At 37.0% G+C, this 72,089-nt stretch overlaps 1 protein-coding gene and 1 pseudogene across 1 annotated transcript; both read left to right on the top strand.

Moving 5' to 3' along the window:
- The first annotated feature begins 8,243 nt into the window (after nucleotides 1-8,243).
- Nucleotides 8,244-9,077, top strand: LOC113311946. The gene has a single exon (XM_026560728.1). The coding sequence runs from the start codon at nucleotides 8,244-8,246 to the stop codon at nucleotides 9,075-9,077; it is 834 nt and encodes a 277-aa protein (XP_026416513.1).
- Nucleotides 9,078-27,243: 18,166 nt separating this feature from the next.
- LOC113310078 lies at nucleotides 27,244-33,572 on the top strand (annotated as a pseudogene).
- Nucleotides 33,573-72,089: the final 38,517 nt, after the last annotated feature.

Here is a 72,089-nt window from a genome sequence, read left to right as displayed (position 1 = left end):
AAGAACTTTTTGCCCCGCAACAAAATTCTTCAGAGAAATCATCTTGTCATGGAAAAGTTTCGTCTTCTCCTTGTAAATACGAGAACTCTCATAAGCATCATTACGTATCTCCTCTATCTCATTAAGTTGTAACTTCCTTTGTTTCCCCGCATTGTCATAATCCATGTTGCACATCTTTATCGCCCAATATGCCTTTTGTTCAAGTTCAACCGGAAGATGACAAGCTTTGCCATAAACCAACCCATATGGAGACATACCAATCGGTGTTTTATACGCCGTTCTATACGCCTATAATGCATCATTAAGCCTATAACTCCAATATTTACGTGTAGTGTTTACGGTTTTCTTAAGAATGGATTTAATCTCACGATTTGAGATTTCCTCTTTCCCACTAGTTTGTGGGTGATACGGCGTACCAACCTTGTGTGTTATGTTATACTTCTTGAGTAAAGCATGAAAGGATTTTTGAAAATGCGAACCTCCATCACTGATAACCACTCTTGGTGTACCATGTCTAGAGAAAATATTCCTTCACAAACTCAGAAACAACTTGAGAATCATTAGTAGGGGTGGCTTTAGCTTCCACCCATTTTGAAACATAATCCACAACAAGAAGTATATAAAATTTTCCATTAGAATTGACAAAAGGACTCATAAAATCAATTCCCCGCACATCAAATACTAACATCTAGAATTGGTGTGAGTGGCATTTGATTTCGAGCACCTAGATTGCCAGTTCTTTGACATCTATCACAAGATTTGCAAAAAATATATGCATCTTCAAATAGGGTAGGCCAATAAAAGCCACTTTCAAGTACTTTGAAAGCGATACGTTTAGAACCAAAGTGACCACCACATGCATATGTATGACAAAAAGTAAGAATATACTGAAATTCAAAATTAGGTACGCACCTGCGGATGATTTGATCAGAACTGTATTTCCACAAGTAGGGCTCATCCCACACATACTGCTTGGCTATTTTCTTAAGCTTAAGCTTTTGAAAATTAGACATTGTACTAGGTACTTGTCTTGTAACCAAATAGTTCACTATATCCGCGTACCAAGGTTTTGAATCTTCAATTGAGAAAAGTTGTTCGTCTGGAAAACGATCTTGTAAAGGGAGTTCTTCTTCGGAAGCAACAAGTCTACTAAGATGATCAGCAACAGTATTTTCAACACCTCTTTTATCCTTAATTTCATAATCAAATTCTTGCAACAGTAGTATCCACCGTATAAGTCTTGTCTTAGCTTCTTTCTTCTTTAGTAGGTACCTAAGTGCTACATGATCAGAATACACAACCACTTTTGAACCCACCAAATAGGATCTAAATTTTTCTAGTGCAAACACTATAGCCAAAAATTCTTTCTCAGTGGCAGAATAGTTGATTTGTGCATCGTTTAGGGTCCTAGATGCATAATAAATCACATGAGACAGCTTGTCTACTCTTTGACCCAAAATGGCTCCAACTGCATAGTCACTTGCATCACATATTAATTCAAATGGTAAACTCCAATCTGGTGACTTGATAATTGGTGAAGTTGTCAACAACTCTTTCAGCTTATCAAAGGCATCCTTGCACTCCTTGTTGAAGTAAAAAATAACCTCTTTTTGCAATAATTTGCACATCGGCATTGAGATTTTGGAGAAATCCTTGATAAACTACCTGTAAAAACCTGCATGACCAAGAAAAGAACGAATTTCCCTCACCGAAGTGGGGTTGTAAGTTTCTTATCAAGTCTATCTTTGCTTTGTCAACTTCGAGCCATCGATAGGACACAATGTGACCGAGAACCATACCATGGTTTACCATAAAGTGGCATTTCTCCCAATTTAGAACAAGGTTAGTGTCTATGCATCTTTTAAGCACAAGTTCAAGATTTTGTAAACAAATATCAAATGAATCACCATAAAGACTAAAATCATCCATAAATACCTCAATAATACGTTCCACATAGTCAGAAAATATACTGACCATATACCTCTGAAAGTAGCAGGCGCATTGCAAAGACCAAATAACATCCTTTTATAGGCAAACGTACCAAAAGGACAAGTGAAAGTAGTCTTTTCTTGATCCTCCGGTGCAATAAAAATCTGATTGTAGCCCGAATAACCGTCCAAAAAGCAATAATGTGAATGTCCCGCTAACCTCTATAACATCTGATCAATGAAAGGCAAAGGAAAGTGATCCTTTCGGGTTGCGACATTAAGCTTTCTGTAGTCTATGCACGCTCTCCATCCTGTTTGAACTCTTCTAGGAACAAGTTCATCATCTTGATTTCTAACAACGGTAACACCTGCTTTCTTAGGTACCACCTGTACCGGGCTAACCCATTTGCTGTTAGAAATTGGGTAAATCACCCCCACACTTAGAAATTTGAGGATCTCTTTCTTAACGACCTCCATCATTGGGGGGTTAAGCCTACGCTGAGTATCACGTACTGGCTTGAAATCATCTTACATTAGGATTCTATGCATGCACATGGATGGACTAATGCCTTTGATATCAACAATTGTCCAACCAATAGCCGTTTTGCGCTCTTTCAGAACCCTAAGTAGACGTTCTTCTTGTATTGGGGTGAGGTTCTTTACAATAATAACCGGAAGTTCTTCTTTATCACCCAAGTACGCGTACTTTAGGTGGTCTGGAAGCGGCTTCAGTTCTAGTTTCGGTGCATGCACAATGGAAGGTAAAGGAACCTCATTAGTTACGGAAATATAAGAAATATTACCCGTTTTTGCTTCTTGTGGTGCTGTTAAAGCACCACACATCTCCACTAGCTCTTTGGCTAAGTCAACGTCCAGGTTCGTCTGTCCATGAACGTCCAAATCAATGTTATTTCGTAGCACAACACCAAGTTCATCTTCAGCATTCAAATCAAACATTTGTTGTGCTAACGAACCAATAACATCAATAGATAAAGTCGAGTGAACATCACTAGGATATCGCATGGTTTCAAAAATATTGAACCGTATGATCTCCTTATCAAATTCCATAGTGAGTGCACCACTATCAATATCAATCTTCGTCTTTGCAGTTTTCATGAACGGTCTCCCAAGAAGTAACGAAGTAGATGAACAATTATCTCCATTGTGCATATCCACAATGTAAAAATCAACCGGAAAGATTAACTGATTCACTTGAACTAACACGTCCTCCACGACTCCCTTAGGATATATACTGGACTTGTTAGCCAATTGAATAATGATCTTTGCCTCTTTTAAAGGTCCGAGATTCAAAGAATCATAAACATCGTCTGCATAACACTTATGGAAGCTCCCAAATCAATCAAAGCATGCTCGAATTGTCGGTTACCAATGGTAATGGGAACTGTGAAACTGCCAGGATCTTCACACTTTGTAGGCATCTTCTTTAGTAACATAGATGTAGCACTTTCGCGCACCTGGGTAATCTTATTAGCAATAAACCTATCCTTCCTTGTACACAAATCCTTCAAAACCTTGGCATACCTGGATACGGTTCTGATGGCCTCAATAAATGGAATGTTGATGTGTATCTTGCTGAAAATATCCATGATCTCCTTGTTTTGAGATTGCTTCTCCGACTTGGAAAAACGACTAGGGAAAGGAGGTGGTATGGTAAAACTTGGAACCGTATCCTTAGGTTGGCCGTTTGAGGTTGGATTTTCCTTTGGGACGGTTTCCTCCTCTAGTTCATTTTCGATGTCGTTACTAACCTCCTTTTGTTGACGTGGCTCTTCAGTTTTTCTTCCACTTCTTAGAGTTACTGCATTAACGTGCTCTCTTGGGTTCACAAAAGGTTGTGATGGCAACTTTGTTGAAGATTGAGCCTTCATGAGATTCATATCAGTAGCCAATTGCCCCACTTGAGTCTGCAAATCTCTAATAGTGTTATCAATTTTTAACTGACTTTGTTCGACTTTCTGTTGATTTTGTTGAACTGTTTCCTTGAGACTCTGTGTTATAGATGCAACACCATGCATGCTTTGCAGGAGCATGTTGAACTTATCATCTATAGAAGTTCCCTAATCTTTAGCTTGTTGTGGTTGTTATAAGTGTTGTTGAAAACCACCTTGTCTTGCATATGGATTAGTAGCTGCAGCTTGCTTGTTAGCGTAACTGAAATTAGGATGATCTTTCCAACCAGGATTATAAGTATTTGTGTATGGATCATACCTTGGCCTCTGATTAGGGAATAAAGAATTTACCTCGGCTTCCTCTTCATATGATGGAATAATCACTGCTGCCATCCTTTGTACTACCTTCTCTATATTTTTTATCTGTTGCTCTGACTGTGAAGTTTCCTCCATATTGCTAACTCTTCTGACATTTGAGTCATTTCTGGTATAAAATTGTTGAGCATTCGAAGACATGCTCTCAATCAAACTGGTTGCCTGCGAGATTATCTTTTCAGTAAGTGAACCACCAGCAGCCGCATCAATCAAGTTCCTTTACTCTGGAAGTAATCCTTCATAGAAATATTGAATGATCAGTGTTGGTGATATGTTGTGGTGAGGGCAACTCGCCACCAACTTTTTGTACCTATCCCAATATTCATAGAGAGACTCCCCAGTAATATGAAGAACACCACTAATCTCCTTACGAATGGATGCTTCCTTAGAAGCAGGAAAATACTTCTCTAAAAATAGTTTTTTCATTTCATCCCATGTTGTAATACTCCCTGGAGGAAGGTAATACAACCATTCTTCCACCGAATCTATTAAAGAGAATTGAAAAGCTTGCAACAATGTTGTATCACTGTCTTCGGTACTTTGCCTAAGACTCGTCATCTTCTGTTGAAATTTCCGAAGATGACGATTCGGATCTTCACCTGGAAGTCCCTTGAACTTTGGTAGATGGTGAAGAACATTCAATTTCAGATCCACTGGGTTAGTGATTGTAATACACAGTGGTTGCGAATCTAAGCATGGAGATGTCAACTCTCGCAGCTTCCTCTCTTGAGGTGGAGGAGGTGGGTTTGTACCATCGTTCACCATTGTTGATGTAGAAGGTTCTTCTTGCAACTGTGGACGTGCTTGTAACACCGTTCCCCTACGAGTTTGGATTCCGCACCTCTGGTATTCCCGGTCTTTCGGTGCCAGAGATTAAGTATCTGAAAACAAAAAAATCTAGAATACGAAATTAAAAACTAAAAATAAATTTTAAAAACAAGATTAAAACTAATAAAAATAAAAACTAAAGCTACCGACTGCTCCCCGGCAGCGACGCCAAAATTTGATGGGTGTCGTAGGCTCAAAAAATTAATAATCTTATTTCCACACAATTAACTGGTAATATAATGGAAGTAAGGATCGTTCCCATGAAGAGCAGTGAGTTTTAGCTGTCAAAGTGTCACAAAAGGGGGGGGTTTTGTTTTAGATTGTGAACAAAATAAATAATCAAAGCAAATAAAATTATATTGTAATCAATAGAGAGAGATATGATCGAGGAATTCTTCTTCGTATATAAACCGTCAATGAGTTATTATAATTGCCTACTCATCGTTAATCACAGATTATCACCAACCGTAGAATAACAGCTAAATCAGTGTTATCCCCTAAACTCCTTATATCACTGGATAAGGAAGTTCTCGCCTACCAGATTCTATTCGACGAACCACCAAGTAGTAGATCACTCAAGATGTAATCCAGTCGAATGCTTTATCTTTTGGAATTTATAAGTTGATCCTACTAGTTAGACTCTTAGATCAAGGTCCACTTTTTAGTGTTGTTTATATACACAATCGCTCCGCAGAATCCTTCTGCAAGGTTTTGTGTTCTCTACTTGTGTACAAGTTATTCGACGATTACTTATCTCCTAACTCAATACTAGCAATAGATTGAATCAACAAATCAATTTAGTTGGCCACCTAAACAATCTATCAATCGATCATAAATATTAATTAGTATAAACAAACGATAATCATATGAAGAACTTCAAAGTAGATTAATATAATAACTCAAATCTTGTTTACAACTTAGAATTCATCCTCAATCAATAGGTTTTTATCATACTCATGGATGTAGAAACATCCATGATATACATATGAGAAAAGTAGAGAGACAACGTTACGATTGAGAATCGCTCTGAAACCCTAGCTTTGATATTTTTCCTCTCCAAGACTTACAATTTCGTGACCTAATGATATGATCTCATTTTACATAACCTAACACCTTTTTATAAGTTTACGTTGCTTGGCCTTCACGTATTTAGTTGGGTTCAAGAACCCGACCCAAAATAAAGAAATAGCGTTCCCAAACGTGCCCTTAGGCCTTCCAAGGAGTTTATACACGTTTTCCTACTTGCTAGGTGTGCGTACAAATTCCAGCAGAAATTTTTCGGAACTAAGGTACGCGTACCCGTATGCGTACCTTACTGTCTTCGGTATTCAATAAAAACTCGTTTTGGCCACAATTTCTTCGTCCGAACTCGGAATGAACTCATTCTCTTTGCATTATTTTCTATCTTTCAATTCTCTTCAAGATGATGATGAGAAATCCTTAATTTTAATGAGTTAAGATCGGTATTTGACCCTTCTCTTGATTTTGAGAGTTTTGCTCATTTTCATCGTTTTTCTTCCACTTCTCTTGGACTTGGGAACTTGAATGCTTGGAATACTTCTCTTCCTACCTATTTTCAGCACTTTGTAGCTCCTTTTTGGATGATTCACCTAATTGAGACAAATAAGAGAAAACAAGAGTAATAATACGAAAATATGCAAGAATAATAACTAAAAAAAGTATGGAATAGACACTAAAATTATATGAATTATGCACTTATCAATGTAGATATCTCAAGTCATATGCAAAGGCTCTTCCGTTTAACTAATAAACTCCTTTGCCTGGTTATATCAATCTATCCAACAACTACCGAAGTAGCAGAGTTTAAATTTGCAATCAATCAATATAGGTTCCAACAAGAAACTATAAGGTGATGCCGATCTCACGCAACTAATCAATCGAATAAATATGATTCTTGTTGGATCCCAGCGATCAAGGTTTGCGCACACACAAAGATATAAAAACCAAATAAGAAATCTTCTTTGTCTTCAAATCTTATTTAATCTTAAATAAACACCTGCACAACACCACTTGAATCTCTTGTGATCAATCACGCACAGAACGAAGTCTGTTAACAATGGATTATCACAATATTTCTTTAGATCTACAAACAGTTCTAGAGATCCCTCCCACACTTCGATCTAGTTTAAGTGAATCTTATATCAGAAGATAAGATTCTCAAGAATAAACAACCTAGGTGGAATCAAAGTTCAACAACCGTTAGTCAATCAAATCAATCGAAAACTAAAATAAACTGCAATTATCTAGTTTCCCACCAACGGTACTCGTAGAGCTTCTTGATCCCACAGAAGTCTTTAAACGAGCGGTCGTAAGAGATTTCGCCTAATGAGGGTACTTTCCTATAGATATGCATTTAATTGCTGGTAATTAAAGCAAATAAAACTAACAACCTTAATTAAAAGATTTTTAATTTATTTTGGACCGGGATCTCCTTGAGTTAATAAGGAATATCTTTTAACAATCAAAGATAAGAGTTATTGTTCATGTTCAAAGTACGTTGACATCTTTTCTTTGTAAATCCTCTTTCATATTTACAATCTTGGAATCGATTATACCACACTTCCAAACAAGTTTATGATTGGTTCATCTGTATTCCAAGAAAACTATGCGATTCATCAAATATCAACTCACTAATCATGTGTTCACGGTTTTACCAAACACAAGGATCGATTCTACCACAATATGGTTTGCTTGTGATCTAACACACAAGTTACCAGGACCGGTTACGTCAGTTACCAGGATCGGTTACGTCAATTACCAGGACCGGTTACGTCAATTACCAGGACTGGTTACCATATACTCATGGTATTACTTGTGATCGGTTACAGAAGTTACTAGGATCGGTTACACCAATTACTAGAACCAGTTACACCAATTACAAGGATCGATTACATAAATCTTTTGTGATCGGTCACACTAATTACTAGGATCGGTCACACCAATTATGAAAATCGATCATACCATCTTAGGTGATTACGTAGGGTCGGTTACACTAATAAAGTCATACCACATCATAAGTCAGGCACTGTGATTGGTTATACCAAGATACATAACAAATTATGATCGGTTCTACTAACTCACACATATTGGTAACCCAAAGATATGCAATGAATAACAATACCCAACTATAGCGAGCAACATTTGGAAACTTCAACATAAAATCTATGTTAATGATGACATAATGAGAAACAATGGGTTTGAAATGGTCTCCAGATACTGTATTTGCAAAGAAAACCAAGATTGTATGAACCATACACTTTGGAACTATAATTTCAGTGTGCAGATCTGGTCTTGGATATGCTCTATCTTTGATTTCTCTAATCCAACATCTTTTGAAGATATTTGTAAAGCAACTCAGAGGAATATCCCTTTAGTTAAGGAAATTTGGATGACTGCAGCTTGTGCAACCATGAAAGAACTTTGGTTTCAAAGAAATAAAAAACTATTTGAAGAAGTTGAACCTGATTTAAATAGTTTCAAGTGTAGAATATGGAAATTAGTACATGAGGGTGGCTGCAGAATGAAGGGTTCAAGATGGGGACAATCTTATGATCAACAAATTATTGAATTTTTCAAGATGGGTGTCAGATTTTCTAAATACAGTTGCATCAAAGCTTGTTATTGGAGCCCTCCAAACCAGGGTTATTTGTTGCTTTGCTGTGATGGGACTTCATTTGGAAACCCAGGAAATGCAGGATTTGGCATCATAGTCAAGGATGAACATTGCAGCACTATTGGCACTCTGTCAGGTGGGTTAGGAATCACAACCAATTATATAGTTGAATGCTTTGCTGTTTTATGTGTTGTTGAATGGGATATTCTCTTAAATGCTACAAGATTAATCATCAGGTCTGACTCTAAGTCAGTTATCAATGAGTTTAGCACAGGATTGGTTCCTTGGTTCATAAAAACAAGATGGAGAAATGCTATAAGGCAAATGAAAGATATAATTTTTGAACACTGCTATCGTGAGATTAATTTTTCTGCAGATTCTTTGGCTAAAAGGGGTGCATAATTGAATGCAGGAGAGAGAGTTATGCACACAAGAAGACCTTTGTTTTTAAAGCTCATAGAAATGCCTGACACTGTTTATTACAAATTTGCTTAGTTAAGGAAAACTTGGGCCTGGTCATTTGGGCTTTGTAATTTTGCTTTTCTTTTGGTCTCAAACTTTGTATTGTTTTTGCCTTTCAATTAATAAAATATGTGATTAAGCAAAAAAAATATGAATAACAATACCAATAAGCCTAGCAATTTCCCTTTCGATTCATAAAACAAGTTCATGAATGTACTTCCTTTAACAAATGTAAACATTGTTTCCTATGATGAAATCTTCACCTTTACCCATACATATAATCACAATAGCATTCATACGATTATGTCGATGTCATATATACGAAGTTCAAAAGATAAGCGTTATACTTCGTATTCTAATTCCTTAACACTATGTTCATGTGATCATGTCTCACTACTAGATTATAATCATTCACAGCTTCGCAGTTATGTTTTCAATATAGCACGACTTGAAAGATACGTTAGGAATGAAACAGTTCAAGTCAATATTACTAACCTCAATAGGAAGGACGATGTCGTCGTTGTAGCTTGTTACTTCTTCACATTCTTCAGGTCTTCGAGTAATACTTGTATGTCTCATAATCCTAGACTTTCTAGTCTAACCTATATGAAGTTGTCTCTAGTACATAATCAAGCGACTCTTAGATGAGTTTTGATTCACTAAAATATGACAAACAAACTTGACATACCAACGCTTGGTGGGTTCAACCGATCTATGCTCTAACAATCTCCCCTTTATCAATTTTAGTGACAAAACTCTTAATATATATGGATAAACAAATTATAAGAATTCATTATTCATACGCTTGATTCCAAGTTTCAACAACACAATAACCTGCATATATTCAATCTATAAATGCCGCTGTTGACATTTGAATAACAAAGCTAATACTCCCCCTAAAGGCAAGATAGGTAGATTTTCAATCCGAACATCTTTGTTATTCCCCATTTGTAGTCAAGATAACTACAATAACAATATGATATGTTTCCCCCCCTAGTCAATGCTTTACTCTTTCGTTACATATAACGTTTAAGCACAATTGTCTTTTCTTTAGTGATTATAAATCACTTGTTTACTCCATATATTTCTCCCCCTTTTTGTCACAAAATGACAAAGGTTCGAGCAAATAAAGGTCAAACCGAAAGGATTTTGCAAATCTAAAAGACTTGTAAAACCTATAAGAGTTAAGCACGAAGGTTTCACATACCATTTTAGATAACCAATATCAAAACCGAAACTACAAGTAATTTGGTTTTAATATGTTATCAAGGAAACAGTTGCCCGAAGTAATTTTACCCAATAGTTTAACAAATTGACTAAGAAACTTAGTTCCCTTGTTAAACCAATTGCACAAATACAATCGCTTATTTCGATAAGACCAAAATAAAGATCAGAATTAACTATATTTTCTCATCAGGTTCTAGTTATTCAGACAATAACTAAGACGTTTCACTTTAGACAAGACAAGTAATAGGTTAGTTAACTAGTATTTTCTTGTCAAGGAATTCAATTAGACTTGAATTACCGAATCCTTCAATTTGATAAGTCCAACTAAGATTGAAATTAACTTAGTTTCTCTTATCCGGAATCGAATTGGACTAAACAAATGATCTCGTATTTTGTTAAGCCATAAAAATACATACAAACCAAGTAAATTGACTTGCACTATTATTTCTCTTAACCGGAAGCAATTGAAACAAACATAGACATTACAGCACCGCAATTGCACCGAAATTTCGTTAAGCAAAAACACTTGATACCAAATAATAAAGAAGATATCAAACAATAAGCCAAATAAATTGACACAGTTTTTCTTAACCGGAAAAAATTAAATCACACACACACACACATCCATACACATACATAATGGAATAAATATCAATTGTACCGAAATTTTGTTAAGCAAAAGCAAAATATATGAAATAAAATTAGGCTTTTCTTAAGCGGGAAAACGATGAACTAACAAATTCGTTACCTCAGATTCCACATCCTCTTCTCCCCAGAAACATATATCATTAAGCGCAAGTTCAAGTTAGAACTCTCCCCCATTATGTTGTCATATTCTCGCAAGAACAAAAGAACAACAACAAAGAGCAACCTTTACCAGAGAAAGGTTGAATCGGTTTTAGCTAATGTGTGCCAATAGCAAAAGTTAAAAACCCGAAACAAAGATTTTTATGCTAAACACAACTCATGTAAACACAAATTGATTCAACACATTGTGACTTTTTACATATGAGTCTCAATCGGAACACCTTATGATCCTTTGATAAAGCCTACCAACAAGGGCTACAACTTAATCCCGCTAAATCAAAAAGCCACACAAACCATAAGGGTTTACATCATATGAGATCGAATATTAAGGTTATGAAAACCGAAATCAGACATCCCATAAACACATATCAATAATTTAAAGCATTCAAGCACATGCTATGTAATCGGAAATCTATCACAAGAAAAATTATAAAATAATAATTTTATTCATTAATAATAGATAGTTTTATTCAAAAATAGACCTTATACAATAATTGAAATAAATCAAAAACTGATGTCTATTTCTCTTCCAATCACGAGTCTTGTGAAAATCGCTTTCGAATACTGGATTCAAATTTTTCTGAGCACTTCTTTTTCCAGTAGAAGATTCCTTTATCATCAGCTCATGATGTCTAATGCAACTTCTAACAGTAAGAATTTGTTTTCTTAGAGCATCTTGAAGATTATCATGTTGAGATACATCATGAGTTTCGGTCATAACCGATGCACTCAGTGCTAAATCATCAAGGGATGACCCTTCCTTTACCGATTTCTCCACTGATGCAAGATAATCTTCTTTCAGACAAGAACAATATATATATATAATAGGAGAAAATCAAGGGGTGATATAATTTGGTTTATGGAAACCGAATATATTTATCCCAAAAGTAAAAGATATCGATTATGAGATTATTGTTACCTAACAAACATATTTGCACATTCTGCCCAGTTTTATGCCTCCTCACAATCAGAATTTTGGGAAACAAGTGAGGATGCATCTTTCAAAACAATCAGCGTCTGCTGAGGTGAGGATTAATCTCACCATAGACAACAAAGACATCCTTAAGATGATTTATAAACACAATAGATTGTGTTTCTCTGTGTTGTTTCTTTCTCTTGTTATTGCAAGAGTCTGCAACTCCTTTTTGAGATCTAATAAACTCACCAGCCTTCAAAATCTTTAGGCCCTTGCGAAGTGCTTTGATGGATTTATTTTTTTGGAGATTTCCATGGAAGATGGAAGTGTGGTTATTTTCTCCACATAAAGAACTTAACATATTACCAGAAGATTTACCTTCTGACCTTTTTGGTTTGTCAACCAATTTTTCTTGCTCAGATTTTACCTTTTGAGTTTTATCTGACAGGGGTTTCATAAGGTTTTCAAGTTCTAGAATTAATCTTTGATTTTTCTTAATTCCCAACTCAAGTTTTTCTAAACAGTTCTTTAGGAGTTGATTAGACTCACAAGGTATATCATTGTTAGATTTGGTAAGAAGTGCGTTATAGAGTTACAACTAGATATTCCTTCGTAGGGTTTTTCCTCCGGGATATCATCTAGAGTAGAGACATAATCCTTTCTGCATGTGACAGTTTGTACCTTTTCTGTCCAAAAAAAAAATCTAACGCTCAGGTACCTTAAACACTCTTAGGCTATCCCTTAGTAATACTAATAGTGATGATTAGTAGAACTCTATAAAAATTTATCATGTTTTACATGTGTCATCTAAGGATCTAGTCAAGGGGATTTAAGTACTTTGCTAGTATTGTTTCAAAAAAACACAGAATAAAAAAAAAATTATTACTTGAATTAGTTTGTGCAAACTTACTCGAATCTCACTATTGTAATTGTGTTTAGTTGAATTGGTTTATATTTGTGAGAAAATGAGAGAAGAAGATGGGAATTTTCTGTTTTAGAATTAATTAGCTCATACTTTCCACCACAATGAACTAATTTCCATCGTTGCGGTTTAATTGTGTGATGCATGGCCATGATTTGGGAATGTTTATAGTTTATCGTTGATTAGGAAACTTGGGTGCATTCCCTAAATCAACTTTCCAGGGAAATAAGTTATAAATGTTTTTAGAGTATATATCACATGGGATTTCTCATCACCACAAGCTTTACTTGCAAAGTGTTCGATAAAAATCCTGAAAGAAGAGGACTCTTATATCTCTTCGATACTAGCAATTTGAGGTAAAGTTTCTAATGCTAGAAGAAAGATTACCATGATGTATATGTTGTATTTTTAAATTCATAACTCTTCAGTTTGGTGCCTTTGAGAATTGCCAATCTATTATTATAGTCGTTGGGCTCAAGTGCAGATGCAAATATAGATGAGCAGGTGAGGGTACAAATATAAATAGACATTGACATCTTGTCATTGATTGATAACTGGGGATAGTTATTGCTATGCAATTCATATTATCCATTGTAAGAGATTGTTGCTGACACGACAAACAGTTCATACAATCTACGTTAGAGATAGTTGCTACTAGTGAGGGTAGTTCATACTATCTGAACCATGACAAACTACGGTCGTGCTTAATCCCTTCACGCAACGGAGAGGGTACATAGGCAGCCGCTATGCGGTTCAGCACAACTATGCAAGGTTGTTCATATCATCTGAAAGTGTTGGTTGCTGCTTGGCAGTTCATACCATCTATTCGGAAATGATTGCAACCCTAGAAATTTGTAAAATGTTGGTAAGAGGTAGTTGCAGTACTGGCTGTTAATACTACCCAATAATGAGATGATTGTTGCGTCTTCGAGATAATTCATACCATTTGATAACCATACAATCTGTGAGACAAGAGATGATTATTACCATTCAAGGTAATTCATATCATCTGCCTCGGCTAGTGAGTTAGGCAATGGTTATTATCGTGCGAAGTAACTTATATCATCTGAAAAGGAATGGTTACTGCAAGGCAGTTCATACCATCTACTGGGCCATAATTGGCACCCCCACTACATCTGGATGAACCGTCTGGGACGGTGAGATTGTCAGGCCCACTGGGGCACCCCACCAATGGGTGGCTACCCGGAAGATCGTTGCGGCAACGATGGCTGGTAACCAGAACTACCCTGACATTGGCACTGGCCATTACTCACCCGTCTGATGCGGTGTGTGTTGTCAGGCCCACTAGGGCACCCCACCACCTCGGTGGCTACCCGGAAGACCATTAGCACTGGCCGATGGTGGCTTGTATCCAGAACTACTCTGACAATTCTGATATTTACTTGACCCTTAATCGAATTGGTCCGAAATTTTGAAAGTCTAGTTTCTTGAGTGGCGATCAGAGAGTCGGAGCTGGCCAAGCGGATCGTAACCCGATCCGTTGGAAGCAAAAATTCTCTGATCTGTTACAGTTGGTATCAGAGCAGTTCCGGTTCATTCGGTACTGTGCGTTTGGAGCTCATCAGTCCTACTCGTATAGTGACTCAAGGTAATTCTTTTCACTTCTGAATTTTATTTTGAACTTCGGGACGAAGTTCTTTTGAAGGTGTTGATGTTGTGACAGTTTGTACCTTTTGTGCCCCCAAAAAAAATCTAACGCTCAGGTGCCTTAAACACTCTTAGGCTATCCCTTAGTAATACTAATAGTAATGATTAGTAGAACTCTATAAAAATTTAGCATGTTTTACATGTATCATCTAAGGATCTAGTCAAGGGGATTTAAGTACTTTGCTAGTATTGTTTCAAAAAAACACAGAATAAAAAAAAAATTATTACTTGAATTAGTTTGTGCAAACTTACTCGAATCTCACTATTGTAATTGTGTTTAGTTGAATTGGTTTGTATTTGTGAGAAAATGAGAGAAGAAAATGGGAATTTTCTGTTTTAGAATTAATTAGGTCATACTTTCCACCACAATGAACTAATTTCCATCGTTACGGTTCAAAGATGCATGGCCATGATTTGGGAATGTTTATAGTTTATTGTTGATTAGGAAACTTGGGTGCATTCCCTAAATCAACTTTCCAGGGAAAGAAGGTATAATATGTTTTTAGAGTATATATCACATGGGATTTCTCATCACCACAAGCTTTACTTGCAAAGTGTTCGATAAAAATCCTGAAAGAAGAGGACTCTTATATCTCTTCGATACTAGCAATTTGAGGTAAAGTTTCTAATGATAGAAGAAAGATTACCATGATGTATATGTTGTATTTTTAAGTTCATAACTCTTCAGTTTGGTGCCTTCGAGAATTGCCAATCTATTATTATAGTCGTTGGGCTCAAGCCGTGGTTGTTGTTATTGAATGTTACTATGAGTTGAGCTTATAAATTGAGTTCTAACCGTTGGAATCTTATGATTTTTGTATATGTTATACCAAACCATGTTAGGAAAACTCGACCAAATTTTCAGGATAATCGGACTAGGGAAGGTGGCAGAAACTGATATGTTACAGAGAACCATTCTACAGACTTTTGTATAACGTAGCAAAGTCATTGGGACCTCTAGTTTAGCACTTAGACTGCATGTATTTCTCTGATTTTTGGACATGAGAAACCCTTCCTTGTGATTATTGATCTATAAAAATTTCAAAACTAATAGATGATGGTAAGTATCCCAAACCCTTGATTTTCTGAAGTTACGTCTGTCAGAATTCAGTTCGGTTGGAGCACGTAAAATCAGTCATATCTTGAGATTTAACCGTTACTTTTCCTTGCAATTTTTATACGATGACCTTGACATAGTTATGAATGTGTGATGAAAATTTCACTATGATCCAATGAGTATACATTGCGACTTTGATAAGAACAATATATAATATAAATATGAGCTTGCATGGTAAATTTACTGAATTGGGCTGTAAATGTTTGGAGTTCGAATGGTGATGCATGTGCTGAACTTCTAGATGGTTTTAAATGATGCTGTATGATCTGAATTTTTATTTAAGAGATCAAGTTTCCATCATTCTGCTTATGCAAACCATGCAATATCCTCGTCGACATCGTTGCGCGAGTTAACCATTGTTGGCGTTCTAGTTTAGTATTTGATACAAATCTGAACATCCAAGGTGATAATATGCTAGATTAATTATCATGTGCATATAACTTTGGGGAAAGCTATGTATGGAGTGATATTTCGTCTGTATGATAAGATATGCCAATTTCTCGTCTACTATGAAATTATTCGTATCTCCATAGTTAAATAAAATGTGGTGGTTTAGACATGCTTTTAATTATGACATGGATTTGGTTGTGCACTTAGACCATAACAGTACTTACTATGTATGCTAAAAACCATCTTTGAACTGTGGTTGTATAATTGATAGGCTTATATCCTGAAGCGACAGTTACGAGACTTGTGGATGAATGCTTACATGTCATAGGTATCAATATGGATGGTTCATGCCAGCTATCGATAACGCGGCGTATGAAATCTGTATCTTCTAGATTAGATGCACAGTATATGGTACTTGGAAATCATTGAAAGCATTAGCACTTTCAATTAAGCAATTATTGCTTGTTCAGGATCTGGTTGTATGAGTTCGGTCGACGTAAAAATAATATATGTCCAGTATCATTCCACAGGTATATATGCCTATATATATAAGTCGTGGCGCGTAGTTACTATATCTCCTACCTCTCTATGCAACCTAGTTTGGAACTGTTATTTAACCTTAGTTTGGAACTGTATACTTAAATTATTACATGTGCTCCATTAGTATGTGTGAAGCTGGACTGTGTTAAATTATGGTTGCACAAATGTTATGATAGGATATTCTTTAAGCTAAGATTTTCGTTGACTGTAAGAGTTCAGTCCACAAGATGGTGTTTTGCGTACACTTGCTTTTACATCTTGGGATGCATATTTCTACTTCGTATATTAGTTAAGGTATCATGGACACCTTGGTGATAGCTGTTATTTTCTAGATGAATTCACCTTTATATGCCATATCATGTAGTCCGCTGTTTATTCTAAGTGGCAGGACAAGTGCAGATGCAAATATAGATGAGCAGGTGCGGGTACAAATATAAATAGACATTGACATCTTGTCATTGATTGATAACTGGGGATAGTTATTGCTATGCAATTCATATTAGCCATTGTAAGAGATTGTTGCTGACACGACAAACAGTTCATACAATCTACGTTAGAGATAGTTGCTACTAGTGAGGGTAGTTCATACTATCTGAACCATGACGAACTACGGTCTTGCTTGATCCCTTTGAGCAACGGAGAGGGTACGTAGGCAGCCGCTATGCGGTTCAGCACAACTATGCAAGGTTGTTCATATCATCTGAAAGTGTTGGTTGCTGCTTGGCAGTTCATACCATCTATTCGGAGATGATTGCAACCCTAGCAATTTGTAAAATGTTGGTAAGAGGTAGTTGCAGTACTGGCTATTCATACTACCCAATAATGAGATGATTGTTGCGTCTTCGAGATAATTCATACCATTTGATAACCATACAGTCTGTGAGATAAGAGATGATTATTACCATTCAAGGTAATTCATATCATCTGCCTCGGTTAGTGAGTTAGGCAATGGTTATTATCGTGCGAAGTAACTTATATCATATGAAAAGGAATGGTTACTGCAAGGCAGTTCATACCATCTATTGGGCCATAATTGGCACCCCCACTACATCTGGATGAACCGTCTGGGACGGTGAGATTGTCAGGCCCACTGGGGCACCCCACCAATGGGTGGCTACCCGGAAGATCGTTGCGGCAACGATGGCTGGTAACCAGAACTACCCTGACATTGGCACTGGCCATTACTCACCCGTCTGATGCGGTGTGTGTTGTCAGGCCCACTGGAGCACCCCACCACCTAGGTGGCTACCCGGAAGACCATTAGCACTGGCCGATGGTGGCTTGTATCCAGAACTACTCTGAAAATTCTGACATTTACTTGACCCTTAACCGAATTGGTCCGAAATTTTGAAAGTCTAGTTTCTTGAGTGGCGTATCAGAGAGTCGGAGCTGGCCAAGCGGATCGTAACCCGATCCGTTGGAAGCAAAAATTCTCTGATCTGCTACATTGCACTTCTAAGCTTTTCTGCTGGAATATTGTTTTGCCATATGTCCGAATCCACGACATTTGAAACATTGGATTTATTCATTTACCTTTTTCATAACAGAAAGATAATGTATCAGGATTAAAATTATCTTTCAATAAAGCATCCTTAATCCGTTGTGTTAGGATACAATTGTTGAGTTAAGCTCGTTTTCAGCAAGTATTTCATCCTCTTGAAAACGCTTCTCAGTCTTGTTTATACATACTTCTTTCGAAGATTGACTTGTATTTGCTGAGACATCATATCCAATATTTCGGTTCTTCAACATAGTTTCTTTGTCAAAGATCTTTAACTTTCCTACAAGAGAGCTATGAGAAAGTATAGAAAGATCATTGGCTTCTATTATGACATGTTTCTTAGACTTGTATTTGGATGGTAACGATCTAAGAATCTTGCATACTATTTCCTTTTCAGGTATAGCCTTTCCAAGAGAGAAAGAGGCATTGACAATCTCAGAGAGTTTAGTGTTGAACTCCTCGAAGATATCGTTATCATCCATTTTAAGGTATTCCCATTCAGAAGAAAGAGAAAGAAGTCGTGCTTCTCTTTCGGAATCATTTCCTTCAATTACAGTCTCAAGAGTCCCATGCTTCCTTAGAAGTTTCACATGACAGAACATGATGTAGAAGATCATGACTTACTGCATGTATTATGGCATTCAATCCATCACAATTCTGCTTTGCAAGAGCTCTTTCTTCTTAAGTGTATAACGCTAAGCGTTTAAACTCGTTTTTCGAATATTCTTCTTTCGGTCGTTGATATCCGTCTTCGATTAATATCCAAGTATTAAAATCTCGAGATTGAAGAAAAATTCTCATAGCAGATTTCCATAATGGGTAATTTGTCCCATTAAATCTTGGTGGTACGTTAACTGAATCAGACATAGATTCAATTCTTATAGGTTGGATCGCACCAAACACAGATTGTTAGATCTTTCCGTGTTTGCATGCTCTGATACCAATTGAAAAGACGAGGGTACCCAAATACACCGCAACCTTTAAATTATCCACCTATAAGTCCTCTTACCTTAAGTGATTGTCTATGTACAAAGTCGAGACAATATTACAAATCGGTATTCACACTTTGCGTGATCGTCTTTGGATACGAGATCGAGACAATACAGTAATCAAAGTGTGATTACTTGATAATAGGTTCGGACTTAACCAAACTCTATAGGATCACTATCAAGTAATACGGATTTAACGTTTATGTGTTTTATTTTTAATTATAATAACAACAATTATAATTGCGGAAGGAAAAGTAAAAGACACGACAAGATTTTGTTAACGAGGAAACCACAAATGTAGAAAACCCCGGGACCAAGTCCAGAATTGAATACTCTCAGAATTAAGCCGCTATACAAAATCTAAACTAACTTCGTATAATTGAGACCAAGTAACTAAGCCTAGTTCACTTAGTTTCTTCAGTATCCCTGCGCTTCCGACATTCAATAAGTGCACGCACTGAAACAATTCCTTTAAATCGTATTCCAAACAGTAAAGGAACAACAAATCTGTTTGGTAACAACTCTCTTGATTCTTTCAGATGAAGATATCTCAAGTCATATGCAAAGGCTTTTCCGTTTAACTATAAACTCATTTGCCTGGTTAAATCAATCTATCCAACAACTACCGAAGTAGCCGAGTTTAGATTTGCAATCAATCAATCAATCAATATAGATTCCAACAAGAAACTATAAGGTGATGCCGATCTCGCACAACTAATCAATCGAATAAATCCGATTCTAGTTGGATCCCAGTCGATCAAGGTTTGTGCACATCCAAAGATATAGAAACCAAATAAGAAATCTTCTTTAATCTTCAATAAACACCTGCACAACACCACTTGAATCTCTTGTGATCAATCACACACATAACGAAGTCTGTTAACAATGGATTATCACAAGATGTCTTTAGATCTACAAACAGTTCTAAAGATCCCGTCGACACTTCGATCTAGTTTGAGTGAATCTTATATCAGAATAGAAGATACTCAAGAATAAACAAACTAGGTGCAATCAAAGTTCAACAACCGTTAGTCAATCAAATCAATCGAAAACTAAAATAAACTGCAATTATCTAGTTTCCCACCAATGGTACTCGTAGAGCTTCTTGATCCCACATAATTCTTTAAACGAGCGGTCGTAAGAGATTTCACCTAATTAGGGTACTTTCCTCTCCGGGTAGACGGCTCCACCAGAAACAACAAAAAGATGAAGTTTGCCTGGCTCTTAGGATAGTTTGCTAGAAATGCAAACTTGAGTATTTATAGACCAAGGATGTTTGGACACCAAGGAATTTCCAAAACCGAATATTCTCAAGATATGCAATAAATGCCCAAAATCGGTTTTCATAATTCCTGAAAATGTTTTGTCCAATATTTTCTAAATCTCTCAGTATAAAATCTCCAATTAGTAAATGCATATTACCAATTTTTATGTTCTAGAGATATGCATTTAATTGTTGGTAATTAAAGCATATAAAACTAACAACCTTAATTAAAAGATTCTTAATTTATTTCGGAAGGGGATCTCCTTGAGTTATTAAGGAATATCTTTGAACAATAAAAGATAAGAGTTACTGTTCATGTTCAAAGTATGTTGACATCTTTTCTTTGAAAATCCTCTTTCATATTTACAATCTTGGAATCGATTATACCACACTTCCAAACAAGTTTAGAATTGGTTCATCCGTATTCCAAGACAATTATGTGATTGATTAAATATCAATTCACTAATCATGGGTTCACAGTTTTACCAAACACAAGGATCGGTTCTACCTCAATATGGTTTGCTTGAACACACAAGTTACCAGGACCGGTTACGTCAATTACCAGGATCGGTTACGTCAATTACCAGGACCAGTTACCATATACTCATGGTATTACTTGTGATCGGTTACACAAGTCACCAGGATCGATTACACCAATTACCAGGATCGGTTACACCAATTACTATGACCGGTTAGACCAATTACAAAGATCGATTACACAACTCTTTTGTGGTCGGTCACACCAATTACAAAAATCAATCATACCATCTTAGGTGATTAATTAGGATCGGTTATACTAATAAAGTCATACCAAATCATAAGTCAGGCACTGTGATTAGTTATACCAAGATGCATAACATGTTATGATCGGTTCTACTAACTCACACATATTGGTAATCCAAAGATATGCAATGAATAACAATACCAATAAGCCTAGCGATTTCCCTTTCGATTCATAAAACAAGTTCATGAATGTACTTCCTTTAAACAAATGTAAACATTGTTTCCTAGGATGAAATCTTCACCTTTACCCATACACATAATCACAATAACATTCATACGATTATGTCGATGTCATATATACGAAGTTCAAAAAACAAGTGTTATACTTCGTATTCTAATTCCTTAACACTATGATCATGTGATCATGTCTCACTACTAGAGTATAATCATTCACAGCTTCACAGTTATATTTTCAATATAGTACGACTTGAAAGATACGTTAGGAATGAAACAGTTCAAGTCAATATTACTAACCTCAAGAGGAAGGATGATGTCGTCGTTGTAGCTTGTTACTTCTTTACATTCTTCAGGTCTTCGAGTAATACTTGTATATCTCATAATCCTAAACTTTCTAGTCTAACCTATACGAAGTTGTCTCTAGTACATAATCAAACGACTCTTAGATGAGTTTTGATTCACTAAAATATGACAACCAAACTTGACATACCAACGCTTGGTGGGTTCAACCGAGCTATGCTCTAACACTGGGAATTAGGAAAGGGTACAAATATTGATATATGGGATGATTTATAGATCCCAGACTAAAATTCCTATGCAGAGACCGGCTACTGTCAATCAAGACCTTAAGAAAGTTAGGGATCTGATAACTGGCCATAAAACGTGGGACTCGGTGAAACTGGCCAAGTGTTTTGATAAACAAACAATATAAAAGATTAAGAAAATTATAATACCAGTGGAGGACAAGTTGGACACTCCTATATGAACACTAAATGAGAAAGGTATGTTTTCAGTTAAATCTCTTTATAACCACTTAAACTCAGGTGGTAATGCTGATAAAAAATGGAGTATGATATGGAGTATGGAGACTACTCCAGCTATCAAAATCTTCATTTGGAAGGCAGCCCATTCCATACTTCCAGATAGTATGCGAGTCGCAGCCGTTATCCAAGATATAGAAACTTCATGTAAACTCTGTAACGAGAACCAGAAAACTCTTTCCCATCTTTTTTCTCCAATGCAATTACGTCTCTCAGCTATGGATGCACTTTAATTTTGATATGGATTTTATTAGAAATGGTAAAATTACTTTTCATGATTGGTTAACGGATTGCTTTGCCAATCCTCAAAGAGGAGAATATGATGTCGATTGACAAGTCTTATGTAGTACTACAATTTGGTTCATTTGGAAAGTAAGGTGCAATGTAGATTTCAAACGTGAAAGACAAAATAGTGCAATAACGACAAATAACATAATCAAGTTTATTAATAGTTATAGTACTGTAAATAGGCTTGCTCATAGTATAATGCATGATTTGTATTACAGCCCAAAAAATGACGACACATTACAGATTACCACTAGTCTTAGAAGTTGGACTGGCCAGACTAATACCATGATGGAAAAGAAAAAAAATGAATCTTACAATAAACATTTCCTTGGATATGATGGAGTCTACAACTCAAATTGCAATTGGCCTAACTTTATGTGATCTTACAGGTACAGTTAGAGAAGCTAGAGGGTTCCATGCTGACTTTACAACTAGAGAGGAGTTAGAAACCAGAGAGGAGTAAGAGAGGAGTTAGAAACCAGAAAGGAGTAAGAGAGGAGTAAGAAAAAGTTGGAGCGGATGCGGCTTTCCAATGGGCAACTCAGTAGACTGGTCACATGATTTTTTTTTTACAAGTGATTAGGAGCCAACCTTGCTACTGCTGATGGGAATGTATGCAAAAGATCGACAACATGGATATAAGATCAGTGAAGATTTTAGAAACAAGGAAAAATTTGGCATAAATTTTATAATCACAAATTTCAGCCTGGTGAGGAGAGAAAATATAATTTGGGCAGTAAAACTAGCTAAATTTTGTAACAAATATAAGATCAAATATAACTGGGTTGACCACAATCTTTGGGCGATTCCAACTTATCTAAACATTCATACTGGAATGAAAATGTAATGATGTATCGTAGTTCCAATCCTAGTTAGCAATTCGGGATTCGACAAATGTACGGAACGGAAAACGTACGAGTATTATACGGTTTTGTAAAACCCAAATTCGGTCCAAAATTCGGTCAACAGAACGTGATTCTTCAGTAATTCGGAACGACATATGTACGTATATAATTCGATTTATAAATGTGAGTTCGGCTCTGAAAATTCGGTATCTATATAATAAATAATTAATATTTATAAGATCATAGACTAATTTTTATGCATATATGTGAGTTATTTAAAGAAAAAATAAACTTAATATGATGATATTAATAATATATACAACATTAGTCATCAAAATTCACGAAACGAAAAAATTTGCGAATAACTTACTAACTAGGGTTCCAATTATGGAAGCGATGATACTTTCCCCCAATATATTGAGTTCCTCTTTTTCTAAAAAAAACACGTCATAACGTCCCTAGGCAAAATTCCCTGAGCAATACTTCCAACACGTAACAAGTCGAATCTTCATCAAGTAGATAAAAAAAATGAAAATCAGACTCGAATCCCAATAACGCACACTGATTACTATTTTTTTATTAAGGCGGCTTAATTGAGATTAGGTTAAAAAAATTAAATTAAAAGAACCAAACAAACAGACGCTCACGAAAGACAGGCACGAAAATGAAAGACTAATTGACTGGGTCTTTACTCGTTAGTTTTGTATCCGACCCGATCCTTATCTTCCGAAAAGTTTCTTTGTAATTTAAATATCCGAAAAAAAAAATAATATTTTCATTGTCAGGTGCATAATTAATTTTAGGTACCGTGACACTCATAATTATTTCCGTGACGCCCATAATTATATGAAATTATTAGAAATGTCAGCATGACGGATTATGCATCCGCATGACGGGTTATGCATCAGGGGTATAATTGACAACGCAACTTGGATATATAACATATCTAGAAATCCGCGCCTTGGAATTTTACAAATTTTATATCGTTGGAAATCTTTTTAAGAGAGCTACTCAACGAGTACAAACAACGATATCAAATTTTTGTTTTTCACGAAAAAATCGGAGGTGATCATCATTTTAGGCTAAATTTTCGAAAACTTGATACATAACCATTATGCAACCACCAAAAAAGATGCATAACATATTCTACAGACGCATAACGAATTATGCAACCATTTTCTCGACTGCATAATAAATTATGCATCTATAACAAGTTATGTAGCCATTGTTTTGGTTGATTTTAGTGCGTACATAAAAAATTGCATTATGCAGCCGTATTTTCGAACGCATAACAGGTTATGCATCAATTTTCTCGATGCATAAAAGATTATGCAACAATTTTCTCGATGCATAATGCATTATGCAGCCATATTTTCGGATGCATAACAGGTTATGCATCAATTTTCACGACTGCATAACATGTTATGCAGATATTATTATTAGTGCATGACAAGTTATGCAGTCTTTGTTTTTGTTGGTTTCGATAGTGACAAAAAAGTTGTTGCATAACATGCTATGCAACCGTTTTCTGGACTGCATAACAAGTTATGCAACAAATTTTGTAAATGCATAATAGGTTATGCATCCATTTGTACGACTGCATAACAGGTAATGCACATTTTCTCGACTGTGTAAGCGGTGTGGTAGGATATCTCTGGTAATGCTTAGTCATCCACTCCACCGCTATCATAACCGCCAGCAACACTAGCACTTACACTACCAATACCACCTCCTGCAATAACACTCTCTGCATCATCCAAGTTCCTTCCGACCAAACAAACTAAATTCTCTACAATCTCTGACATTGTCACCCTGAACCCTACTTCTGGCTGTAATGTTAGGTTGCCACAGTCATTATCACGCACACAGAAGACATCCAAATACAAGCAAGAAGGAATATATAGTTTTAAAAGCTGCATATATCCAAATAGCAACCATTTTCTTAAGAATTTCATAGGTGCTTCATATGGTTTTAAATCCAAATTCTCCATCTCAGTTGCAATTTTCATACCTCTTAAAGGTGCATGTATCCAAATTGATGATGATTCTCAATATTTATCCAACAAAGGAGTGTAAGAAAAAAACAGTAACACTTGCAATGAAATAGTGGGATCTGGGAAGCGAAATTAAAACCTTAAGCCGCGTACCCTCCCTTGAAAAACAACTTGGAGAAAGAGAGAACAAAAAAGAGTATTACTTTTGTTAACTTTTTAGATTTCATTAGAGGGACGACGACAAATATTTCAATTGATGACCACATAAATTTTACACATAGCGCAACAAAGATGCACCTCAAATATGCAATTACCACATGAAAACAATAGATAATATGTCGATATAAAAAGGCACCATATACTGTAATTAGGAATTTGCTCGAACAACATATGTGTATAGGATACAAGAACCAGAAAGAAGAAAAAAACTAGAAAAAAATTTGGTATACAAGTTTTAATGTATCTAAAGAATATAGAATAATGTAGTAAGCATAATTGGTCAATTATTAGCGCCTATTGTTACCAATTAATGATAAAACTCAAGTTTGAACCTAAAATATGCACCGGCTAAATTTATCATTTCATTATCCAAAATTTCACAAAAGTACTTCAACTCTAATCGCAATGCTACACTAAACCCGTAATATACTAATTACATTGTATTTCCAAACTCCAACTGATAAGGCTTAAGTTTCCAACAACTAATCATATGAATAGTACCATTCATACATAGCTAAACCATCTGAATCCACCATTCTTTGATTCTCAAACACACATAGCATACACAGACACACAAACACCCTGATAAAACCTAGGGGTTACAATATTCACACAAATTCAAGTGAATCACTATCTAATACAACTGAAATTTCATCAACAACAACAAATCTCATAAAAATTAAGGATTTCTGAATTAGGGTTTTTGAGAAATTAATTACCAGAGTTGGATGCATGTAAAAGGAATTTTTCGAACACCTACAATTCTGTTAGCAATCATTTTCTTCATCTTCAATTCCGTCTCCAATCGCTATTTTCCTTTCTTAGTTTCTCTGTTGTTAACGATGGTAATGACGAATGTTGGGATCTTCATGTATTTGTGGTGCGAGAGAAGATCAAAAACCGCTCTGCAATACAAAGATTTTTGGAAATTTCCTCTCTCTATCTCGTCTCCTTATAAAACATTAAGTTTAGAAAAATATGGGTTTCAGAGAATTTTTTTCCCAAAAATGGGTGCGCGCGTGAAGTTTCACGGCCGTGGGTTTGAGGGTGGGAAAAAACTGAAAAATGGGCGTGGTGGTAATTTTCACTTTAAATATTTAATACTCTATTTCCCATAGAGCCCAACGTAATACTGTCCACCCTTCACAAAACATCTCAGTCTTCCGTATATCCAGTTCGTTTATCATTTCCAAACATCATCAATCAAACGGTGTTTAGTGTATACAGAAGGACGACTGCACGGTCCATCATTTTCAGATAAAATGTTGAGACTATTTGTCCCACATTGTTGGGCAATCTAAGATCCCGTGGTTTATAATCTCTAAGATCATTGCCAATTGGTTTTGAGTTGGATGCCCGTATTCTAACATGGTATCAGAGCAGGCTATTTGCGACGAGTCATTAAACCGCGCCTTTACTCCGCGTCACCCGATTTAATTGTCCACGTGTTAGACCCAACGAGGCTACACGTGAGGGGCGTGTTGAGACTATTAATCCCACATTGTTGGACAATTTAAGATCCTTCGGTTTATAATCTCTAAGGACCTCTCCACTCATTGCCAATTGGTTTTAAGTTGAATGACAGTATTCTAACACAAAATCAATACAACTCCTTTTTATCGTACACTTTTTAATGCTTCAATCTCATCATCATCAGTATCACCAGTCTTCTCCCTCTTCCCCGCCATTTTCGGAATCTTTCCACTTCCCTGAGTTCTGAGTTGAAAGTTCAGCTACCTACCAGTCTAGATTTTGTAAATTATTTATCCACAATTTTGACTACTACTAGTAAACAAATTACCACGACTAACCCAATATTAATTTGATTTTCTGAACATTTCAAATCTTCAGTATTTGAGCTGAATTTTCCTGATTTTTGTAGCGTGAATGACTAAAACTTATTTTAATGTTTGAAACTGGATTTGGTCAATTCCGTGTATGTGTATATATCCTTTATTGAGTCGAAATCTAAGTTGGTTTACCAAGACTTTTAGATATGGGTATCATCAGAGTGGATGTAAATAAGATTACAAGCTTTTCACACTTTGTATTCGTTGTATCAACATTAGGATTTTCATGGCAAGTAAAATCTCAAGTACCCGGAGATCCCACGCAAACAAATGTGACTGAGATACTCCCACTAGTTACACAGCTTATGTACGAACGTGTATCTAATCTCACGGTTATCTTACAAGGCGAAGCTACTGATAATTTAGGTTTTTGCATCAAGGATCAGTAGGTCATTTTGTCCTCTTTTTTTCTTCTTCTCAAAGTTGTTTGTGATAGAATTGTAGTAGCCTTTTGTTTAATTTGTATTTTATGTATTCCAGGGAAGCAGATTGGAATGGTGCATTCAATTTTACTTCGGATCTTGATTTTTTATCTTCTTGCATTGAGAAAACAAAAGGTAAGATTGATACCCCTTCTTTCCCTTTTTTTTTTTTGCTGTATGAAAATCTGTATTGAAAGGAATACTTACGTAACTATGAATAGTGTTACCATTAGGAAACTGCTGCTTTGTAAGCCATGGTAGTCATTTGGTTTGTTTCTTGTGTTAAAGTATAATGTCTCGATGGTACTTGAAAAAATGCGTCTTGATACTTAAACCCGCAGTTTAATGTTGAGACTGCACAATAATTTACTGATAAAAAAAAATTGGTAAAAATGGGTACAAGTAACAATTGAGTAAGTCCTTCATCATGGTTTGCTAACTGGGGGATCATTGGGTGGTCAATCATTAGCTAACTGGATTGCCCCTATTGCAGGTCTAATCAGTTGAAGCTTACTTTTGTAGTTTAGTTTTTCTTCTACTGTTGGTCTATTTTAACAGTAATCATATACTTATATTAATTTTGCGATTCATATCTCATTTTTCATTCATATGGATCAACAGGAGATATTACGCAGCGCATATGTTCAGAAGCAGAGATAAAGTTATACTTCAGCAGATTCCTTGGATTACCCACGAAGCCTAATAAGAATTGTAACTTGACCTCTTGGAATCCTGGCTGTGAACCGGGATGGGCTTGTGGATTTGGCCTTGATAGTAATAATGATAATGTTGATCTAAGAGATTCAAGTGACATGCCTGCCAGAACTAGCGATTGTCATGCTTGTTGCGAGGGCTTCTTTTGCCCACGTGGTCTTACTTGTATGATACGTAAGTATGCGCTTTGTTGAACTTTTTCGTTAAAGATTGTGGCAAGTAAGGTTTGAGTATCATGCCTACAAACAAAACATCATCAAAGCAGTACGAATGACTCCAGTTTGCTACTGATAGTTTCATGTATTTTGTTTGTGAAAGTATTCTTTCTGCTTGATCAATTAAATTCAGATTTACTAACTTATGTAACCATTTTTAATTCTGTCGCTGAAGCTTGCCCGTTAGGTTCTTATTGTCCACTTGGGGATTTAAATACTACGACTGGCACGTGTGACCCGTAAGTTGATATTCTTGTTATTAAGCTTTCTTTATTCCATTTTATTCTTGCTGTAGTTCACTTAGCTAATACCTGGGCACAATGATTTGCAGATACCTTTACCAACTACCTCCTGGACACTCAAACCACACTTGTGGAGGAGCAGACTCATGGGCTGATATTAGGAGTAGTAGGGAGGTGTTCTGTCCAGCGGGATCATACTGTCCCTCTACTACCAAAAAATTACCTTGCAGTGACGGGTATTACTACCTAATTCTCAAACCTTGCAGGCATCCGTTTCTTTGTCCGTCTATGTTTTTGTTGCACATGATTTACATCTGAAATATTGAATGTTTTGATTTAGTTGCTTCAAGAGTTTGATCTCTCCACTTGTTTAATTTCTTGTAAGTAATATTGTTATATTGCTTTCTGACTCCATTTAGTCTCATTGCGCAGACATTACTGCCGTACAGGTTCTACATATGAAAAAAGTAAGTTATTCTAACCATGCTTGGAAATGTTTGTTTGTAACACATTGCCAGAAGGATTAACATTGTTTGTTAGCTTCTTCATACTTGCTGATTGTCTGTTGTTATACCCCTAGACTTGAGAGTTATTGAATTCCCAAAATCTAGCACTTAAACAAATCTTCAAATAAATGAGAAATTATGCTCTGGGAAACTCACCTAGGAAGCGCTTGCTGCTTGTTAGCGCTCCTCATACATACCCTTAAAATACAGTATTGCTGGTCCCACATATCTCAAATTCTTTAGTTTACATAAATTCAGGCTGGAACTAAAGGATTTCACTTGACATGTTTGACCGTGCCTCACTGCAGAGTGCTTTAAGTTGACTTCTTGTGACCCGAACGCTGCAAGTCAGAATCTCCATTTACACGGTGCTTTTCTTATAGTAAGTGTTAATAAACCAACTCATAGGTCTTTCTCAATATTATAAAGACTACATACTTTTACTTTGAAGATTTTATCCTGTAATTCCAACCGATAAATACTGACACCTCAGTTAACAATTTAGGCTGCAATAAGCGCTTTATTGCTTATTATGTACAATTGCTCTGATCAAGTTCTCGCCATACGCGAAAGAAGACGCCAGATCCAGAGAAGCTGCCGCACAGAGTGTCCAAAGAACTGCACAGGCACGTGAAAGGTGGAAGGTCGCAAGAGATATCGCTAAGAAGCATGCACTTGGACTGCAAAAATCATTTTCACGGACATTTTCTCATCAGAAGACTGCCAGACAACCAGAGGAAATGATAATCTGGGTAATGCTAGAACTGAACAGACGGGGATTCTTTCCCACCATCTAAAGCAGCAAGGAAGGAACCAAGAAAATACAATATTGATGGGGATTATGAAAGTAGTGAAGGCTTTAATTCGGATAGTAGTAAAAAATCTGCGCCGAAGGGGAAGGATATGCACACGGATAGCCAAATTTTCAGATATGCGTATGGGAAAATTGAGAAGGAGAAAGCTCTGCAACAAGAAAACAAGAGCTTGACCTTTTCTAAAATAATTAATATGGCTACAGAGACAGAGATAACGACTAGACCGATGATTGAGGTTGCTTTCAAAGACCTAACACTTACTTTAAAAGGGAAAAACAAACATCTCATGAGATGTGTTACTGGGAAAATCATGCCTGGTCATGTTTCTGCTGTCATGGGTCCATCTGGAGCTGGAAAAACAACATTTCTTAACGCTTTGGCTGGAAAGGCTACGGGATGCACAATGACTGGTCATATTCTTATTAACGGAAAGAATGAATCCATCCACTCGTATAAGAAAATTATCGGTTTTGTGCCACAAGATGATATTGTGCATGGAAATTTGACTGTAGAGGAGAATCTCCAGTTTAGTGCCAAGTGCAGGTAAGCCACGTGTAGCTACTCTTGTATTTAAAAAGCTGTTTGCCTTACTCAAAATTGTACGGCCCAATTCAAGTTTCTAATTGTTGTGCTATACTTCATGTAAGTGTGCATTTATTGCCTGACCAAATTTGTAAATTTTCTGATTATTGGAGGCTATCGGCTAACATGCCAAAAGCGGAAAGGGTTCTGGTTATTGAAAGAGTTATCGACTCTTTGGGGCTACAACAAGTAAGAGATTCCTTGGTTGGAACTGTAGAGAAGCGGGGGATTTCCGGAGGTCAGAGGAAACGAGTAAATGTTGGAATGGAAATGGTTATGGAACCTTCACTGCTGATCTTAGATGAACCAACATCTGGTTTAGACAGTTCATCTTCCCAGTTGCTTCTAAGAGCACTTCGCCGGGAGGCTCTCGAAGGGGTGAACATCTGTACTGTAGTTCACCAACCCAGGTAACCATTACAATTCACTTTTTGAAATACTGGTTATTCTTGTTTTTTGGTTTTGCTTTCCTTCTGTTTGTTCAAATATCCTCATGGTCTTTAGCGATGGTAATAACCAACTGCAGCTACAGCCTGTTCAAGATGTTTGATGATCTAATACTACTCGCAAAAGGTGGTCTAATCGTTTACCATGGGCCAGTGAAGAAGGTCGAAGAGTATTTTGCAGGCCTTGGGATCATAGTTCCTGATCGAGTTAATCCACCAGATCACTTTATTGACATTTTGGAGGGTATAGTGCCGTGCACAAGCACAAATATGAAGCAGCTTCCAGTCAGATGGATGCTTAACAAAGGATACAAGATACCCCTTGATATGCAGGTCGAAGCTGCTGATGTTGCTTCTTCATCCAGGGCTCCAGACACAAGTAATGACCCAGAATGCGATGGTGTTGTAGCTGGAAGTGAAGATAAATCTTTTGCTGAAGATTTATGGGAGGATGTTAGGAGTAGTGTTGAGCTCCGCCGGGACAATGTACATCTAAATTTCCTCAAGTCTAAGGACTTGTCCAAGCGCCAAACTCCTGGTGTACTTAAACAGTACAAATACTATCTTGGGAGGTGAGTACTGAACCTCCATCATACTCCAATTTGTACAAATCATCCGTTTGATTTCATGTGGAAGAGAACAAATATCTGCTTATTTTGCCCGTTAGAGAATTTGGAGCGAGAATGGGACTGTGCCATTTGATTTAATTTTAATTTATCTAGTTCTCATTTCTTAATCCGTATAGGTATTTTATTTTGCTTCAGGGTTGGCAAACAAAGACTAAGAGAATCTAAAATACAAGCAGTGGATTTTCTAATCTTATTACTTGCTGGAGCCTGTTTAGGATCACTTGCTAAAGTGAGTGATGAGAATTTTGGGGCTGCAGGTTACACCTACACAATAATAGCAGTGTGTAAGTAACGATCTATTATTAAGTTCCCCTGAAATTCAACTTTCTCTGTTGAAACCACAGATTTTCACATTAAATATCTGTTCGAAATTGCTGGCTCGCAGCTCTTCTATGCAAGATTGCTGCTTTGAGATCATTTTCAGTGGATAAGCTAATTTACTGGAGAGAAAGTAGTTCAGGCATGAGCAGTTTGGCGTATTTTCTCTCGAAGGATACAGTTGATCTTTTTAATACCCTTGTAAAGCCCGTGGTCTATCTCTCCATGTTTTATTTTTTCAACAGTCCTAGGTCTTTGTTCCTGGATAACTACATTGTTCTGGTCTGTCTTGTGTACTGCGTGACTGGTATTGCCTACGCATTTGCCATCTTTCTTGAACCTGGTTCGGCTCAGCTGGTATGTATTTGCTCTGAATATGTCTACAGACGTCTAGATATTAATCTCCCTATATCTTTTATTTCAAGTTCCAGTGACAAGGTTTTCTCTTTTCTCTTCCAGTGGTCAGTTCTCCTTCCTGTTGTTTTAACTCTCGTTTCGACTCAGCAAACAACTGGAATTGTTAAGTTCATAGCAAATTTATGCTATCCGAAGTGGGCTTTGCAAGCATTTATCATAGCAAATGCAGAAAGGTTTGAAAATACTCTTCTAATTGCTTCGTGTGTTTACTAATGTGCCTGATCAGGACTGATTTATTATGTTTGTTACTAATGTTTTGTTACTCGACAGGTATTCTGGAGTTTGGTTGATTACACGCTGCGGTTCGCTCATGAGAACGGGCTATGATCTACGCAATTGGAACCGTTGTATATCCGTCCTTATCCTATACGGTGTAGGTAGTCGCATGTTGGCGTACCTCTTGATGGTGACTTTCAAAAAGAAATAGATCAAGAATTTAGTTCTTTATTGTTTGTCCTATACTTTTATAGGCCAAAAACAATGATACAAAAAAGAAAGGAAAGAGACGAGAAATATAGTCTGCTGTTGTAACATACACCCCATTCTAGAGTGCTGGTTATTATTACGATACCAGTGGTCAGCCTAGTAATTAGAAATTCGCAGTTTGACGCATGAAGTATGTGGATAACGCTCTAACCATACCATGATGTATTTTAGGACGCAACCATTTAGAATGGTTAAAACACCCATTCTTTGACTGTAAGTATAAATTTTGTGAGTTGCCATTTTCTTCTTTGCTCTTGCGCTACTAGATCACAGAAGATCTAGCACTTTAATAATCAACATGTGGAAATTGACGACATCCAATCAATATGTTCAATTGTTTTTATTTACCAAGTGTTTTTGCACGACCATTTACACTTTTTCTTTTGGTTACGGTACCAACTTTTCTTCCCTTCACTCATAAGTCCAAAGTAACGGGAATAAGACTGGGTCTTATGGAGATGCCCAACCTCTTCCCAATTGTCTTTCCACGTAAGTTTGGGAAGAGCCCTAAGAGAAAAACAGACAACGATTATCCATTTTCTAATTAGTTGGGTCCACCAAATCCTAAAACACCACTTATTTCGGTGTTTGTCCCACTAAATTTCCCTACAACGGATTATGATTATTGTCACAGGTTCGCAACACCCAAATGCAAAACCAACTCTGACAATGACAACTATGCTCCACATCACAATTTCAGCCAACTCGCACTTAGCCAATACTTCAACTTCTTGACTAATTCTCTATTCAGCCCATACTAAATAGAGGTTCTGCTCACAAATCTTGCAAGCTTTTAACCAAATACACACACTCCGCTTGATGCATAAACATAAGCCAAAACAAGGGACAAATGCACCAACAGAACTTAGCTTTAAACTAGGTCGTAGCCTTTTTATTTATTGCACACTTAGGATTACAAACTCTTCTTGTTCCGGATTACCCAATCCCTTCACAAGATCAGGCTTATATCGCCTTACAAAAGTTATTTACAAGTAACTGTCAGGCAGTTACAGATTTACTTTTTGCCAGGCGGTTAGCCAACTGTGCCAACTGGCGCCACTACTCTCTAAAGCTAGCCAAACAAGTCCTAGCCTTCAGTTATGCATAAAACAACTCAACTTTCGTGTAACTTACTCGAAACTGTCAAGGCCATGTGCCCCACACATGTCATCCAGCCTTGTTGCATAATGATTGCGTCTGCCAGCCCGAGTGACGCAATCATTGTGAAACACCATTCTCCCAATGATGCAAGTGTGCTAATGCAAGTCTTGCTTGCATGCCTGCATGCCTCATGCATACAGTTTACTATCCAAACTCATTTGGCATCTCTTGATGCTAATCTCGCATCTTTGGACATGTCCAAACCCTGTTTGGCACATGCCATCGTCTAGCTGCAATTCAGACATGCACTCCGCATATCTGACACTTTGGCCAAGCCACTGATAATGCGCCACAGTATCGCATTTTTACTTGGCCACTTGACAGCCATGTCATAGACCTCCCCCACCAGCTGAACTCGACGCCCTCGTCGATTCCTTTTGCTGTAGGTAAGCTTGAATTTGTTCTTCAAATTTCCACAATGTAGTATCCTTCTCCCAAGAAGCTTCGGAGTATGGCAATCCTTGCCACTTAATCAGAAAATAAGTTCTCATATTCTTCTTACTTTGCCCCATAACTCGATCATCAAGTATCGCTTCAACTTGTTTGTCGAATTGTGATCTGATTACTGGTGGTGCACGCTTCGCTTGTAGTCTCGAAGTGTCCAGCAAATCAGGATGGTACTTCTTTAAGAAGCTGACATGAAAAGTGGGGTGCACTTTCAACCTTTCCGGAAACTCAAGTCTGTAAGCCACCTTACCAACTATTTTCATCACTTTAAAGGGACTATCATATCTTGGAATCAGACCTCTATGCACTGTCTTGCTAGAAATCTTCTTCCAAATTTGGGGCGTTAGATTTAGCAGCACCATGTCTCCCACCTCAAATTCCACATCTCTGCGATGCAAATCAGCATACTTCTTCATTCGTCTTTGACCCTTGGATAAACTATCACGCGCCTGCTCAGTCATCTCTGTCTTTGACCTTGCATAACGATAAGCTACTGGACAGGAACCTTGCTTCTTATCCCTTGTCACCTCATGATGGGTTAATGATTGCTGGCCTGTTTCTAACTCGAAAAGAACTCAGCTCCGTTGCTGAACTCTTGTGCAAATTGTAACAAAATTGGGCCGTATCCATCAACGCCACCCAATTTCCCTGTTTTGCCGTCACATAATGACGCAAGTACTCTTCTAGCAATGCCTATATCCGCTCCGTCTGACCATCGGTTTGGGCGTGATTGCTAGTAGAAAACTTTATTTCGGAACCAAGCATTCCAAACAAGGCGGTCCAAAACCTGCCTATAAACCGTGAGTCTCTATCACTCACAATATCTCGAGGAAGTCCCCAATACTTCACTACATTCTTGAAGAACAGATCCGCTGCAACGTCTGCATTAAAAGAATGGGGACAAGGAATGAATGTAGCATACTTCGAAAAGCGATCAACGACGACCATTATCGAGCTAAAGCCTTGAACCTTTGGCAGCCTGTTAATAAATTCCATCGACAAGCATTTCCATGGCTTGTCTGGAATCGGCAAAGGTTGTAGCAATCCTATTACGTTTCTCCTTTCCGTCTTATCCAATTGACACACTAAGCATGTCTTCACATACAACTCAACATCTTATTCCATCTTAGGCCAGTAATAGGAACGAGCTATCAAAGCATGCGTTCGTTCCGTGCCTGGATGACCAGCCCAAACGGAATCATGCGTCTCTCGCAAAAGTTCCCTTCTCAGTCCACCTGAATGAGGTACATAAATTCTTCCTCCTTTGGCGTAAATGATTCCATCATCTAGCCAGTATCGACGAACGATCTCATCACTGATCTGCTTCATTAGGCGCACACATGCCTGATCATTATTCGTCTCTTCTTTGATTCGAGGCAACAACTCTGCCTCAATCGTGGTCAGTGGCGCAACATATTCTGCCACCAACTTTCTGCTTAACGCATCTGGCACAAAATTTAGCCTTCCTGGCTTATGCTCGAACTTGTAGTCGAACTCGCTCAAAAAGTCAAGCCACCTTGCTTGTTTTGGCGATAATTTCTTCTGGATGGAAAAGAACATAATGACCACATTATCCGTCCTTATGATGAAATAAGTTCCCAACAAATAATGGCGCCACGTTCTTAGGCAATGTATCACTTCCAACATCTCTTTCTCATGCACAGTGTATCTCCCTTCAGCATCATTAAGCTTACGACTCTCGTAAGCCACTGGATGGCCATCTTGCACCAAGAATCCCCCTAGAGCCATATCTGAAGCATCAGTGTGCACTTCAAATGGTATATCGAAGCTAGGCAAGCGAAGAACTGGTTCTGTCGAGATCGCTTCCTGTTAGAGCACTGCTCGGTCAAACTCGCATGCGTTGCTATCTCAAGCATGTTTGTCAATGTTAGTGATCAAAAATATAAGTCTTGATTTCTAGTCTCTTATAGCTAAGTATCGGACTAGGATAGTAAGTGTAGTTGAGCTCAAGGACTTCATGGCGATTCATCATACAAGTAGAAGATCTACTCAAGGAACCGGTGGAACTTCTCGACAAAAAGGTATGTGGAGACTTGAACTTATCTGTCACTCAAAAGTCTATCTATTCTATCTCATACTCTTTGAGACAAAAGTCGTATGCTATACATATAGACTAGATTATACACATTTGATATTTCGATCCGAGTATACCCCGCCTATCTATATCTCGAAATATGTGTTGGTAAACTTTTCGCTTCGACCAAGTTTATCTTTACCTAGTGACGAAAGTCATGAATGTTTCAATAACTTTGGAATTCATGGTAGACATACCAAGTATGCATAAAATCTTTTAAAATCAAAATTCAGGGGTTTAAGTTCGCAAACCCAGTTTGCAAACTGCTCAAAGTCATGAAAATTCGTTTGCAAACCCGTATGCATACTTGCCTGCAGACGTCGATATTCGGTAAACTTGTTTTGGCCGTAATTTCTTCGTCCGAACTCGGAATGACCTCACTATTTTTTCATTCTCTTTCTTTTTGAATTCTCTTCAAAATGGAGATGAAAAACCTTGAATTTGGATGAGTTAAGATTGATATTTGTCCTGTCTATTGTTTTTGAGTGTTTTGCTCCATTTCGTCGCACTTGCTCCACTTCTCCTGGACTTGGGAACTTGGATTCTTGGAGTACTACTCTTCTAAGCTAATTTGTAGCTTTTACAAGAATGTTGTTGGTGAATCACAAAGAAGGAAGTTCAAGAATGAGAAGTAGTACGCATTGTTATGGGATTCTTGAATGTTCACAATCATCCTTTGTGAACTATGGTGCATGGTCGTTATTGACTTTGTATGTTCTTCTTTGCTAAGAAAATCCTTTTATACGCCTGCGGTAGCTATTCTTGGTGTAAATCCGGGCGAAAAAGATTGATTCTACCCTTTAAGGACAAATCATCTTATATGTGCATTACGAGTTTGTCTTGATGCCTAGTAAATCTTCTATTTTTCTTGTTTTGTTTAGAAGAATAACTAGAGTTTGGAATAGCAATTATTGTGAGTGAACATAACTATGTCCAACGTTTTCATCTTCATGTTATTAGATTTATTGGTTTAAATTCTAAAACTATTTGAAGGATGATGTTTTGCAGTATTTAATCTTTATGATTTGTTATATTGCAACTTGTTATGGGATATTGGTGTTTACGTCCGTGGACTATGTTGTCCCATATTTTGTCAAAAGTAAAGTCGTTCATGATTGATATTCATTTATTGGTTTAGGAATGAATAGACTTTTGACATTTACAAAGGTTAAGCCTATATTGTCAATCTTTGACGGAAGATAGGTTAAGATCTTTTGTATCCAAGGATTATTGCTATTATATATGCTTGTGCAAAAGAATGAATCCTTGTGTATTCCACGGTATTGATCTTCATTGATCCATCTTTTTGTATTACCGAGAGGATCCATAATGTATCTTATGTTGAGCACGATACAACCAAGTTGATTATTTTTTATTAGCTTTGTTGGTTGTTCCGTGAGATACTTTATGTTGAGCATTTAGAACTAAATTAATCATCTTATTGGTTATTTAGTTATTACTCCACAAGTTCTCTTGTGTTGAGTATATGACCGATTAAGCCAATCAGTCTCTTGTATGGTTATCTTAGTCGTTGCTCCGTAAGTTTACTTATGTTGAGAACAATGCATTAAATTGATCACTTTTGTGTTTAATTTGATTATGTATTCCGATTAAATTATTCATGGGTTTACTTATGAATAATTTGATTGAGTTTTGGAAATAAAAATAATTCTCATGGTTTTGTTGTCCAATAAAAATCCTTGGTTTCTTTTGAAATTAAGGTCGCTCGTTGTTGTTCTTTCGGGAGTGACATCAAATGGGGGAGAGTTATTTTGAACTTGTGCTTAATGGACATATCTTGAGGGGTGTGCGGCTGTGGAATTTTAGAGGGGCTATCTTGTATCTTTAAACTCCTTGATGAATGTTGTTAGCTTCGACTATATGATTGCATCTAAATAAGATGATGTGTGTTTCTTTCTCTCAGTCATGAAATGTCTCTTACGGAAATTTCATTATGATCTCGTTCTTGTACCTTTGCCAATTTTATTGACAAAAGGGGGAGAATTAATATGTAGTTCATACTACAAATACATATGGTTTTCAGATCATTGTGTAAGGGGGAGTGGTTTTCATGTGAGATGGAGTATTGACTAAGGGGGAGTGATACTGTGACGGACCGGAAAATTACGCCTTTGGTGCGTTACCCCGTAGGCCGTAACTTCCCCGACGCGCCATGATGAAGCTACGATCCGGGCCTCAAAGCTAGGAAAATACACGTCCATTTTCCCTTGCAAGCATGCTCGTTGAGCATGATACAACTAACTTAGCTTCCACACCTTTCCAACTTACCCTTGTTCCGCGAAGGGTTTATTAAGAAAAAAAAAACTTTCCTAAAACTGCAAAAACGGCCCTTTGAGGCCCTAAACGATGGAATTTGGCTAAATTCTGGTGACCATGTGGATTTATAGATCAACATGTCTTGATCTATGGGTCGTTTCCCATCAAAATGGACTCCTCTTGAGCTAAATTACGACACTCGGGTTTTTAGCCTATGTCGAACGCCTTGATAGGAAGTATGAGCATCCAGTGAATGGAATGCAACTTGCCTCATCAAGCTTGGCCACAATCATCTCTTGCGTCGAGCTACCAAGCCAGATGATATGAGAGGCCAGAATGTCGCAATCATCTCACAGTTAGATGATATGAGCGACACAGTGCTGGACCGGCAATGCTACAAGTCATTGCGGCTTCATACGCACCCTTCCGTACTCTAAAGGGATCAAGCACAGACCGTAGTTCATCAAAGAAGGGACAGAAACTTAACCCAACTCGTTTGCGAGGCCGTGGCCAAGTAATAAAGGTAATGGCCTAGTCCGTATAGGCCGTTCCGTCAAAAATGCATCCAAGTGATGCATGTTTGGTCCGCAATATGACATAAGGATGCCTAAGCATCAAATGCCCTCTTCGCGAGGCTACACAACTATAAATGAGCCTTAGGCATCATTTATACTCTTCCGGATAAGCTATGAAGCTTACATGGTGCATAGTCCGCATAGGCACCATCAACCAACTGCCCCTCCCTATATATGTTAATTTGACATTTTTAAAACTCAAATTGGGGGAGCAAAAATCATTCATCAACTCCCCAGTCCATGATGGTTGCACCTTACCATTCTGGCCAACTGCGATGTACGACCGTAATGGCTGTACATTCAATTCTGGCTCACATGCCAGTTTTATTGTCCGGCCATGACGGCTGAACATTTACTGAGCCATGTCCCGTGAAGGGCCGTGATGACTGTACTTCCGTCTTTGGCCCATAGGCCACTCCAATGTCCATCCGTGATGGCTGTACATCTCTAAGGCTATCTCACCTGGTGCATGGTATGTATGTGCACCTTCAACCAAGTACCCCTCCCTATATATGTTAACTTAACATTTTTACAACTTTGATTAGGGGAGGAAAAATCATTCATCAACTCCCCACTTTTACTATTCATGGTCGTTGCCATATACCCGGCCATGTTGGCTGTCCATCCATGTTGGCCGTCCGCTGTCCAACCCGAAGTCCGGCCATGTTGGTCGACCGCTGCCAACCCGATGTCCAGCCATGTTGGCCGTCCGCTTCCAACCCGATGTCCAGCCATGTTGTCTGTCAGCTGCCAACCCGTTGTCCAGCCATGTTAGCTGTCCGCTGCCAACCCGATGTGTATCCATGTTGGCTGAACATTGTCAACGTATTGGCCAAGGGCCAATGTTCCTTTTCCTACGCAACAGAAGATTTGGATGAAGCTTCATCTCAGGCCATGGCGCATCTTTTAGCATGCGCCATGCTGAAAACACAGGGTGTTACAGATATATATCACCATAGTATTATTGTTGAAGTTGTGATACAATTGAACTTCGACACCGTGTAATAATACTATGACACTTTATAACAATGATCGAGACCGATGCTTTCTCATTGTTATAGCTACGGATCTTCAACAACGATGGTGCTAAACTTACAACCTTTGGGATCATTTGAGTACTTGGAAATGACGAAGATTTCGAGGAATGTTGAAGATTAGACATGTGGAATAGGAGCTACCAAAGTTTCATTATCTTTTTTGTATTCCATATATATTAATAGTTTTGTCACAACATATTATTTCTTTATTAGTTTTTGACTCAATCTTTATAAAGCATACTAGTTATCTAATTGGAAGATTTTGTGATGCTTTGTTCGCAGGTTGATTGAATGATGCTGTGTTCTGAGATCAAAAATTAAGGTTGGAGAACAAAGCAACAACCATTAGGTCCCTTAGCAGCTGCAAGATTCGTAAGTTTATGTAGTATCTCCTTATAGTGATTTAAGTTGGAAGAACTTAGGAATTTCGTAACTTTCCATGAACTGAACTTAGGAACCAAATATGTTTCTATGTGTCCACTAGTTTATTGTGATACTTAGAATACATTTGTATCAAATACTCTTACTTTTTGTTAACATCAATTGAAGAATCCATTTTTCATAATATGATACAGTTTTGTATGTTGAATGAATGAATCATAGTTTGTATATCTGTGGAAATGATGAATATGGGGAACTGCAGGGGGGAAATGGATTTTGACCAGGTCAATGAAGACTTGACCTTTTTCTTTTTATGTTGCAAAATATTAGCAACGTCTTTGATCTGTTGCTAAATTAAAACCAGAACCAATAAATTAGAACCAGAACCAATAACATTAAGTTTCGGGTAGGGGTATTCCTGTAATTAGCACCAGCTTAGCAACGGCAGACCTCGGTTGCGAATAATCAAAATCCCAACGGCACGTGCCGTTACGAATCCCTGTTGCTGACCGAGAGTCGCAACGGAGTTTATGCTGTTGCGAAAAATGCAACACGGTGTTTTGCAACAGGGATTTGTCGTTGCGACCCCAATCAGCAACGGCCAGAGTCCGTTGCGAATCCCTTAAAATGGTGTAGTGTAGGATCAGTTCCCCTTTACCCTGATTCGGTCATACACAAATCACAAACTCGATCATACCATCTCAGGTGATTACTTAAGATCGGTTTCACTAATAAAAGTCGTACCAATACATAAGTCAAGCCTTTGTGAATAGTTTTACCAAGAACACAAACAAGTCATGAGCGGTTATACTAAATCACACATATTGGTTGTTCACAAGATATGCAATGAATAACAATACCAATAACGCATGGCTATTTCCTTTTCGATTCATAAATAAGTTTATGAACTAACTTCCTTAAAACACATGTAAAACATTGTTTCCTAAGATGAAATCCTCACCTCATACCCATACATAATCACAATAGCATTTAAACGATTATGTCGATGTCTTATCTACATAGTTTAATGGTTAATAAACTTCATATTGTATTCCTTAATACTATGTCTATCTAGAGTGTTCATGCGTCGCAGTTTTGTTTTTAATATGCACGACTTGAAAGATATGTTAGGGAATGAAACAGTTCAAGTCAAATATCACTAACCTCAAGTGGAAGGATGATGTTGTCGTTGTAGCTTCTTACTTCTTCACTTCTTCAAGTCTTCGCAATACATGTAATGTCTCATATCCTAATACTTTCAAGCTAACCTACACGAAGTTGACTCTAGTACATAATCAAGCGACTCTTAAAATGAGTTTTGATTCACTAAAATATGACAACCAAACTTGACATACCAACGCTTGGTGGGTTCAACCGAGCTATGCTCTAACACTAAACAATTGATACCACACAATAAAACAAGATAACAATAGTTTTCTTAACCGGAAACAATTGAATCACACACACATCCATACACACATCATGGAATAAAACATCTATTGTACCGAAATTTTGTTAAGCAAAAGCAATAAATATATGAAATAAAAATCAGGCTTTTCTTAAACAGGAAAACAATTAACTAACAACATTGTTACCTCAAATTTCGCATCATGTTCTCCAATATGTTTGCATCTTCTTCCAGGGAGAATTGATATCGAAATATCATTATGTTGTCATCCTTATGCAAAACCAAAAGAATAACAACAACCAACCTTTACCAGAGAAAGGTTGAAAAACCGGTTTTTAACTATTGCAAGCAAAAGTTGAAAGCCCTCGAAACACATATGCTTTTATGCTAAACCAAAACTGATTCAACATATTGTGACTTTTTCACATATTATTTTTATCAGAACCCCTCATGATCCTTTGATAAAGCCTACTGATTTAATGTTTTCTGGGTTGTAGTAATGAGGTTCAAACTCTCGGACTTGTGAAGAATAATTTTTTTAGAAAACAAATATATATACAAATATTGACAAATTGGTAGAGAGTTACTGGGACTAAGGACTTGGCCAATTCTCATGCATATGGTACATTTTATTTATCCTTAACAATTATCGCTCAAAACATAAAATGTAAGGACTCTTATTTTGCCAATATAGATTCTCAGAATATTAGTTATAAATCGTAAGCATGGGACATCAAACATTTAATCAAGCATGCCGCATCAAATAAAATGATAACTAATTAATCAAAATCATTTTTCAATTTTAAATCAATGCAAAAGTCATAAAAAGAATAAATTAAATTTACCAGAATGACGAAAATCGCCTCCTCCGTTGTCCCAATGTTGGGTTTAGCTCATCATGGTGAAATACCTCTCAAAATATTTTATTAAGCTCAATTGGTGTTTACAATAAAGAGAAGAAGAGAAAATGGTGTGAAACTGTAATCTGCGGCGCACAAAAGGCGTCCAGAATAAACGATAAAATCTAACTGCTGTTGCCGCTATGGTTCTAAGACCCACACCTACGACCCACAAGCCACTGTCGTTGTCACTGTTGATAAACAACGGTCTTGGAGAGTCTGTTCTTCACGTTCTTCCTCCTCGCAGCAGCAGCAGTAGCAGAACCAGAATCTCTGCAACTTGGATTTTCTTGCTCTCTAGTTCTCTAAACTCCTCCAAACTCTCGACAACCTTTCTCTGACCTCCAAGGACTCTATTTAAACCCGAAGCATGCATCGAATCTCCTCCATAACTCCACAAATCCTCGGCAGTGAAAGAAAATATTTTCGGATATTTTCTTTCCTGTTTTAGCTTTTCACGCGTTTTCTCTGGTCCAGCACGCTCCAATTCGACTTATTCACGCCTCAACACTCTTCCAACGCCAGCAGAACTCCCCCATGCACACAAGAACTTCAATTTTGCTCGTGTTACAGTCCACGTGCTCTGTTTTGGGTGTGTGAATCATACCTAAAATTCCAGCCAAATTTGATCGATCATGTCACCCATACTATGTTCCTTAACCTATATCACATCTCTATACCAAATTTCAGCCATTGAATCGACCCATAACCCCTTCATTTTGACGATCGAAATTCTGCCAGAACAGTTTAGAAATTTCCCGCCAAAATCGTTTCAAATGGGGAAGAAACTGGTAGCCCCCTATCCAGAGTAGGGGTGCGAATAGCAGCTGTCTTGGGGGTGACCTGGGGGTGCCCCTTAGTAATTAGGTTACCCCTTATCCAAAAGCGAGAGTCCGAATAACACTTGTCCTCCGGGTGCCAAAATCAACTTTTCGAGCCGAATTTTCCAAAAATGTTTATTTCCTAAAAATACATAAAAACACAATATTAGTACAAAAATAGAGTTCCAACAATACGGACATTGAGGACAAATTAGACACAAAAATGTGTCTATCAAATACCCCCAAACTTATTATTTGCTAGTCCTCGAGCAAATTTATTCTAGAAAGGAAAATCATTTGAACCCCTAGGTGGCCCTAGTGGCGGAGTGTTGTCTCCGGAGGGTTTACCAGAGGTGTACCCACAAAACCTTTACTCCAGACCCTAGCTATCTACGCAGAACCTTGGAAGGCACTAAAGAATCTCCTTGGTTGGCATACTTATTAACTACAAGAGGAAGTACCCTGATGCGAAATTCCAATTGATGTACACGAGTTTGCACTCAAGCATACTAAAATTCATATATAAGTGACAGAGCTATACTCAGATAGTTGCACTATGGACATCATATTCGGAGTCAAACTAATCACATGGAAAGATTAAGAGATGGATATAAAAAAACATAGATGGTTTTGATGTTTACTAAGTGAACGGCGTTTCCCATATCTGTCTGAAGGCCTCCGCCAAAATGAACCTATCCTAATGGATTGAGATACTAGTCTGACTAATACCAACACACTGGCATATACAAGGGTACCAGTGGTCGATAACCTAACTCTAGTTCAACACAACTGGCATATACAAGGGTACCAGTGGTCGACTTTATTGAATTTTTTCCTTTTGGTCAAATGGTCTGGTCTCAATTTTTTTTCTTCATGGTATCTCAATCACTCTAATTCACCCTAGCAGTGGTAACAACTTGAATCGTGTGCCCCACCTAATCACTTAGAGAAACATAGTTTAAAATGAAAAAATAAAACAGAAATGAAAAGGACTCAACGAGATATGGTGCAACTATCATGTTATTTCTAACACCTGAGCTTTGTGCTTTTATGAATAGACTCTTTCGATGTTTCCATCTAATCAGATTGGTTCCTCAACTCCTATAACCAAGATGTTCCCATCCACTTAGATTGGTTAGTTCAAACCTTAATAGGCATAAATTTCTAGGCTCTGGAGTTTAATAATTGCAACTAAAAAGTTTCTCCCATACCCCCAAACTTAAATCTAACGTTGTCCTCAATGTTCTAAAGATGAAACTAAAAGCATGAACAAGGAGAAACTGTTACCATTTGAAGCGAAAGAGTTAAGGAAAGATATTACCGTGTTGCATGACATGGGATACCTCCCAAGAAGTTATAAGTTTAAAGTCTTCAGCCAGACTTAGGAAAGGATTAGTCAACTCGAACCATAAAGTAACAGTCGAAATAACTGTGGGTCTTCAAAACTAAATAGAGCTAACCAAAGGAAACTGCAATGAACCAAGAAAGTGTACAAGAATAACATGCCCTTACCTAGTTTCCTGATTAAGAAATTTATATCTAATTGTGGTTCAGGTTCAGGTTCTATGAAAGGGTCTAAATAGAAAATTTTCATTGGCTGCGTTTCTTCATAGGTGGGATCCGAATCATTAGGTCCTAGAGTCTGGAAAAACTCAAATATGATCTTAGAAGCGCACAATAATAACCTAAATAACTGAGGATCCTCTAAGTCAATAAGATTTGACTTACAAAATTGACCAAAATGAGAGTAGTGGTCATTCTTAAGCAAATGTGTCGATTCTAATTTCCTAAAGCATTTAGGTTTAGTCTCACAACTTAATATTCGACACATTTGGAATATAAACGTTCCCACAGTTGGAAGAAAACTATTTGGTGGGAAAACAAAGTCAATCTGGGGATCATAGCCTGGGAAAACCACATCAACCAGAGGATGGGTTTCTAACGACTGAACTCCTTCATGGACATCATTAGGCTCGGGAAAACGAGTATGAAGGTAATCTTGTAAAATGGTCGAGGCACAGATATCAAGTCCTAAGTGTGGGGACTTTCTGAGAGTTAAAGGTAAGGCACTAGGGAAGTGATAATCACCCCCAAACTTAGAGTTTTCAGTGTCTCTAGATAGACCTCTAATTATTTCTTGAATTTCCGTATCTTCAGAGTCCTTAAAATATTCAAGAGATTCTTCTAAGTTATTATCAGGTAGTGCATCTTTACTCATATCTACGGGTCTATCTTCTTCTTCCAAGACTATTGTTTCTAATTCGCTAGACTCTAAAACAGTATTTTCGAAATGAACCCGTTCCTATAAACCACTATCGGCTTCGTAATCAAAAGGAAAATCTACATCGTCTAAAACGGTGGTATCCCTAATCAAATCCTCGTCCTTTTGAATAGGTGAATAATCATAAAAATTATTTGGATTTGAACTAGAAATAATATAATCACTATACACTCAATTGGATTACTAGACTCCTGATCACTATGCCTACATATTTCAGATTCTTCATCAATACTATCCTCATCACAGTCCTCATTATAATAACATGAAAAAGGTCGAACCTCATCAAAACAAGTAGTGTTACCAATTCTAACCTCGTCATCTTGATTATGTGAATAACTATCTTCATTCTCAAGGGTATTATTGGATACACTATATTGGCAATTCAAGTAATTTCGAGCAATTCTTTCGTTCATCTCAGCTATCCGCTTGAGGTGGTCTTCTAAAGAAGGTTCACTCATTATTGTAGTTCTTTCGTCTATAATTATACTATTCATCTCAGCTAACTTATGCGTCGACTCAGCTAACTTCCTGAGGGACTCTTCTAAAGGAGGAATAGGAACAGAGGGATCATAAAAAGGACTACTTTTCAATAGTTTGATTGTATCCTCTAGAGACGAAGAACTCGTACTATGATCTTCTTGCTCGTAAGACTGATGCATGTGTGGATAGTAATTGGGCTCACCAGGGTATGGCCCATATCCTTCCAAAGGATGGCGTTCCCAACCACTATTCCCAACATGGTCATAAAAAGGATGATGTCCATATTCAAATTCAGTTCGATACTCATTGTATTGGCTTCTATCACACCAGTTCGACATTCTTAATTGCAAGGGAATTCTACACAATCACAAACAAGGCTGACTCGACCAAATCAAACCTATAAAATCTATCAAACAAAAAGCATGATGGCTCCACTTATATTGTTTCTAGACCAACTTCTATCTTTTGAAAGGGAATTCGTTGCAATTTGAGCAAACCCCTCTGGAATCAATCCGAGCTAATGTAAGTTGAATCGATGCGAGGGAAGCTTAGTAGAGCTTTGATACCCAAGGCCTCACCGCATTAGAAGGCGGCGCAGTCACGCATTCAACTCACAGAAACCATCATGAACTTTGAAGTGTGCTTAAAGAGCAACCAATATTTTTCGAACGAGTTTCCTATTAAGCTCGTTACCCTATCGGTCTCGTTCTATTCCAAATTTTAAAGATTGGGTTCGCGTTAGGTTTCGTTTTCCTAAGGCGGGAAAGAAGGGAACGGTGATGAAATCCGAACCCTTATCTTGTATTGGCCAGGCCTTGCCCTTTACTAGGAATTTAAAAACAGTTCAAATTCGTCCTCAATCAATGAATCACCTTAAGGAATACAGTAACTCGCTTACAGGAGATTCGCGAGTGTTTCGATGGACTTACCTCCCGTACCAGACGGGGGATGAACCGTTGAAGTCGACTCGGGCCACGACTCCTATGTCGTGTACGAACCCGAGGGGCCGAGACGATATTGTAATCGTCGTCCTTCCCTGCACACAGTTTATATAAATTTTTTTTTTTTTATTAACACCCTTCCGTAGGGTTAAAAAAAGAATAAAGTCCAATTGTCCAGAATAAAGTCCAAATAAAAAGTCCAAAAATTACAAAAATTATGAAAAATAAAGCCTATTTACAAATCCTAAAAAAAAAAAAAAGATTATGTCTTTTTTTTTTCTTCTATTTTAGCTTTTAGCTTTAAGCTTTTTGTTCCCAAGTCCTTAGTATTCCACTTCGAACCTGTAAATCAAAGACACAAAAAGAAACGTAAAAAGGAACAAATAATAGTAAACGAAAAATAATAAAAACCTAAAAATTCTACCTAAGCACAAATCCGCGTCGGCGGCGCCAAAATGATTTATAGATTTTTCGTGGGTTGTGGTAATGAGGTTCAAACTCTCGGACTTGTGAAGGATAATTTTTTTAGAAAATAAATATATATACAAATATTGACAAATTGGTAGAGAGTTACTGGGACTAAGGACTTGGACAATTCTCATGCATATGGTACATTTTATTTATCCTTAACAATTATCGCTCAAAACATAAAATGTAAGGACTCTTATTTTGCCAATATAGATTCTCAGAATATTAGTTATAAATCGTAAGCATGGGACATCAAACATTTAAGCAAGCATGCCGCATCAAATAAAATGATAACTAATTAATCAAAATCATTTTTCAATTTTAAATCAATGCAAAATCATAAAAAGAATAAATTAAATTTACCAGAATGACGAAAATCGCCTCCTCCGTTGTCCCAATGTTGGGTTTAGCTCGTCATGGTGAAATACCTCTCAAAATATTTTATTAAGCTCAATTGGTGTTTACAATAAAGAGAAGAAGAGAAAATGGTGTGAAACTGTAATCTGCGACGCACAAAAGGCGTCCAGAATAAACGATAAAATCTAACTGCTGTTGCCGCTATGGTTTTAAGACCCACACCTACGACCCACGAGCCACTGTCGTTGTCACTGTTCATAAACGACGGTCTTGGAGAGTCTGTTCTTCACGTTCCTCCTCCTCGCAGCAGCAGCAGCAGTAGCAGAACCAGAATCTCTGCAACTTGGATTTTCTTGCTCTCTAGTTCTCTAAACTCCTCCAAACTCTCGACAACCTTTCTCTGACCTCCAAGGACTCTATTTAAACCCGAAGCATGCATCGAATCTCCTCCATAACTCCACAAATCCTCGGCAGTGAAAGAAAATATTTTCGGATATTTTCTTTCCTGTTTTAGCTTTTCACGCGTTTTCTCTGGTCCAGCACCCTCCAATTCGACTTATTCACGCCTCAACACTCTTCCAACGCCAGCAGAACTCCCCCATGCACACAAGAACTTCAATTTTGCTCGTGTTACAGTCCACGTGCTCTTTTTTGGGTGTGTGAATCATACCGAAAATTCCAGCCAAATTTGATCGATCATGTCACCCATACTATGTTCCTTAACCTATATCACATCTCTATACCAAATTTCAGCCATTGAATCGACCCATAACCCCTTCATTTTGACGATCGAAATTCTGCCAGAACAGTTTAGAAATTTCCCGTCAAAATCGTTTCAAATGGGGAAGAAACTGGTAACCCCCTATCCAGAGTAGGGGTGCGAATAGCAGCTGCCTTGGGGGTGACCTGGGGGTGCCCCTTAGTAATTAGGTTACCCCTTATCCAAAAGCGAGAGTCCGAATAACACTTGTCCTCCGGGTGCCAAAATCAACTTTTCGAGCCGAATTTTCCACAAATGTTTATTTCCTAAAAATACATAAAAACACAATATTAGTACAAAAATAGAGTTCCAACAATACGGACATTGAGGACAAATTAGACACAAAAATGTGTCTATCACCTACCAACATGGGCTAGAACTTAATCCTGCTAAATTAAAATGTCACCCAAACCATAAGGGTTCACAACATATGAGATCGAATATTACGTTCATGAAAACCGAAATCATACATCTCATAAATCAATTTGCAATACATCATAAATATTCAACGTAAAATCAAGTATTGCAATTACCTCAATCTTGTAGGAAATTAAATTACGAAACCAACGCAAAAAGAATGAGGTCATTCCGAGTTCGGACGAAGAAGTTACGGGAAAAACAGTTTTACACTTCTTCGTATGGGGACCTCTCACTAGGATCGCTTCCCCATATTGCACCTATCACTAGGATCGGTACCCCAAGTGTTACTTGTGACGTATCATAACACTAAACTGTTTTTGACATAACTTTTGCATGCGATGTCCGAATTCAGTGATTTTTGGCTCGTTTTAACCGTAAAAACAAGAGCTACACATATATGATCAGTAGATATCAATATCATAAACTCACAATTATCGTTTCTATCTAAACCTCAAATATAGATAGAGAAAGTATGAGTATAGAAGAAAATAAATCTCCTAAAGATGTTAATTAGTCATATAATAACCGAGAGATCATGTGCTCAGTTTCATGTGCTTCCTCACCTTTCAAAAAATTGAGCACCAAGGTGAATATGCACATTCTAACACAACTAGGTTGTGTTGGGTTGATCCTTGTCTTGTTCGTCACGAGTGACTAAGACAGAATCATCATTCTTGACCTCTTGCTTGGTTTGTTTTCTCTTGTTCCATCTCTTGTTTTTCTTCTTTGACTTGTGATGAAGAGTGTCATTATCACAACCTTTAATAGTACAAGAGATTTCAGACATAATGTCTTTCTTTAGCCTTTCAAGATGACTCTTGTAATTATTGTCACCAACAATTAACAACGGAGAGTCATTCTTGTGACTAACTTTTGGTTTCTTCTGGGATATGGAGGAATTCAGGACCCATTTAGAGTTGGGTTTCGCAGGAGCAGCCTTCTCCTTCATACCATTAGGATTATTGTCCTTTTGAATATTTTACGAAACACCCTTTCTCCAATTTGGAACATCAGATCTTGTCTTTGCATTTACAAAGTTATCTCTCTTTCTATATTCAGGTCTTTTATGAGATGACCTTGTCGAGTGACATGCAAAATTTGAACTATCATTATAATAATTATTTTTCCTAAACTTAGGACAATAACAATCTGAGTTCTTATGAGGAGAAAACTTATCCAATTCGTTTGATACAAAAGAAAGTGCATCTTGCATCTTATGAATTTTGTATCCCCATTGCAAGTGTCCTTTATTACCACAACAATAACAATGCTTATTATAAATATACGAAGTATGAGTTTTGATGTTACCTTTTTGTGGATCCTCTTGCATTGGAGCTCGACGAGTTTTCTTCTTCTTCTTCTTCTTATGTCTTTGTTCAACGTTGTTGCTTTCTTGACATTAGTAGAAATGCCTTCTTTGATTACTGCTGGTTGAACACTATTCTTAGGCTTGACAGACTTTTCTTCTTTACGAGAAATATGAGCATCTTTGCCATCAGTGGAAGCCTCTGGTTGAGAAGAATTAGTAGCTTTAACAAATTTTACCTCTTTGTTAATATTTGAAGCATCTATTCCCTTATAGCCCAATCCTCGTGTATCACGATGATTTCTACTTGCTTCTAACATTGAAGAATCAAAAATTGAGTAGGTGGAGGTTTCTGCTACAAGAGCTGAAAGTTCATTACACCCATCAATAGCATACAAGATATTGACACCCAGGGAAGATTTTCCTTGTATTGAGTCATCTAAAGCATTAACTGGAGAGAGACGTTTATCACATCTATTGCTTCTTTTTACAAATTCTTTGATCTTTTCTGTTATCAGTGATTTATCAAAATCAACATAATTGGAAAAACATTCATCATCCCAAGACAAGTTAGAAGATTCACTTGCGTTGGTCACAACAATGAACGCAGATGTTCTGACTGTGTTCAGATCAAGATCAAGAATTTTTAACTTTCCAATCAAAGTATTTTTGGAAAGCATGATAGACGCATTTATGTGTCTAATTTGTCCTCAGTGTCTCTATTGTTAGTGCTTGATTTTGGACTTATTATGGTGTTTTTATGTTTGTGTAGGTGTTCTTGGAGAAATACACTTGTGTGGAAAAAGTTGCTCGAACAGTGATGCTTGCACCTCTCTGAGAAAATTAATAAAGGCACCTGCACTTTGGATAGGGGCACCACCTTCTTCTTCATTTTCAAACAGAATATTGGCGAGAAATTTGGGTTTCAACAGTAAAGGATTTACAATTTTTAAGACAAGAATATCTTCTTCCTTATAAACAAGAAATCCATGAGTATTAATTACCGGAGTTTTGAAAAAAAGGAAGTTATCTTCTATTAAACATGAAAGATATCTTAGAGGATTTTCTCTTGGATTTGAGTCTGCGAATTAAAGAAGATTTGGGTATAATAAAGAAATTTAGAGAATATAAAGAAGAAGAAAAATTCTTGAAGATATTTTTAATTAAAAAGAAGAAGATTTTGGAGTTATGGAAGAATATATTTGATTAATGGGTTTGTGTGTATAAATAGAGAGCAAGAGAGCACAACCAAAGGAGGGAGGGTGAGCCGGTAGCCAGTTTCACAATTTTCTTTTATTTCTTCTATTTAGTTTTCTTTGTAATAATGAGGATCTAAACCCAATCCTTGGGGCAATGAGGAAGCTATTTACGCATGAATAATTTGGTAACTATTATATTTTCTCTAATATTTAATTATAATTCGCTCAATCACTGCTTTTGCAGAGTTTTTAATTGTTTGCATAATTTTCTTCATTAGTTGTGATTCAATTAGATAGGTTATGCTTTGATTAGATAATCTATGCTTAAGGGATACAATTAATTTTTGAGAATTTGCCTGATTATTTGTGAGTTAAGAAAATAAGGGACTTAAAGATAATTAGAGTTTTGGGTTATTTACCATTATTCATTCATGTTTAATAGTGGAATCAGTGTCTTGGTTATTTTCTCATATCTTGAAATCAAATTTTGAGTTAAGTTTTCTTTAATTTTTAAGTCTAAATTCTTTTGCTTTTACAAGTCTCAACGAACCTTTTTACTACAACATTATTGAGTCACATCAATTTTTGGCACCGCCGACGCGGACTTGTCTTTAGGCTAGAGTTTTTAGATTTTTTTTAGGTTTTTATTTGTTTTTATTTTATTTGTTCTTCTTTACGTTTTTGGGTTTTTGTCTTTTCCTTACAGATTTTGGAATTTGGAGCGAAAGAAAATTTTGCCAAAGCTTTGGTGAATACTTAAAGACTTGGAGTAAAAGACAAAGCGAATGGAGCGAATGAAGAATTTTTTTTTTGTTTTTATTAAAAAAAGAGAGAAAAAAAAGAGAGACATTTTATTTTTTTTAGACTTTCCTTTTCTTTTGGACTTTGGACTTGGACATTTGGACATTCTTTTATTTTTAAACCCTACGGAAGGGTAGTATTAAATATTAAACTGTTTGCAGAGAAGGACGGTGATTACGATATCACCTCGGCCCCTCGGGTTCGTACACGACATTGGAGCTGTGGCCCGAGTCGACTTCAGCGGTTCATCCCCCGTATGGAACGGGAGGTAAGTTTGTCGAAACACTCGCGAATCCCCTGTCAGCGAGTTACTGTATTCCTTCGTTTGCATATATGTTGAGGACTTGAAAACGGCTGCTTTAATTTCCTAGTAAAGGGCAAGGACTGGCCATACAAGATAAGGGTTCGGATTTCATCACCGTTCTCTTCTTGCCCGCCTTAGGAAAACAAAACCAAACGCGAACCTAAACCTAAAATTTGGAATAAACGAGACCTATAGGGTAATGAGCTTAATAGGAAAGTCGTTCGAAAAATATTGGTTACTCTTTTGAGCATACTTCGAAGTTCATGATGGTTTCTGTGAGTTGAATGCGTGACTGCGCCGCCTTGGAATGTGGTGAGGCCTTGGGTATCAAAGCTCTACGTAGCTTCCCTCGCCTCTATTCAACTTACTTTGACTCGGATTGATTCTAGAGGGGTTTGCTCAAATTGTAACGAATTCCCATTCGAAGGATTAGAAGATGGTCTAGAAACAATCTAAGTGGAGCCATCATGCTTTTTGTTTGCTAGATAAAATAGTCTTGTTGTGGTCTAGTCAGCCTTCTTTGTGTTTGTTTAGAATTACCTTGCGGTTAGGATGTCGAACTGGTATTATAATAGCCAATACAATGAGTATCCGACTGAGCAGCTTGGACATTATCTTTTTTATGACCATAATGTGAATAGTGATTGGGAACGTGAAACTTTTGAAGGTTATGGTCCATACCATTGTGAGCCCAATTACTATCCATATACCCACATGTCATATGAGCAAAACAATCCTTCTATTTCTCTAGAAGAGTTTCTCAAGAGTTTCAATGAGTCAACACGGAAGTTATTTATGAAAGAGACTTATAATATTCTTCTCCCAGAAGAGTCCGTAGAGCGGTCAACTAAGATATCTCTAGAAGAGACCCTCAAGCAATTTACTGAGAGTACAAATAGGATTGTGGAAAAACTTGCTCAGGATAGTCTTAAATTTCCAGTGTAGTTTTCCCAATACCACCCTCGAAAATAAGGATAGTTTTTATTCACATAATCAAGATGACGAGGTTAGAATTGGTAACACTACTTGTTTTGATAAGGTTCGATCATTTTCATGTTATTATAGTGATGATTATGATGAGGATAGTATTGATGAAGAACATGAAATATGTAGGCATAGTGATCAGGAATTTGTTACTCCAATTGAGCTTTATAATGATAGTGTTGTTTCTAGTTCAAATCCAAATAATTTTAATAATTATTCACCTATTCAAAAGGATGAGGATTTGACTAGAGATACCACCGTTTTAGACGATGCAGTTCATGATCCTTTAGCCTGTAGTGTGTTGGATAATCCATTATTTGATGTGCCTATCAGTGAATCAGAGGAAGTTATTATGATTAACACCTTAGTTAATGAGCCTTTACTAGAAAATTCCGCTGATAATCCTTTATATGATTATGATGATGGTTTAGAGGAAAGAGTTTACCCTGAGAATACTGTTTTAGAATCTAGTGATTTAGAAACACTAGTCTTAGAAGATGATAAACTCGTAGAAATGAGTGAGGATGAACCCAACTTAGAAGAATCAATTGAACATTTCCAGGAATCTGATGACCTAGAAATTAGGGAAGTTGTGACTAGTCTTTCTAGAGACACAGAAAACTCTAAGTTTGGGGGTGATTATCATTCTCCATGTGATTTAACTCTTAGAAAGTTCCCTCGTGTAGGAATTGACATTTATGCCTCAACCATCTTACAAGATTATCTTCATACATGTTTTCCCGAACCTAATGATGTCCATAGAGAAGCTCAGTTGTTAGAAACCCATCCTATGGTTGATGTGGTTAACCCAGGCTATGATACCAAGATTGACTTTGTTTTCCCACCAAAAACTTTTCAACCAATTGTGGGAACTTATGATTTTCAGATGTGTCGGTTATTAAGTTTTGAGACTAAACCTAATTACTTTAGGATATTAGGGTCGACACATTTTCTTAAGGAAGACCACCTCTTTAATTGTGGTCAGCTGTGTGAGTCAAATCTAATTGACTTAGAGGATCCCCAATTATTCAGGTTGTTGTTATGTGCTTCTAAGTTCTTAGTTGAGTTTTTCCAGACTCTAATGCCTGAACCGGATCTTAGCTTTGAGGAAATCCAACCGATGAAAGCTTTTTATTTAGACCCTTTTATAGAGTCTGAACCTGAACCACAACTAGATGTAGTTGTCTTAAGCGAGGGTATGTTCGATATCTTCTTGGTCTGTTGCACTTTTCTCTTCTTGTGGGTAATACTTTTTGATCCAGATGACCCACAATTATTCCGGCTACTGCTATATGATTCTACGAGGTAACTAATTCTTCTAATGTCTGGCTGAAGACTTTAAACTTAGCACTTCTTGGGAGGTAACCCATGCTCATGCAACATGGTAATATCTTTCCTTAACTCTTTTGATTCAAGTGGTAACAGTTTCTCCTTGTTCATGTTTTTAATTTTAGAACATTGAGGACAATGTTAGATTTAAGTTTGGGGGTGGGGAAGAAACTTTTTGCTACAGTAAATAAACTCCAGAGCCTAGAAATTTATGCTTATTAAGGTCGGCATTAACCAATCTAAGTGGATGGGAACATCTTGGTTGTTGGAGTTGAGGAACCAATCTGATTAGATGGAAACATCTAAAGAGTCTATTCATAAAAGCACAGAGCTCAGGTGTTAGAATTAAAAAAAAAAAAACACATAGTAGTTTCGCCATATCTCGTTGAATCCTAATCCTTCTGTTTTTATTTTTTTTTAAGTGATTTGGTGGGGCACACGATTCAATTTGTTACCTTTGCTAGGGTGAAATAGGGTGATTGAGATAACAAAAAATAAATAAAAATAAATTAAATTAAGACCAGACCAGACCATCAGAACAATCAGAATAAATTCAATAAAGTCGACCGTTGGTGCCCTTGTATATGCCAGTTGTGTTGACCTAGAGTTAGGATTATCGACCGCTGGTCCCCTTGTATATGCCAGTTGTGTTGATATTAGTCTGACCGGTATCTCAGTCCATTAGGATAGGTTCATCCTGACAGAGGCCTTCAGACAGATATGGGAAACACCGTTCACTTTAAACCATCTTTTTCTTTATCCATCTTCTTAATCTTTCCATGTGATTGGTTGACTCCGGTTATGATGTCCAGAAACTATCTGAGTAGAGCTCTATCACTTTATATGAATTTTAGTATGCTTGAGTGCAAACTCGTGTACAACAATTGGAATTTCGCATCAGGGTACTTCCTCCTGTAGTCAATAGGTATGCCAACCAAGGAGATTCTTTAGTGCCTTCCAAGGTTCTGCGTAGATAGCTAGGGTCTGGAGTAATGGTTTTGTGGGTACACCTCTGGTAAACCATCCCGAGATTAACTCGTTTTTATTTATTTTTTTAGTTTTGCGAGGACTAGCAAATAATAAGTTTGGGGGTATTTGATAGACGCATTTATGTGTCTAATTTGTCATCAGTGTCTCTATTGTTAGTACTTGATTTTGTACTTATTATGGTGTTTTTATGTTTGTATAGGTGCTCTTGGAGAAATACACTTGTGTGGAAAAAGTTGCTCGAATAGTGATGCTTGCACCTCTCTGAGAAAATTAATAAAGGCACCTGCACTTTGGATAGGGGCACCACATTCTTCTTCATTTTCAAACAGAATATTGGCGAGAAATTTGGGTTTCAACAGTAAAGGATTTACAATTTTTAAGACAAGAATATCTTCTTCCTTATAAACAGGAAATCTACGAGTATTAATTACCGGAGTTTTGAAAAAAAAGAAGTTATCTTCTATTAAACATGAAAGATATCTTAGAGGATTTTCTCTTGGATTTGATTCTGCGAATTAAAGAAGATTTGGGTATAATAAAGAAATTTAGAGAATATAAAGAAGAAGAAAAATTCTTGAAGATATTTTTAATTAAAAAGAAGAAGATTTTGGAGTTATGGAAGAATATATTTGATTAATGGGTTTGTGTGTATAAATAGAGAGCAAGAGAGCACAACCAAAGGAGGGCGAGTGAGCCGGTAGCCAGTTTCACAATTTTCTTTTATTTATTCTATTTAGTTTTCTTTGTAATAATGAGGAGCTAAACCCAATCCTTGGGGCAATGAGGAAGCTATTTACGCATGAATGTTTTGGTAACTATTATATTTTCTCTAATATTTAATTATAATTCGCTCAATCACTGCTTTTGCAGAGTTTTTAATTGTTTGCATAATTTTCTTCATTAGTTGTGATTCAATTAGATAGGTTATGCTTTGATTAGATAATCTATGCTTAGGGGATACAATTAATTTTTGAGAATTTGCCTGATTATTTGTGAGTTAATAAAATAAGGGACTTAAAGATAATTAGAGTTTTGGGTTATTTACCATCATTCATTCATGTGTAATAGTGGAATCAGTGTCTTGGTTATTTTCTCATATCTTGAAATCAAATTTTGAGTTAAGTTTTCTTTAATTTTTAAGTCTAAATTCTTTTGCTTTCACAAGTCTCAACGAACCTTTTTACTACAACATTATTGAGTCACATCAAAGCATATCAAGGTTATTTCCTTCAACGATGGCATATTTCTTAGAATCGTATCTGGATGGCAGAGATCTAAGAATCTTCATCACAATGTCCTTTTCAGGAATAGTCTTACCCAATGCAAAAGATGCATTAACAATTTCAGACACTTTGTGATTAAACTCATCAACTGACTCTTCATCTGCCATATGAAGGTTTTCCCAATCGGAACATAGGTTTTGAAGCCTAGCTTCCTTTTCAGAGGTATTCCCTTCAAATACATTTTCTAAGATATCCCAGGCTTCTTTAGACTTTGTACAAGTAGACACATGATGCTGAAAGTATACCAACGAGTTATATCTCAATCTCTCAATTCAATCCGCAATCAAACAAATAATAATTTACGAGCCCGATTGAATATAAGAGAGATAACTTGAACGGTACCAAAGACCAATGTTCAAGGGTCAATCAATTTCAATCAACAACCATAGGTTGGATTTACCAATTGATCGATTCAACGCACAGCCTGTGATATTTAAATTATATAACAAAATATAATGCGGAGAAGAATTAACACAGACACCAGAAGTTTTGTTAACGAGGAAACCGCAAATGCAGAAAAACCGCGGGACCTAGTCCATATTTGAACACCACACTGTATTAAGCCACTACAAACACTAGAATACTACAAAGATAACTTCAGTCTGGACTATAGTTGAACCCTAATCAATCACACACTGATTCAACGTAAAGTTGCGCACCTTACGTCTCTGATCCCAGTCGGATACTACGCACCTGATTCCCTTAGCTGATCTCACCCACAACTAAGAGTTGCTACGACCCAAAGTCGAAGACTTGATAAAAAAATTTGTATCACACAGAAAAGTATATTGAATAGATAAATATGTCTCCCACGGATATACCTACGAGTTTTTCTTCCGTCTTTTGATAAATCAAGGTGAACATGAACCAATTGATAACCCACACTTATATACCCGAAGAACATCCTAGAATTATCAATCACCTCACAATAATTGTAGTTGTAGGAAATCCTACATTACACCCCTCACAAGATTTCATTAACATTCAACTCATTTTTATATTAACAATCTTAATTTTATTGATGAATCTTTAAACAATCTTACAAGAAAAGATAAAGGAAACAAGAATAATCTCTGCTCTAAATTTTCTCTCTTCTATTTACTTGCTTCTCACTCAAAAATGATCTCTCTCCTTTTCTTTACAACTGAATGACTATTTATAGGGAAATACATAGTGGATGACAGCTAATCTATCCTTTATTTTCGGATATGGTTTGCGACATTCTCGCAACCTTACAAGTGTTAATCTCGCAAACTCCCTAATTTTCGCAGGACCATCACATTTTTCTCATGATTTAGCTGACGTCGTTTATTATGTCATTTCTGAAGTTGTTCTGCGACATTGTTGTGTTGTGTTGTTAATAATTTCACTGAGGCATTATTGCTGCGAGATTATGATCCTACATCTTGCCTCTTCTCATATCTTCTCTGCGAAGTAGAGAATGATGTGAGAAATGCCGCAACTGTCCATGTCTTCATATTCTGCATTTATCACACGTATCCTTTCTTCCATCTATTTCTTGACACGTCTTCTGTAACCGCTGCTTTTCAACCGCTCACGTCTTTTCGCATTAATGGTGTTTATTTCTTCGAGTAAAAAATCTTCTTTATATATTCTTCTTACTCTTCTTTCCATTTTATTTTTACTTTCTCTTCTCTTTTTACTCTCTCATCTCTGCAACCCTATTTTTCTTCCGTAAGTTCTGCTACTGTAATTCTTCCCTCTTCAATCTTCTTACTTTTCATCCATTCCCATACTCTATATTCAGATATGCCTCCAAGCGGTCAAAAACATGAGAAAACTTTAAAGGATGTTCAAAAAGATTTTGCTGAGAAGGGTTTCACACTTTCTACCATTCCTGGTGAAAGTGCCAAGTCAATTATTTCTATCAAACTTTTCTCTGATCAACATTGTGATGATCAATCAATCATAGTTTCGCTGGGTCAAATTCTCGCAGGTCTCCCCATTCCTCTTTATGACCCAGATATTCCTTTGTTTTATGAAATTCTTGCTCACTCGGAGTTTTCGCGAGCTATCTTCCAATTGAGTGGGGATTGCATCCGTCTGATGCTGGAGTTCGCTAACCGTGGTGCTGGTAAAGGATCTCTTTATTCCAAAGAACTTAGGGATCCTAAATTCGTAGATCTAGAAATAGTCGCTGAGAAGTATACAGTAGCAAATTTCTTCGAAAATTATGAACTAATATCCATGAAGAAAGAGAATACTCGCTGGGGTATTCGCTTGAAAAGGAAGGATGTTATTGTTGAAGATAAAATGCTCATGCATGACATTGATTGACACTCTGGTAGGAACACAACCCCTTTCCAATCCAAAGATGATAAATGGTGCATTTTTCCCTTGATGCTGAAAGGACCTTACATTGCTGGGTCAAATGTTTTTCCTGAGAATCTCGCTACTTATCAACCTTGGGTATTTTCTTGGCCCGAGAAGAAGAAAGAGGTATGTTTCTTCCAGTTTCGCCCACTTTACATTTCTTTATTTTTATTTATTCTTTTGCTCGTTGGTTCTTGCGACATTCTACAGATCCAGAAACTGAAAGATAGCTACCATAGGACTGGGAAAGCCAGTACCTTGTTAGCTCTTCGCTCATACACAGATGAGGTAAGAAATATTCTTTTATGATTTTAAACAATATATTGTTGCCTCTATTTATTATCTTCATTTTTGTGTGAAGATTATTGCTGAATTAGAAGAACCCACCAAAGTTGCGACGGCTGGTGATAAAGGTAAAGATATTCTTCGCAAAGGAAAATCATTTGCATCCTCTTCAAATAAAAGAAAGAGAGGGAATTCTCCTCCTCCTTCAGATGTTCATTTCCCTGATGGTTTTGAAGATGATGAAGACAACAAAAATGATGATGACGACTCTGCCGCGAATAAAGATTCTCCACCTGAATCCTCTATGGCACAGTTATCTGGTATCTTCTCTGATTCTTGGCAAGGGATGGGAGATAATTGTCTCGCCAGTATATGCAAAGCTCTCGCAACTATTTGCGATACTCCTTTGTTGGATGGTGATACTTCTCTTCGTGGGGTCTCCAGACCAGTGACTCCTAACTTCCTAAATTCTCTCAATAGTTTGGCATGCCTTCGTCTTTTTACTTCTTCATTATTGTGACTCAAAATTTCTTTTTATTTTAGCACTTCTTGTATTTTCTCACAGGCTGGAAAAGCTTCTTTTGCTGTTGTCTCAGATCTGGAGAGGAGACGCGAAATTCTTGAAAAGAAGAATCTTCAATTTCGTACAAAGAATGAGGAATTTTAAATTGAAGCTAAGGGTCTTCGTGATAAGAACGAACAATTAGAAGCTGAAGTCAAAGGTCTTCGTGAGAAGAACGAACAATTAGAAGCTGAAGTCAAAGGTCTTCGCAAAGGAACAAAATCTCTACTCTTCAAAAAGCTAATGATCAGCTCTATGGTATGCAATTTTTCTCCTTTCCTTTCATTCATTCATCCTATTTTCTTATCTTATTTGATTAATCCTTTTTGCAGACATTTATGGTCTTTCTGATGAAGTCATTCTTCTTCGTTCATTTCCCGATGCCTTAGATAATGACACTCTTCTTGAACATATTAATAAATCTTTGAATAGTTTCTCTAATGATAAAATTTCATCTCTGCCTTTGAATGAACTTAAATCCAAATTTCGCCTCTTAGAGATTGATCATAGATCTAGTTTAGGTTTAGCCAACCAATTTAAACGTTTTTATCTCAATTCTAAAGAGAAGATCAATGAATTAAGAACCAAGATTAGCAAACTTATAGATGATAAAGATCGTATCTCTGATCAAGGTGTTAAGGATTTGGCGAAATTCCAAGAGACTCTTCTTGAGGTTCAAATTGAACGAGATGAAGCCAATCGTCAAAATGCTGTGCTTAGCGAGAGGGAAAACCAAGTTCGTTCTCGTCTTCTCATAAATAGTGATGATGAGTTCGCTTGGGCCGTGACAATCTTGGATAACGTCAGAAAACATTTAGGTGTAAATGTTAGTCTCCAGGTTGAGAATACAGCCTTGATTAGAGATATGATTTCTGAGAGAGAAGGTCATTAATTGTTTTCCTTTATTAATCTTTTGTTTTTCACGAGTTTTTATCAAGTTACTGATTAATTGCTATATGCTTCGGAGGATCTGAAAGTAGATATCGCCAAATAGTTGAGGAACTTAAAGCTGAAAAAGAGGAACTCGCAAAGAATCTTTCTTCTCCCAACGACAAATATTATAGATTAAAGAATCAAATCAAGATCACTGTTGCGAACTTTAAGAACGACGCTCTGCACTTTCGCAATCAAACTATTCAAATGGTTTGTGATGACCATAATATTCCTCACTCTGATTATCCTTGTCTCTTGGAGAAGATCACAAAGAACATTCATAGTCTGAACATCCCTGATAGCGAAGCTGATGATGAAGAATCTGATGGTGATGAAGGTTCTGATGGAGATAAAGGTTCTGATGCAGATGAAGAAGATAACAAGTCTGATGGAGATGATGAAGGATAAACTAAGAAGTAGTCTTTGTTTCTTTCTTTGATCTTCTGTAATACTTGTACATTTATTCCTTCTTTTTGTATATTTGCGAATTCTTTTGGTTCCCCATATTCCTTAATATATGAGTTTCTTTCATTTAGACCTACATTCATTAAAACAATTCTTCCTTGCAATATGGTTAATCAACATAATCATTAATTTTTGAATTTTTGCGTAAATCTATCACGTGGAGACAAATAACATTTTCTAATTTCATTCATTCCCATACTTGCCTCTGTTATTTGTATCCAAATGAGAGATTTTGCATATTTTTCTTATTTTGTGCCTCAACTTCGCAATTGTTTATGTATAATTTCGCAATCATATGGGGGGTGAATTTTGATTCTTTTCAAAATCTCATTCCTGTGTGGTCTTATTTTGCCTTCTTAGTTAAAGGTCTTATTATGCCACCTCTTGTCATTGCGACAAAATCGCAGGACGTCCTTGCATTTTCATGCAAAAACCCATTGATCTTGCCTTAACTTTTTCTTTTGTATTATTGTCTCTTCAGGAATGTTGCGACAATATGATAGGCCTAAATATTCTTGCGAAAATAAAGCCCCATTACATTGCCGTCTTGCGACGAAATTGCAGGACGTTTTTGCACTTTCATGCGAAAACCCATTGATCTCGTCTTATCTTTTTCTTTTGTATTATTGCCTCTTCAGGATTGTCGCACAAATATGACAAGCCTTAATACCCTTGCGAATAAAAAGCCTCATGACATTTGCGTCTTAAGACACTTATCAGCTCCCTAATCGAGGGTGCCACCCTTATCTTCCCCCTGGTTGCCCCTTCAAGGAGGCGCACCTCTACCATGCAAGGTTGGCTCCTCCCATCCGGTCTTAACAACAACCAGTTGTTTTCACAGCCTCTTATCCCTTTTACCTATAGGGATTATGGTTACGAGACTGCACCCTAAGTGGGGTTTTCTTCGGGCCGAGCGCAGTATAAGCCATGACTTGTCAAGAATGGCAAGGTACGCTCCAGACGCCCCTGGCACTCTTGACTCAACCGTGTACCTCGGCGCCTTGGTCAGATTATGCACTCCTTGGGAGAGTCCTTATTACCTTAGTCTCCCAACTTAAATCATATGCTTAAGTTGAGAATCCAAGGTGCCTCTCCCGGATGGGCTTTATTGACCCCAAATCTCCATGACTCAGGTTTCGGGGGCGGTGTAGACTTTCCCTGAGCCATGCAACAGGTACCCCCTTATATGACGTACTTAGGTATTACATTTGCCTCTTGCGAAATTGAATTCGCGAACTAGGGTGTACGCCATAAAGGTTCACCCCTTTCTCTTTTGTCATTGTTCTCTGATTGTCTTTTGTAGAATTCATTATCTCTGCGAGATTCTCTCACATCATCATATCGTATTTGCACTTCTCAATCTCATTTTCATCATTCAGTAAAATGTATTTTTGAGAATTTTATTTGTTGCGAGAATGTCGCAACAAATCAATCATTCATACACTTCTTATTTTTATTACCTTTGCTATTCTCTGCTTCTTTGTTATTTTCTGCTACTGCTTCTTTGGTAGTGGTATGTTCACCATTTCTTAGTCTGAGCTAGCATTAGTTTCTCAACATTTCTTCTTCTTTTCGTTCGATTGAATCCACCATCAATATCTCACTTCTTTGTGTCTCTTTGATTTTGTGTCGCCAACTTTCCTTCTTGTTTGCTCTTCCTTCGCAGGATTCTCCCTCAGTTTCGCAACATTTCTTTCCTCCAACCCAATCTCCTTTTATGATTCCTACACTGCTGGGGTAAGGGAATTTGATGCACTGGTGGAAAGTTGAAGATACACATAGAATCCCATGCAGCCAAGGTCGACCAATTAACGCATTGTAGGGTGACTCTACGTCAACAACACAGAACAGAATTTCAGAAGATATTCCCTTCAATGAAATTCGCATAGTAACCTCCCTTTTAGGCTTGTTGGCAGTACCAATAAAACCATATATCTTATATGTAGATGGTATAAGATCATCATCTCTTCCTCCCATAGTTTTATAAGTATGATAGAATAAGATGTTCACAGAGCTTCCGGTATCGATTAGAATCCTATTAATTTCCCATGAGTCTTCAGCTTCATCATCTTCATCTTCTTTCGGTTTTGGATTAATTTCTAATTTTACCACTAATGGATTGTCATGTACTTCTCCACCTTCAGGGATTTCTTCTGCGGTAAAAGAAATAGTCTGTTTCTGCCATTCCTCTAGCGGCGAGATTTTCGCAATATTCATAATTTCTCTTCCATCATTGTCTCTTGCGAACACTCTACTCAAAACATTTTCATGAAAATCTTCAACTGTCTTGTATGAATGTACGATAGAGTGACATAATAGATTTTCTGCTTTTGCTCCAACTTCTACGAAGAATGTTTCATTCTCTTTCACCGTATTTACTCTGTGATGCTCTGTTGGTGGTGGTAGTAATGGTTGAGATTGTGGGTGCCCTACCAGAAAGTGGTTTAGTTTTCCTTGATCTATCATTCTCAGAATAATTCTCTTTACATTTCTGCAATCATTTGTAGTATGTCCGTGAAAATGATGATAAGAACAGAACTCATGAATTCTGCGGCTTTGAGGTGGTTCCGTTCCCATGTTCCATGGTGTTGGTATATTCTCCATCAAAATTATAGCTTCCCATATTTTCTCCACACTTGCATTCAGAGGTGGCATTTTGATTTCTTCCCATACTACTTTGTGACCTCCTTGTCCTCTATTATAATTTTGTCTTTGACCTCCATAAGTTTCTTGCGGCTGATCAAGTCTTTTAATCTTATTATTTCCACCACGATTATAGAAATTTCTTTCTCTTTCATACTCCTCTTGATCTCGGTTTCCCATAGCCACCAGTTTTTGTTGATTGTTGTTGCCCGTAACCTTTTCTTGTTGTACTTGCGAAGTACTCGCCGCCGTGTTTATTAGTTTAGGTAATAAGCTTTCATTCGCTGCTTGTGAATTGGTGTTCGCAACTGGATATGATTCCATTTCATTTTGCCTTTCCTCTAGAGCAATATACTCTTCCTGAAGTTCTCGCAGTTCAGTCATTGTGATTGTATTCTTGACTCTGAAAATTTGGATATACAATAGATTGGTTGCGAACGTAGCATTGATAAATGATAAGATAAGATATCTCTCATCCGCACGAACAGCCATTTCGCTACACATAGTCCTCCATCTTTTAGTTAGGTGCTTCAAACTTTCACCAATCCTTTGTTTTAATCCAAACACGTCTTCAATACCAGGTCGCGAAGAATTGTTACTTATATATGCCCCCAGGAATGTAGTCTGCAAATGATTGAAGGATGTTATTGTATTCTTTGGTAAACCTTCGAACCATTCTAACGCCTCCCCTATTAGGATGGACGCAAAATACTTGCACAATACGGCATCATGATTTTCTCATTGTATCATGCACCTCACATAGGATTTAATGTGTTGAATTGCACAAGTTGTTCCATCAAAAATGTTGGTTAATGCAGGAAAATTGCATTTCGGGGGTATTCCTCCTAGCTGTACTTCTCTTGTAAATGGAGTTTTCGCAGCTTCCTCTATAGCTTTATCTAATTATCTTCTTCCTACTTCTCCTCTATTGTTCAGCATTCCTCTCATTTCTTCCAATTATTTTAAGATTTGTCCATTTACGTCTGAGTTTTGATCCATTGGTCTCTTTAATTTCTCTTCCCTTCTTCTACGTTCATGTCTTTATTCTCTTGCGAAATTATGCATTTCTTCTTCATCATCCTCATCTCGTCTTCTCCTGCGATTCTCTTCCTCATCTCTATCTTGAATTCGCATATGATGATGTCTCCCATTTTCCCCTCCACGATTTTGTTCATTTCTTATCAATTCCATTCGTTGTCTTTCAGCACCCCTGTGTACTCTATCATACTCTTCATTGAGATTACTGTTATTCCGGTTCTGTGTACGCCTTCTTTCTCGATTGCTCTTGGTTATTCTGGCGAATCGCCTCCTGCAGCTCTTGTTCTTCCATTTCCGCTCTCAATCTTTCACGTTCGCGAGTTAAACGTGCTTGTTCAGCATGATGTCTTTCAATTTCTTCTTCTATTGTTTGTTGATTTCTTTGAGCTTCTCTCTCATGTAAAATTATCCTTCTTCCTCTCGATTCCCTTCGCCATCTTGATTATTGCGTCCCTGACGTTGTTCATTCTCTTGATTTCTATCATTTTTCCTATCATCAAAAGTTTCATTTTGTGGAACGTAACGATCATCAGTCCTTTCTCTATCTTCGCAATGTTCTTCATTAGGATTTGGTATTTCTTCTCGAATATTATTTCCAGCATTAACTGTGGGTGAGTTTCCCCTCATTTCTCTTCTAGTCGATCTTGAATATGATCTTGTAGTACTTCTCGATCTTCTACTCTGTAGTCTCATATTTTCCATCCTCAATTCGTGATTTTGCCTTGTTTGATTTGCACGTTCTTCTGCTTCAGCTCTTCTTTCTTCATGTATTCTTCGTCTCAGCGTTTCTAACGCTCCAATTTCCTCATCTCCATGAATTATTCCTTCATCTGCTTCTTGATTTCTCTCTACATGTCTATGGTTCCTGGTTTGCTGCTCTTCTTCTACTTTTTCTGCTGAATTTGATCGCCAAGTGTGTACGCTCACTCTATCATAATCCATAGTTCTATTTTGTACCGGTATTTGTTGAACTGGTTGTTGAATTTGATTTTCTGCATCATTTCTCCTTCTAGTAGATTCTCCCATTTCACTTCTCTCCCTTCCAGCAAGTCTTTTACTTCTTCTTCTAGCAGTTGGCGGTTGTTCTGATACATTTCTCCTTCTATCCATTTCTTCAATACTAATGAATTGTAAGAGATTCCGTAAAATTCTTCACCAGTTATTCTAATTTCCCACAAATCAGAATATTAATCTTCAACTTTTTCTAGGGTGATCTTCAATATTCGTTCCCTGTTTCTAGCGCCATTATGTAGTTGCAGGAAATCCTACATTACACCCCTCACAAGATTTCATTAACATTCAACTCAGTTTTAGATTAACAATCTTAATTTTATTGATGAATCTTTAAACAATCTTACAAGAAAAGATAAAGGAAACAAGAATAATCTCTGCTCTAAATTTTCTCTCTCCTATTTACTTGCTTCTCACTCAAAAAAGATCTCTCTCATTTTCTTTACAACTGAATGACTATTTATAGGGAAATACATAGTGGATGACAGCTAATCTATCCTTTATTTTCGGATATGGTTTGCGACATTCTCGCAACCTTACAAGTGTTAATCTCGCAAACTCCCTAATTTTCGCAGGACCATCACATTTTTCTCATGATTTAGCTGACGTCGTTTATTATGTCATTTCTGAAGTTGTTCTGCGACATTGTTGTGTTGTGTTGTTAATAATTTCACTGAGGCATTATTTCTGCGAGATTCTGATCCTACAATAATCTTAATCGATTAACGAAACAAGATATTGTGGAATTACAAACTATGAGATGAAGGTGTTTGTGGCTACTTTTTTTATCTTGCCTATCGGAGATATAAATCTCAAGCCAATCTTATGATTGTACTCAATCACGATAGAAACATCAAGATCAGATCACGCAACTACAGAGAAAATAGTTGGGTCTGGCTTCACAATTCCAATGAAGTCTTTGAGTCGTTAACCTACAGGGTTTCGTGAAAAACCTAAGGTTAAAGGATGTTAGAGCATTGCTCGGTCGAACTCGCATGCGTTGCAATCTCAAGCATTTTTATCAATATTAGTGATCAAAACTATATGTCTTGATTTCTAGTTTACTTATGACTAAGTCTCGGTCTAAGATAGTTAAGTGTAGTTGAGCTCCAGACTCCATGGCGATCATCTTACGAAGACGAAGAACTACTCGAGGAACCAGTGGAACTTCATCTGACTAAAAAGGTAACTTATCTATCACTCAAAAGTCTACTCTATCTCATACTCTTGAGACAATAGTCGTATAAGTATGCTAGTTTTCATACATACACATTTGCTATTTCGAGCCGAGTTTACTCGCCTATCTTTTTCTCGAAATATGTGTTGGTAAGATTTTGCTTTAACCACTTTTATCTTTACCCGTGAAGAAAGTCATGATGACGTTTTAATCTTGAAAATAGCTTTGATGACGATAGTCGTGAATAACGATTGTTATAACATTATAGAAGAATATTTCAATGATTGAAATGTAGAGTTGAGATTACCAACTATGGATATAAGCATATATAGTGTGTTCGCACATTATTGTATAAGTCCATGTGCCGGAAACTAAGTGTGTGCATATCTGTGCATACGGTATTGGTGAAGGAGACAGGTTGGGTATGCGTACCCGTACGCGTACCAATGGAAGTTTTCAACCGAAAATTTCTGCTGAGTTTGTAGTTTGCAAACTAGTAAACCAGTCACCTTAGGTACGCATACCCGTATGCGTACCCACGGGATTTTTCGAACCAAAAATTTCTGCTGAGTTTGTAAACTCAAATCCGGTAGCTAAGGTACGCATACCCGTACGCGTACCCAAGCTGGTTATTTCTCAAATCGGTAGTTCATGAACTTAAAACAATAAATTATAAGGAATGCAATATTTGCAAACCGTGGGTATATTATTCATGAATTGATTCAAATGGACCAAACCGATTTTGTTTCAATTGTGTCTATGAATAAAGACCTAAGCAATTGAACAACTCTTCAACTAGTTCTTATGAGTCATTTGAACTAGTTATGTAAAAGATGAACACGGTTAATATGAAAGTGCTCATATGGCTAACCATTGGTTAACTATTTGTGAACCAACTAAGTGTACACGTTTAGGTACGGTTACTCAAACCTAAATGAATATATTTCATTTGTGTGTGACAAGCTAAGTTTCAATCTAACGGTTGTGAAAAAGCGGGGGTCTAACAACAACACCCAATATTTCTCTTAGCAATCTGTATGGACAAACTCCAATATACTTTCTAGAGAATCAACTAGACAGTCAGATTCAATCTAGATAAAAGTATATCAAAGAGTTTATATCTCAATCTCTCGATTTGATATATACTCAAGCAAATAGAAATCTGCGAGTCTTTATCAAATACTAGAGAGATAACTTGGATGGTACCAAAGACCAATATCCAAGTGTCAATCAATTTAAATCAACAACCAAAAGTTCGGATATTCTAATTGATTGAACAACGCACAACCTGTATCATTTCAATTATATAAACAAATATAATGCGGAATAGAAATAACACAGACACCATAATTTTGTTAACAAGGAAACCGCAAATGCAGAAAAACCCCAGGACCTAGTCCAGATTGAACACACGATGTATTAAGCACCCTACAGACACTAGCCTACTCCAAACTAACTTCGGTCTGGACTGTAGTTGAACCCCAATCAATCTCAAACTGATCCAAGGTACAATTATTCTCCTACGCCTCTGATCCCAGAAGGATACTGCGCACTTGATTCCATTAGCTGATCTCACCCACAACTAAGAGTTGCTACGATCCGAAGTCGAAGACTTTAATAAACAAATCTGTATCACAAAGAAAAGTCTACGATAATAGATAAATCCGTCTCCCACGAATATACCTACGAGTTTTGTTCCGTATTTTGATAAATCAAGGTGAACATGAACCAAACAATAATACCAGACTTATATTCCCGAAGAACAACTTAGTATTATCAATCACCTTATAATAATCTTAATCGACGCAGCGAAAAAAGATATTGCGGAATCACAAACGATGAGACGAATATGTTTGTGACTTCTTTTCTATCTTGCCTATCAGAGATATAAAATCTCAAGCCAATTATTTTAATTGTACTCGTAACGATAGAAACAGTAAGACCAGATCACACAACTACGATAACGGTAGCATCGGTCTGGATTCACAATCCCAATGAAGTCTTTAAGTCGTTAACCTGATTTAGAAGAAGAAATCAAAGGTTAAAGGAGAACCGACTCTAGCTTAGCACAACTAGTATCACACAGAATGTGTGGGGATTAGGTTTCCCAGTTTCTAGAGTTCTCCCTTATATACACTTTCAAATCAGGGTTTGCAATCAATGTTAGCTTAGTAACAAAGCATTCAATATTCACTATTAGATGAAAACCTGATTAGATTCAAGCTAATATTTCTCAACCGTTAGATCGAAAACTTAGCTTGTCACACACAAATGAAATGTCCAATTTTGGGTTTATGAACCATACCCAAACATTAACATTTGTTGGTTCAACAAGTCAACCAAATGGTTATCCATATGATTACTTTCATATCAACCATATTCTTCTTCACCATAACTAGTTCAAATGACTCAAATGAACTAGTTAGAGAGTTGTTCAATTGCTTAGATCTTATGTAACTACACAAGACACAATCGAAGCAAAAACAGTTTGATTTACTCGAATCGGTCATGAACTTTATAGCCACGGTTTTCAAAAGCTTTCCTTAGTTTAAATAAACATGAGTTCAAGAACAACCGGTTTTAGATATTATCTGCTCAAGTTCGCGGACTGGGTTCGCGGACTGGGTTCGTGGAATTAAGCTCATGGAAGGAGTTCACAAACTCCAGCAGAAATTCTCGGGTCGAGAACTTCCGACAGTTCGCGGACTGAGTTTGCGGACTTAGTTCGCGGACTTGGCTCATGCCACTTCCATTTCTCTTGATCAACAAAGTTCGCAAACTTTGGTTCAAGGAATAAGGACTTATGCGTATATGTGTTTCCACAACAATGCTTATATCCTACCAATGGTTATGTAATCTAAACTCTCATTTCAATCATTGAAACATTCTCAGAGGACGGATATAGGCGTTATTCACATACCATTTTTCGTCAGAGCAATTTTTAAAGTGATTGAAACATAACATGACTTTCGTCACTAGGTAAAGATGAATTCGGCTAAAGCGAAAGCTTACCAACACATATTTCGAGAAATAAATAGGCGAGATAAACTCAGCTCGAAATAGCAAATGTGTATAATGAAAGTATATATATCAAAACGACTTTTGTCTCAAGAGTATGAGATAGAATAGATAGAATTTTGAGTGACAGATAAGTTCAAGTCTCCACATACCTTTTAGTCGATGAAGATCCACCAGTTCCTTGAGTATTCCTTCGTCTTGTATAATGATTGCCATGGAGTTCTTGAGATCAACTACACTTTCTATCCTAGTCCGAGACCTTTAGCTATGTAGGCTAGAAATCAAGACTTATAGTTTTGATCACTAACATTGACAAACATGCTTTACATAGCAACGCATGCGAATTCGACCGAGAAATGCTCTAACAATCTC

Source organism: Papaver somniferum, chromosome 9 (assembly GCF_003573695.1).
Source record: "Papaver somniferum cultivar HN1 chromosome 9, ASM357369v1, whole genome shotgun sequence".
Classification (NCBI taxonomy): Eukaryota; Viridiplantae; Streptophyta; class Magnoliopsida; order Ranunculales; family Papaveraceae; genus Papaver; species Papaver somniferum.
The sequence above is the reverse complement of the archived record's forward strand: the minus strand, read 5'-3'. Positions and strand labels throughout refer to the sequence as shown.

What these genes read in the sequence shown, in the direction of transcription:
- LOC113311946 (XM_026560728.1), top strand. Translation starts at nt 8,244, where the DNA reads ATGAGAAACAATGGGTTTGAAATGGTCTCCAGATACTGTATTTGCAAA.